A 72089-nucleotide genomic window follows, 5' to 3' on the forward strand; every position below is an offset into this window, starting at 1 on the left:
AAAGAGATGATAAAAGATAGCTAGGGATGTCCCGATTCCGATCCCGATCCCATTACCACAATTTCTGTGTTAGTCGGGCCCGGCCGATACGAATACCGATACCCAGTGGCCGTGCACAGATAGACACTAGGGGGTGCTAGAGCACCGCCTGCCCTTTTCCTCTGGACAAATGTGTCCTTCATTTTTTTCATTTTTTTTTCTTTTACCGTGTACACTGTACAGTATGTGGACCATGGTGACATTGATCAATTCTTGATAAAAAGCTTCTAATACATTATTTAGGCCCCAAAACCTATATAAATCTCACACTATTAAGGCAACCGCCGGTTTCCCCGCACTGCACAAGGTGCCCATTTTTCACTTGAACTGCCTCTCTAAATGTCTGTGCACGCCACTGATACCAGTGTTGTGATTTTGTGTATATATCTCGTGTTGTGTTTATATCAGACTCCTCACTCAAATGTGCACTTGCAGTTTGGGCAACTCGAAAGCAAACTTCACATGCCCCAACATTTTATTTACCTGCCATAGTGTCAACCCCTTATTACCCCTGTGTCGGATCGGTGGTTAGACTGGCATATTCACCGATACCGATATGACAAATATGGGGCCGATAATAACGATTTATTTCCGATCTCTATTAAAAGATTAATACTTGACGTTGTGTGAAATGTAACCGATTTTGCCGTCATGCAAATAATGCTTGTCAGTGTGAAAAGGCAGGAAGTCTGGATGCATGAGAAGTGGGTCAAGTGTTACTTTAGAAACACCTTAATTAAACAAAAAGTCACAAGGTTGATTACAACGACAGCCCCACTGTGTCTGCGGTGAACCGCCCCGGTCCTCCAGCAGGATGTTGAAAACCATAACCCAATAGACCAATTATTAATTAGGACTGGTCACACATGGGTGACTGTCTGTGAACCTGTTGTGTTGGGAGGCGCTTTTTTCAGTCCATTCAACCTCCTCTTGTGTGTTGGCTAGTGAGGCACAGCCTATTGACACATTTTAAATACTTCATTGCACAACAGTATTGCACACAGAGAACAGCTGATATACAAGCTCACATCGCGTCGCAGATGCGACTGTTGTGAGCTTGGATGTTTCGAGGCTTGATGGACTGCAGCTGCGGTAACCGGAGAAGTCGCCGGTTTTCCGACTCGCCACGAAAAGTGCGGACATCTCGCCAGACATGTCGTTGCCCCAAGGCGGGAGAGAGAGAGAGAGAGAGAGAGAGAGAGAGAGAGAGAGAGAGAGAGAGAGAGAGAGAGAGAGAGAGAGAACTGCAGGCTCTGCTGCCGTGAGCGTGTGTGTGGTTTTGAAGCCAACTGTTTTGTGTTGCTATTATTGTTCACACACATCAGAAACCAAGGATTATATATATTTCAAGGGCGAGAGATCACAATAAAAATCATAATAATCATTCTTCCTCCACACTGGGAGAAAAACAGCATCACGTGAGTGTTGAGTGCAGTTTAGAACGTTTCCATTGCATCCTTTGCATGAGAGGTGCGTGGTGCCGGCCTGCGCCTGCATGCTGGTGCTTATCAGTATGACGTCATCTAAACAAGCTCGATCTACAAGCTCAAAAGGTGTCGCAGTGTGACGCGTTTTGAGCTTGTAGATCTGCTATTTCTTATACGACAGTATATGCGACTGTGGCCCTCTGAGTGAGTGTGGAACTTCATCTTCAAAGTTGCTCACCTCAATGTATAGACAAATTCAGAAACGATGTAAACAGCCAGGTCTTCTACTACATTGAACGGTAGAGTGACTGATGTTTAGTCTGCCTCAAACTTTACTCTTTTACCTGCTTTTTACTATAACACTAACTTTACAAAGATGCCCAGAAAATCGGGATGAACCTGTGTATAGTTTATGGCTGCTCCAACAGTAGAGGCGACATTCAACGTTTGGAGAGAAACGGAATGTCAAAAAAATACACTGCTGTGGCTGAGACCAGAGCCATAGAGTAATGGTTGAAACAAAGCAGTGAAAGGTCCTGAAAGATATACACAACGTCAGTCTTACCCAATACCCAATCGTTCTGTTTTATGAACACAAGGCTGCTGTACTTTATACCTCATACTTTAAATGCTAAGTTTGTGTTTGCCAAAAGTAGCAGATGATCTGCATTAAGAACACATCTGGTATTGTTGTGACGCGCTGCGTTTGCTTGTAACTCTTGCTATTCCTTTGTACTGAATGTCAGCCCCCATTGGTTAATGTGGGATGAGATATTGCACCTGTCCAATCAGATACAGCGATGCCGGTGGTTAATGTGAGATGAGATATTGCAACCTGTCCAATCAAATTGTCAGCAAAAGAACCTCGGAGGAGATCCATTTTTTATTGTGATTTCACAGCATGGTTTTGTTTCTCATTATAGCTACAACAGAGCTTTCCCAGGCTTATGGGAAGAAAAACACACAGTAAAGAAAAAAAGTTGAACGACACCATTTATTTACCACCATTTGACTTGACCTGTGTGTGTGTGTGTGTGTGTGTGTGTGTGTGTGTGTGTGTGTGTGTGTGTGTGTGTCTGTGTGTGTGTGTGTGTGCGTGTGTGGGTGTGCGTGCGCGCGTGCGTGCATGTCTGCATATGTGTGCACAAAATGTGTACACATATGTTACGTATCAGTGTGAATGCTATCTAATGTACTTCTGTGTATGTATGTCTCCCTAGGATATGATTGTATGCGAACCTTTGATATCTAGCTTGATTAAGATCAACACCCGCCACCCCCTACCTACACCCCCCCCCCCTCCCCCCTCTATCTCCCGTACATGAAGACAAAATACTGCTATTAACATTCACGACAGGCCAAGACAACTGAGTTCATGGTGTCATCTCTACACACAGAATAAGATCCAGCATCTGTAAACAGTGAAAAATAGCCATCAAAAAAAAGGAGGGGGTAAAAAATGAAAGAAAGAAAATGAAAGAAAAGAAGACATAAACACCACCTTTGATCCTTGTTTTGGCGTGTGAGAGGAGTGGGACTTGTTGTTCGAGGCAAACCCTCCACCCCCCCTGTTTTAGTTAAAGGTGTCATGACATTCCATTTTTATGTCTTTTTATTTTTCAGTTTTTCTTTTAGGTTTTTATAACCTCAATTACTGTACACCGACACAACCTGAACTTTTTGAACATTCAGTTGATTTTCTGTGGTCTGGGGGGGGTTTTCTCTCAGCCTGGGCACACCTGAACTTCTATGCGCGGCCAAAAGAAGCTGTCTGCCAGGCGTCTGTTCCGGGTTTTTTAGACAGCTGGTGGATGGAAATGAAGCTCCACCCACGCTGCAGAATGCCACTGCGGCAAGCTTTTCCTGGAAATCTGGCCGACGCTGCAACCTGCCGCGTGGGTGGAGCTTCATTTCCATCCCCCCCGGCTGTCTAAAAACCCGGAAGAGACGCCCAGCAGACAGCTTCTTTTGTCCACGCATGGCATCTTAGGTGTGCTTACACTGAATGTGCGTTCTGAAGCCTTTTGAGCTGCAATGAAAACAAGGCAAAAACAGGCCTCAACAGTGACACCCGCTGGCAAATTGTATTGTCATAATATATGCATGGGATTTGTGGACTCTGACATCACAGTCCACAGGAAAATCGATCAGAGCACTTAAAACCTACTGAATGTTAAAAGTTCAGGGGGGTTTTTGGGGTGCAATTGAGCTCAGAAAACATAAAAGAAAGTAAGAAAAATGACAAAACCTTTCTTTTTAATGTCACGATCCCATTAATATACAAGTCTCGATTTTTGAAGCACTTTGTCTGTATAGCGTCGGATTGAATGACATTATGGAGTAGAAACGAATCAATGGTTTACACAGTTTTCAGAAAAAAGTATATTGTATATATATATATATAGATTTATATATAGATAGATTTATATCCATTTATAAGCTTTTTAAAATAGCACAGTAAACACTTTGCACACAATGATAGAAACCACTGAATGTCTCTCTGATTGTTTTTATGTATAGGCCAATGGGTGTGGAGGCCACACCCCCTCGTTAACCACTCAACGAGGCCACACCCCCTCGTTAACCACTCAACAACTTAAACCACAAACCAATTATACATTATTTTGAATCTAGCCGATTTACAAGCTCAGTCACAACTCACAACGCGTCACACTATGATGTGAGCTTGTAGATCTGGCATTGCTTTGGAAAAATTGACAGAATTGTTTTGAATTTATTTATATTTATATTTCCCAAACTTTGGGACATACTTAACTTTGGGTTAAAGTTGTTAAGAGTAGGGATGGTGCTCGTACATTTCTATTGATAACTTATCGATCAGGGTTCTTATCAAGCCCACTATCGGGAGACGACAATCAATTCTGAACAGAACCAGTATAATTCCCCCTATAGGACCTTTTAAGGCCTTTTAACTTTTGTAAAGTAATATTGAAGAAACTGTATACCGAAACTGTAATGTGTGTACTGTACTGTCACACATTAACCAGTGTAATTTTTGCGCTGGTTTGGCAGGTATCAATACACTTTTTAAACATGACGTCAATGCTCGATAGCAGGCTCGATAAGGCCAAATCGTACTGATACCCGGGTACACAATAACCTTGTTATCGGGTTTTTTCCGGGTATATCGGGTCTCGACGAGCTCCATCCCTATAGTTAAGAGGTCATTGTTGCACTTTCTCTCCAGTCCAGTTCAGGAGGGCAATAACGGAGAGAGACCACTGTTCATGTTTTCAGATACTAGAACTATTGTATTTTCTTCATCCTTTTTGCTGACATTATACTGAAGATGAGTTCACATCTTGTGTCAAAAAACAAAATATTTAGTTGTTGTTTTTTTGTCTTTTTTTAAAGGTGTGTTGAACTTTTCCCCTCCTGAAGTGAAACTGAAACTGAAAGAGAGGACGTACAGAAGCCGTCACTAAAGATTGGCCGTTCTTTCGGCCTGTAATACCTGTAAAAAGTTAAGAGTCGGAACACTTTGACCACACAGAAAGAACCAAAGAAACGAAAAGAGAAGTTATAGAAAGACAGTCGAGTCGAAAAACCGGAGATACTGAAGTCAGAGTAAATGCACATCATTTTTTTCATTTTTTTCCTCTCTCTCTCTCTCTTTCTCTCTCTTCTGGGTTTTTTCCATACCTGTACAACATATGCTCTCTCTCTCACTCTCTCTCTCTCTCTCTCATCCTTTTTTCTTCTTTTTTGTCTCTAACCCAGCATCTGAACGGCATCTGTACAGTCGGCGTAGTGGTGACATAGTAGAAATAGCTAAAGGGTTCTGAGTGACGTCGGTTTGAAGTTTGTACAGAAATGTTTGAGTTTTTTCGTCCTCGTGTAAACAGGCACACACAGATCACCAGAGAGAGGGTGTACAGTATATATATATAATGTACTCCAACCTCAAAACCCCCCTCACACACACGGGGACAAACATTACTCCGTTTTGAGTTCATCGTGTCCCGTCCTTTGTCTCGCCGTCCCCCCTCCCCCTCGTCTCATAATCCGTCATTCGCGTCGGTCAGTGTTCTGTCCTGTCCCGTGCAGGACAGTTCAGTGTTCTGTGTCTGTCCTGTCCCGTGCAGGACAGCATAACGATCTTCGTTTCAAATGGGTGTCGTCATAATGTGGGCCTCATATAGTCTCAGGCCTGCTGAGATGAATAAGGCCTTGGAATGGTCTACAAGTTGTCTTTTTTCTTTTCTCCCCTTGGCTGCTGATGCTAAGGTTCCTGTTATACAGTTGTGGCCTCCCAGGATAATGAAGCTGATAACAACAAGGTTGTTGTTGTTGTTGTTTTTGTTGTTCGTCATCCGTGATGCTGTTTTGTTTTTGTTTTTGTGTCATGTTTACATTGTCTCTATAGCATCACTGTGTTGGCGGTCTTTAGCGCGGGAAATTCACGCCGTCTCCGACAGGTCCACGCGGAATGAGCTAGCAAATCCTTTTGCGGGCTGGAAGGAAGGAAGGGAGGGAGAGAACACACTCGTTAAAATGAAACGTACGTCGAGCTTTCCCCAGTGATATGTTCTTCTACTTTTAAATACACTCTTAGGGGGACGATCACACCGAGACACACGCCACACAAAGATTCAACATTTCTTTATTTGTAGTTTGTGTTTGCTATAGAGCGTCACAGTCCCGCCCCCCCTCGAGAGACCCGGGAAAGAATTCCCCGTTCATTTCCTCCTCATAGGCTTTTCCAAAAGACGTTTACGCCGCGTATACAAAGCCAACTCTTGTCGTGACAAATCATGACAATAAACACAATGTTTTGGGCCAAACAAATAATTAGAAAGAAGAAAAAAAACGGCAGGTTACAACACTTGTTTTGATGTTTTTCTTCTATTTGTCATGACTCGAGTTGGCTTCGTACGACACTTAAAAGGTCTTTAAATAAATACAAATGTCTATGGGAAAAATGCACTTAATTAATAATAATAATAATTAATTGATTGGTTAATGTGTCTCTGCACCTGTAGCGACACGTCTAGGTGTGATCTCCCCCTTATTACGAAGGAGATTCCGTCAAAAAGAAAAAAAGTGAACTGAAGTGGTGAGAGTTATTTATATTCCCTTATCATAAGGGGAATGAATGGCTGGTTTTCAACAGTCAGGGAATGAGCTAAACGCATATATATGTTTACATCAGAGAGGAGGACAGATGCTCATATATATGTTTACATCAGAGAGGAGGACAGATGCTCATATATATGTTTACATCAGAGAGGAGGACAGATGCTCATTTTTTTTTAACGAGGGTTCTAATAGTTTCATTCATTATGAATAGCATTGAATAGGTCATCAAACATGTATGCATCCCATTGCCCGTCTATTAGCCAAGACTGATAATAAACAAGATTCTTCTAAACATAGCAACGAATGCCATTTATCAAGAACATATTGCTGGAGCCGGTCTCGGAGTGGCTCCGTTACCGCGATCATATATCTACTGTATCGTCACATTTTCCACGGATACAGTAATAAGACAAAAATAAAATAATAAAAACACAACTTGAGGCGGCAGGGTTGAGGGTCAATTCGCTTCAATAGATTGGATGAATGGGATAAAGTTTTAAAAAGTAAGAAAGGGGCCCTTGTTGGATTGACTGAATTTAGAGTGGAATTTATACCCATAACCCTGCAAGGCAGAGAAGATGAGCAGACACACACACGGGGAGCTATACATTTGGAGCAAAAAACAGCCTCTGGAGCTAAGAGCTAAACTCCAATTATACTTCACGTAGCGCTGATGTGCAACATTATAGGAGACTGCTGGCTCTGTCGAGTGAAGTTACAGCAGAAATAAGCAGGTCGTCATGCTCTATTGTCTACACCTGGGGAGGATAAAACCCCCACAGGGAGTCAGCATGCGTGAGGCACCCATGGAGGATAATATGGTGGCTAACATGGTATAGTGAGTGAGACTGCATGGGAATGACTTCACAATATTGAATGCAGGCTACCGTACATGCACACACACGCCATTTTGGAAAGAACTTCACGGTCCCTATAGCTTCCTTACTTCCTTCACGATGATATAGTCTCACGTAGCCAGACCACTATTCAACAATCTCCGAATGCTAGAGTCTGGAACTATAGAGCAGTGATACTCAACCTCAGGCCCGCGGGCCACATCAGGCCCGCGGGACCATTATGACTGGCCCACCAATGAAAATCTAAAAAAAAGAAGAAAAATAAATCTGGAAAATGAAATAAAAAGAAATAAATCTGAATGAAGTTATCTTTAATTACATTATTATAAGTAATACTATTAGAGTTGTACTATTACTCGAACGAAAATAAAAGCTTGGGCGGGGGGGGGGGGGAGATGCAATGCAAATGAAAGACATATACTGTGTATCCCTATTCCCTGACATAATTTTATAGCTAAACGGACGGAAATGGAAATTGAGGAAATTGCGGAAATGGTAATTGCGGAAATTGCGGAAATTGCTCTTCACTTATAGCTATCTATTTTCAGGTAGATTGTTTTATTTTACTCAGTCATAACAATTTATTTTCTGTTAACCAACTTGCTGGCTGGCAGGCAGGCAGACAGCTACTCATAGACAGGCAGACAGACAGACAGCTACTCATGGAGAATTGGACAGGCAGGCAGTCAGACAGCTACTCATAGACAGGCAGACAGACAGCTACTCATGGAGAATTGGACAGGCAGGCAGACAGCTACTCATGGACAATTGGACAGGCAGGAAGGCAGACAGCTACTCATAGACAGACAGACAGCTACTCATGGACAATTGGACAGGCAGGAAGGCAGACAGCTACTCATAGACAGACAGACAGCTACTCATAGACAATTGGGCAGGCAGGCAGACAGCTACTCATAGACAGACAGACAGCTACTCATGGACAATTGGACAGGCAGGAAGGCAGACAGCTACTCATAGACAGGCAGACAGACAGCTACTCATGGACAATTAGGCAGGCAGGCAGACAGCTACTCATAGACAGGCAGACAGACAGCTACTCATGGACAATTAGGCAGGCAGGCAGACAGCTACTCAGACAGGCAGACAGACAGCTACTCATGGACAATTGGACAGGCAGGCAGGCAGACAGACAGCCAGCTACTCATAGACAGGCAGGCAGACAGCTACTCATAGACAGGCAGACAGTAAGACAGCTACTCATTGACAGACAGACAAATAACTACTCATGGACAGACAGACAGACAGGCAGGCAGGCAGGCAGGCAAAGAGCTACTCATGTTATGTTATTATGTTATTATAACAGCTACTCATGTTATGTGCAATAATTTGTGCAGTTATGGAAACAGCTCTTTGTGTTTATGCAAGAAAATGTAACACATTTATTTATTTACATATTGTGTGCATGCACATTGTACTTTGATACATTTTGCGAAAATAAAGCAATTGAAAGAGAGAAGTTATCAAGTATCATTAATGTCGTAATTTTATCTACTGGCCCCTGGCCCCTTGCCATTTTTGTAATGTGGCCCACAGGTAAATCTATTTGAGTATCCCTGCTATAGAGCGTCGCAGTCCCGCCCCCCTACCAGGGCCCAGGAAATGATTCTCCATTCATTTTCCTCATAGGCTTTTCAAAAAGTATTTATTTAAAGAATTTTACGCCGCGGACAAAGCCAACTCGAGTCGTGACAAATCATAACAACAAACGGCAGGTTACAACACTTTTTGTTGTTTTTCTTCTTTGTAATTATTTGTTTGGTCCAAAATATTTGTTGTCATGAGTTGTTGGCTTCGTACGACGCTTCGTACGACGCTTAAACGGTCTTTAAATAAATACTTTTTGAAATGTCTATGGGAAAAATGCATTGGGATTAATTTCCTGGGCCTGGCGTCGTCATGAAAGGGGAATAAAATGAAATTAAAATAAATAATATAGCAATCTATTCATATTAGAATATATTTTGCACGTAAAGACGAAACGGAAGTGGCGAGGAGGCTCCACTTCCACTTTATCGCTTACTCATGATAGCTCTTCCGTTGGCCCAGACCGTATGATGGAAGCATTTGGAAAATTGCGGAGGGCAACAGTCTGGTAACGCGAGACTATACCGATGATAGTATAATGACTCTGTTCCATTCTGGTCAAACAGAGTCAGGGTGCTGCTATCGTGCGCGTTAGCTCACTGGAAACACTCAATTACAACCAGTGGGTCTTAAAGTGTCCTTGAGTGGGTTCCAAAATGGCCCTTATATGGGTGTACTGTACAACTCTGAGAGTGTACAAATGGAACCAAGTGGACCCTTAATACGGGATATAAGGGTCCACTTGGTTCCATTTGTACACTCCCAGAGTTATGAGGGTTCTTGAAATTAAACGCTAAATGTTGGAGAACCATTGTAGGCCTACACTAAATGGAACAGAGCCTTAATTACTAGTGTCATCGGTAACACCTGTGAAGGATGCAGGGAAGTGTTCCCCGGAAGTAGGAAGAGTTATTCTGTGTGTTATTCAGAGAGCCTATTAGACCTAATATAATATTCATGCCGTGTGGAAATGAACTGTGAGGCAAATGATAGCAGCACTACACTACACACCCAGATGCACTCTACACTACACACACTACACTACACACTACACACCCAGATGCACTCTACACTACACACACTACACTACACTACACACTACACACCCAGATGCACTCTACACTACACACACTACACTACACTACACACTACACACCCAGATGCACTCTACACTACACACACTACACTACACACTACACTACACACTACACACCCAGATGCACTCTACACTACACACACTACACTACACACTACACACCCAGATGCACTCTACACTACACACACTACACTACACACTACACACCCAGATGCACTCTACACTACACTACACACTACACACCCAGATGCACTCTACACTACACACACTACACTACACACTACACACCCAGATGCACTCTACACTACACACACTACACTACACACTACACACCCAGATGCACTCTACACTACACACACTACACTACACACTACACACCCAGATGCACTCTACACTACACACACTACACTACACACTACACACCCAGATTCACTCTACACTACACACACTACACTACACACCCAGATGCACTCTACACTACACACACTACACTACACACCCAGATGCACTCTACACTACACACACTACACTACACACTACACATCCAGATGCACTCTACACTACACACACTACACTACACACACTACACTACACACTACACATCCAGATGCACTCTACACTACACACACTACACTACACACCCAGATTCACTCTACACTACACACACTACACTACACACCCAGATGCACTCTACACTACACACACTACACTACACACCCAGATGCACTCTACACTACACACTACACACTACACACCCAGATTCACTCTACACTACACACACTACACTACACACCCAGATGCACTCTACACTACACACACTACACTACACACCCAGATTCACTCTACACTACACACACTACACTACACACCCAGATGCACTCTACACTACACACACTACACTACACACCCAGATGCACTCTACACTACACACTACACACTACACACCCAGATGCACTCTACACTACACACACTACACTACACACCCAGATGCACTCTACACTACACACTACACACTACACACCCAGATGCACTCTACACTACACACTACACACTACACATCCAGATGCACTCTACACTACACACACTACACTACACACTACACATCCAGATGCACTCTACACTACACACACTACACTACACACTACACACCCAGATGCACTCACACTGGTATTCAAGTCAGCTACTCGGGTCAATTGGGTTCTTTCTTTCTTTCTTTCGCTTGATCTGCAAAACTGTTGATAATCTCTGGACATGGTGTTCTACCTCAAGTCCTACGGTTGCACGGTAGAATACTACAACTATATCCATTACTCGATAGGTTCCATGTGTGGCAGGTATATTTATAACACGTAAACACACTTGATATATTGATAGGCATTAAATGTGTGGGTACAGTACGTACATCAGTGACCTTTACTTATTCTGAGCATCATCAGATGTGAGGTTATTTGGTGGGAAAGCTTGGGGGGGAATTTAGGAAAATAAATAAAAATGTTGGCCACAGCAGATTTCTTTGAATCAAATGGAGATTTATTTATTTATTATTGTTTTATTTAAAAAACAAAAACAAAAAAAACATATAAGAAGAAGAAAATAGAGAAGCTTATATACAATACTTATAGGGTTAGTATCCGGTTAGGAATATTTCTCAAGCGTGGGGTGTCAGAAAGGGAATTTAGTAAAATATACAAATGAACAACAAACCATCAATAATAATGAAAATAATATAATTACATAATAATAATAATAATTAAGTTATAAAACAAACAAACACAAAAATAAAGCCATATGTGCCAACTCAAAAGCAAATAAAAACGTGATGAAACCACAAAAATGGTATTATTAAGTCCAGATTGGAATCAAAGGCGGATGGATCGAAACGTATCGGCCTCCCTCCTCCTGTCTGTCTTTTATGTATACTGGACCACACCATCATCTTAGGGTCCTTTAGTATCTATACTGGAACACACCATCATCTTAGGGTCCTTTCACGGCGCAAAAAGCATTGAATTCGGATGTGTATATTACAGGAAACTCCTGTTAAACTTTCCAACAAACTTTCCGGTAAACTCCCACACGTGTATATTACCGTATATTACTGTATATGCCTGCTAAACTTGAGGTTTACGGGCAAATCTAGTGTCCATAATTGCCCGCTAACTCCCCTTTTCACACAGTGTTTAGTATCTATGAACCACACCAAAGTCGTATAGGGTCCTTTAGTATCCATACTGGACCACACCACAGTCGTAGGGTCCTTTAGTATCTATACTGGACCACACAACAGTCGTAGGGTCCTTTAGTATCTATACTGGACCACACCACAGTCGTAGGGTCCTTTAGTATCTACACTGGACCACACCACAGTCGTAGGGTCCCAGACAGTGAACTTTAGTATGTATACTAGACCACACCACAGTCGTAGGGTCCCAGACAGTGTACTTTAGTATCTATACTGCACCACACCAAAGTCGTAGGGTCGCTTAGTATCTATACTGGACCACACCACAGTCGTAGGGTCCCAGACAGTGTACTTTAGTATCTATACTGGACCACACCACAGTCGTAGGGTCCCAGACAGTTCTACTTTAGTATCTATACTGGACCACACCACAGTCGTAGGGTCCCAGACAGTGTACTTTAGTATCTATACTGGACCACACCACAGTCGTAGGGTCCCAGACAGTAAACTTTAGTATCTATACTGGACCACACCACAGTCGTAGGGTCCCAGACAGTGTACTTTAGTATCTATACTGGACCACACCACAGTCGTAGGGTCCCTTAGTATCTATACTGGACCACACCACAGTCGTAGGGTCCCAGACAGTGTACTTTAGTATCTATACTGCACCACACCACAGTCGTAGGGTCCCAGACAGTGTACTTTAGTATCCATACTGGACCACACCACAGTCGTAGGGTCCCTTAGTATCTATACTGGACCACACCACAGTCCTAGGGTCCTTTAGTATCTATACTGGACCACACCACAGTCGTAGGGTCCCAGACAGTGTACTTTAGTATCTATACTGGACCACACCACAGTCGTAGGGTCCCAGACAGTGTACTTTAGTATCTATACTGCACCACACCACAGTCCTAGGGTCCCAGACAGTGAACTTTAGTACCTATACTGCACCACACCAAAGTCGTAGGGTCCCAGTGAACTTTCGCACTGATACTCACAGAGAAACGTGGTGGCCTTGTACGGCAGCGTCCCGGCCCTATCATACTCTTTCCTGTCCAGCGTGCTGGCGCTGTACTGCTGCTGCTGCTGCGGAGCAGACGGAGGAGGATGGAGGTGATGGTGGAGACTGTGGTGTGACTGAGACCTCGCACACCCGTCCTTGCCAAAGGTGGAGAATGACGAGGTCACGGATGAAGATGTGAGCTGGTTTTCGGACGGGTGTTGGTGGTGGTGGTGGTGGTCGGCGGTGGCGAGGGCGGCGGTGGAGGGTACCTCAGTGTCGGGCAGCGGCGTGGCGTCCATGCCGGGCACGTGCAGGTTGCTGCGGTAGTCGGGCCCGCCCCCCTGGCGCCCGCCGTCCGACGGCACGAAGGACGGCATCCAGCAGCGGTCGGAGTGGCCCAGGGCCTTGCACTCCTCCGTGCAGTTGGAGAACAGGTCCACGGTGCCTGCAACAGAAAGAAGTACACAAAAAGGTTTAGGGCGTCGAAATGTATACCATAAAGAAGTAAACCGTATTAAAGTGCTCATTATGCTAGAAGAAGGTGCCATTTCAAGTTTTCAAAATGTATAAACAAATGATTGTCGCTCCTGTCACAGACATGATGTCACAGACATGATGTCACAGACGTGCGCAGAGAAAGTTCAGTCAGGAAACTTAGTGCAGTTGCCAGCGGCCAATCATTGGGCCACCTCAGCATCACGTTCTCAATCACATGATTAACTTCTTCCAATCACACTCATTCACATGATTCACTTCATCCAATCACACTCATTCACATGATTCACTTCATCCAATCACACTCATTCACATGATTCACTTCATCCAATCACACACTCATTCCATCTTCATACCGACTATATTTAAAGTGGAAGTTTGCACTGCTCATCCTGCCTGTTTGCTGCTGCACACTCTGATACTGCTGCTGTCTGCTTAAACCTTTGCTGCTCACCCTCCTCCACCCCAGCTACCACCTGTCGTTTTGGATCTGCTGTTTAGGTACGGGGGATTCAGAGTCCCTATGGTGGGGATTGATGCACTTGATCAGAGTACCTAAAAAGCTGGTCCTGTTCATCGCCAAAACATAATAAACATATTGCTCATTTTATATTCAATAAAATATATTCCATTCAATGACTTCCTCACATTTGCCTCTTAGATGCAGTGGAGTAGAAGAAAAAGTACTGGATATTGGAGATACTCAAGTAAGGGAATGGAGGAGTGACGTATATGAAGGGAAGATGAGGAGGGGAACAAGAAGTAAACAATATATATGGAAACGAGGAGATACTGCAAGTTAGCAAATCATTTGCCCAATACAAGCTGAAGAAGACAAAAAAAAAAATGCTGCAGCGAAAAGCTATTCATCAAACGAGACATGGCCAACATTGATGAAGTGAACTGTTTGTCTTGCTCTCCTCCTCATTCATTCTGAACCAAAATGTGTAATCAAAGCGTTGCAGAGAAAAAAAGAACACTATCTTCACCCTCTCTCTCTGCTCACATCAGAACCATCTCACAGGCTCACAGTCGAACAGCAGAAAGACAACGAGGCACCAAACAAATACTGTCATTTCTCTTATTCTGTCTCGCCCTTAGAATGGAAAGAAGACACAATTACATCAAAGGCAGGCGTGAAACGAGATAACAAAAAAGAAAAACAACAGCATGTTTGCCGATTGCTTATTCACGCTGCTTTAGTCCTTCAAACCAAACGCGATATGACAAGCGACGCACACGGCTGACACCGAGGCTGCGAGGCAGGCTCTCTGCGCCAGAGAGAACAAAACACTGGAACTCACAGAATAGAAATGATCATCTTTAGATGCTCGGATGAATACCGTGGACACGCATGCACGCACGCGCGCACGCGCACACAAACAACACACACATGCAAGCATGCACGCACGCACACACACACGCACACACACGCAAGGACACACAAAAACAGCATGGAAGAGGTACAGTTAAGTTAATTATGCTCTCTTTGAGTGAATAAAGAGAGGAATGTAAGAAGCAAAGAGGAGGGAGGATGAGAGAGTACAGAAATAAATAGGAGAGAGGAAACACGGTCATCAGAATAATGGAAGCCTCGAGTCATTCTGTTCGTTGGCTGATTGGATTTGAGGTCTTTCAGAGGAGGACAGACAGACAGCAGGACAATGTGAGTCTTTCAGAGGAGGACAGACAGCAGGACAATGTGAGTCTTTCAGAGGAGGACAGACAGCAGGACAATGTGAGTCTTTCAGAGGAGGACAGACAGCAGGACAATGTGAGTCTTTCAGAGGAGGACAGACAGCAGGACAATGTGAGTCTTTCAGAGGAGGACAGACAGACAGCAGGACAATGTGAGTCTTTCAGAGGAGGACAGACAGACAGCAGGACAATGTGAGTCTTTCAGAGGAGGACAGACAGCAGGACAATGTGAGTCTTTCAGAGGAGGACAGACAGCAGGACAATGTGAGTCTTTCAGAGGAGGACAGACAGCAGGACAATGTGAGTCTTTCAGAGGAGGACAGACAGCAGGACAATGTGAGTCTTTCAGAGGAGGACAGACAGCAGGACAATGTGAGTCTTTCAGAGGAGGACAGACAGACAGCAGGACAATGTGAGTCTTTCAGAGGAGGACAGACAGACAGCAGGACAATGTGAGTCTTTCAGAGGAGGACAGACAGCAGGACAATGTGAGTCTTTCAGAGGAGGACAGACAGCAGGACAATGTGAGTCTTTCAGAGGAGGACAGACAGCAGGACAATTTGAGTCTTTCAGAGGAGGACAGACAGCAGGACAATGTGAGTCTTTCAGAGGAGGACAATGTGAGTCTTTCAGAGGAGGACAGACAGCAGGACAATGTGAGTCTTCCAGAGGAGGACAATGTGAGTCTTTCAGAGGAGGACAGACAGCAGGACAATGTGAGTCTTCCAGAGGAGGACAGACAGCAGGACAAGTAGAAGTAGAAGTAGAAGTACAAGTAAGGTAAGTAAAAGGTAAGAAAACCTTCTAGCACGAAATTCTCCTTTAAGTCCAGTACTTGGGTAAATGCACTTATAGTTATAGAACTTTCCATCAGTGGATGAGCACCAAGGTCAGAGACAGAGCTGGTGCACTGAGAGAGAGAGAGAGAGAGAGAGAGAGAGAGAGAGCTAAGGGCCATTGAGCATTATAACGATTACAACTGATCGTTGTACTTTTCTCTACAGTTGGTGAACTCTGCCGTCCACTTGACTTATAGAAGGCTTATTAAAACTATATTTTATATAGTTCTCGTTAACTATAACTATACACTAAACGGCCCTTAAGACTGAGAGGAGAAAAGGGCTTATAGTTGGGACGCTGATGCTGCACACTGGAAATAGAACAGATACGTTTAAAACGGGCTTGAGCTAGTTAGGGAGAGAGAGAGAGGGAGAGAGAGAGAGAGAGAGAGAGAGGGAGAGAGAGAGAGAGAGAGAGAGAGAGGGGCCGATCTATTATTCTCCCAGACTTACTGAGAACTACGCACGCACACACGCACGCACGCACACACACACACACACACACACACACACACACACACACACACACACACACACACACACACACACACACACACACACACACACACACACACACACACACACACACACACACACACACACACACACACACACACACACACACACACACACACACACACACACACACACACACACACACACACATTCTCTGTGCATGCAAAGTACATAATGCATGTCCCCACAAACAAACAAATCAGGCACAGGACAACGCAGGTGTCATAACAGGCACGAATGCAGGTGTGTGCAGGCAAAACCCCACACACACACACACACACACACACACACACACACACACACACACACACACACACACAAAACCACAAACACACGTACATGCAAAATGTACATGCATCCCTTTCGAGTGAAAGGTAAGGGGATTTTGTTTTTGTGTGAGCTCAAGCTCATATACATGAAATCCTTTAACCAATACGTTCACCTCTGGACATTATTTTGCATACAAGGCGGCAAGACGGCTATTTAAACTTTGCGGGACTTTTCTTTTGACAGCTTTTGTTTGTTTGTTTAGTTTAGTTTAGTTTAGTTTAGGATCGGTTTCGTTTCCCCCTCGCAGAGACCACAAACTGAAATAACCTTTCCACGCAGATGCAAGAATATGATCCCGTATTTAGCACAAGAGAAAAGCATAATTTGAATGTCTTGCAGTCCCTTTGAAAGGCTTTGACTGAGGGGCTGTCATCGTGCAAGCCTCCAGCTTTTCACCAGAGGAGAAAAACAGCTTTTTATTTGTATTTTATATCCAGGATGAGTTAATAGCACAGGCAGACTCCTCACATATAATAGAGCATGTCTGAAAAAACTGTCAGAGCTGAAATCGAAATTATGTAAATATGAAATAAATGCTAACCTTTCAGGCCTGTTTTCTACACTCAAGACAGTTTCTCTGCAAGACATTTCTCTATAAGCCATATCTCCAAAACTGGTGGGTCAAACTGAACAACCAATATGTCAATTTGAAGCTAATGATTATCTTCTTTCATATATATGACACATTATAGACCATATGCCATTATTTACTATTTGGAAAACATTTTAAATTAAATAGTTCAAATAGCCGATCTACAAGCTCACAACGTGTCAATGTAGGTGGGTAGGTGCCTGGTTTTACACTATGACGTAAAATTGTCCACTCATTGTGGAAAACATTGTGGAAACCCCTTCCACTCCACTCGCTCTGGATTAAGTCTGCTAATTGCCTGTTTGTGTATAGGACAAAGGTTTGTGCACGCACACCAAAAGCTGGACATAGGAGGGGCTAGCGCCCTTCAAAAATGGCAAATAAGTGTAGGGATGAGGGCTAAGGGGTGGCACAGGACAGGGCCCATTATTGTGTTTGTCAAAGTGGGTCCCAAATATAATAGCGCCCGGGTTTAAAGTGGGACTGCAATGGCTCGGGTTTAAACAGAAAACAAATTACAACTTTAACCCTCCGCTGTCATATTGTCGACATATTGTCATATTGTCATATTGTCATATTGTCTCGCTGTCATATTGCCGTGGCGTGCACATCTCTATCCATGCATGATCCAATCCATGTAGGTGTGACAGCAGCGCACAGTGCAGACACGCACACACGCACACGCACGCACGCACGCACGCACGCACGCTGGTTGTGTGTACTGTAAATAAGGGCGACAGAGCACAGAGGCCTGTCATTATGTCTGCCCGCATGCTCTCTGTACACCACAACATGATCATCATCACATAGGCATACAGGTGTCTGCAGACGCATATACATGTGTACATGCATGCACGCATGCACACGCACGCATGCACATGCACATGCACGCACGCACACACACACACACACAGGCGCACACACACCTGTCCTTATCCAGGCAAGAAGCAAACAACAACTGAATATGACTGGCAATGACAGGCTCTGCATGGCAGCAGCCCTGTCTCTCACTGTGGCCTCATCATATGGAACTGACACACACACACACACACACACACACACACACACACACACACACACACAGAGGGAGACTGCAAGAATGGCAACACAACCCAAACAAACTACCTAGTTGCTAATAAGCAATCAGCAGTTCCATTCTCCTGCCTGTTCTCTCCACCATTACATCAGCGCTGCTCGCCTTCTGGAATGCCAAACCAGTTGTGATTTGACTAATTGCATTGCCTGACACACACCCAGAGACGCACGCACACACGCACGCACAGACAGACATGGAAATGAGCAAAACAAAACTTCAGCAAGAAAAACATGCACGCCAAGACCTGTGCTTGTTCTCTCTCTCTCTCTCTCTCTCTCTCTCACACACACACACACAGACAAACACACAAAATGGTGTTTGTTTTTTGCACCTGCGTGCCATCACCTGACATGTGGCATGGTGTGAGCTTGTAGATTGGCTAATAACATAGAGAGCTCGTTAGCGCATTTTGCCAACCAAATCTTGGCATAGGCAAATTAAAAATGCCTGAAACTCATCCAGTAAGAAAGGTTCTGTCACGATAGGCAGGGGGTGTAGGACCCAAATGCAGGGCAGCAAGGCAGCTAGGCATGGTTCAAAATCCAATATTGGGGATTTATTACAAAAACTGAGAAAACATCAGTCACAAACTAACACTGAACATGAAGTGACACCAAACAGTGACTTGACAAGGACTGAGTGGGGAACAAGACTGATATACACAAGAAGGCTGATTAGTGAGAAACACCTGGGGAAGACAACATAGAACCAAAACAACTAGAACATAACATAGAAATACAAGAGCTAGACAGGCAATGTCTGTGACTGTGACAGGTTCCATGGTGCAGAAACTAAGCACAATGAAAATGCATATATATTTTTTTAAATAACGTTATTTTTTTCTGTAATGAATTCATCAAAATCCAAGCTCGTATAACTTGTAGATCTGCTATTTTTGAAAAATCGTGACAATGTGGCGCGAATCTTTGAATATACCCCTTTTGGTGTTATTTATGTTATGTTATGCTTTAGCTATTTGAAAAATAGCAGATCTACAAGCTCATAGCGCACCACCGAGTGGCGCGCTACGAGCTTGTAGGTCTGCTATTTGTTTTAAATCGAAGAACGACTGACATAGAAACATAGCTTTTTCAGAAAACTGTCAGGATGTAGAAGACATTTGTAGAATCTGATCTCAGGTCAAAATGGGTTAAGTGCGCACGCACGCACGCACGCACACACACATGCACGCACAGTCGCACACCCACACGCACACCCACACACACACATGCACACGTTATATTCCCCAGGAGGATCATTCCTATGCTCCCATACCACTGCTGTTATTCATCTTATACGCTTCAACTCCAGCGAGGAGAGACAAGGAAACGTCAATGTTTGGACAGCAGGTGCAGCGAGTGGCGGTAGCCTCCGGAGGGCCCGGTGGGACGGCGGTATCCTCCGTACACACCGGGAGGGCCCGGTGGGAAGGCGCTGATGAGGAAACCATAGACCTCTCAAAGCCAAAATAGATGAAGATGCCCCGGCCGCCATACGAGCTGATGACAGACAGAGTAACACTGTATACTCTGTGTCTTGTTAGTTTGTTTGTCATGTTTACTTCGAATATGCCAATGAAATAAATAAAGCAGAAACAGTTCTTTGCATTTTCCTAATTACAAAGAAAAACAATTACAATAAATAGCTTAAAATATAAGAAAATGAAACAAAGAAAAAGACAAAAAAAAAAAACTAAAACTAAGCATATCCGAGGACTGGGAAGAAGTAAAAATGTATATACTCCCACGCCTCTGTAATTAAATAATTACTCTCTGACTTCTGTTGCTTCAACTTAAACGACTCATTATCAAAATGTATCTCTTCACTTTTAAATCTTTGAATATACTGTACTCTGTGTCTGAAGGCGACAGCTTGCTTTCCCCCTCCATGTTTTCAACAGTGGCATTTTACCTCAGAGTGCAGTTCAACGTGGCTTGAACTCACCCATATAACACTGCCACCTTTGATTAATGTAATTTCTTATGAGGGCCTGAACGACCAGTCATTATTGATCTATGTTTTTTCATCACTTGATCCAGCATCGTGTTACAACAAGGCCCCACGCGGCTAATAACCTCGACACCGACACAAATCGCATTATACTACTAGGCCACCGGAAAGGAAAGGAAAGGTATACTACTGTATGTTTACCCAGAGTAACTGGACTAAGCTCAAGAACTTGTTTACAGCCAGGCCCTGCTCATAGAACATTTCATGGTAGAGGTTCAATGCCTTGCTCAAGGGCACTTCAGCGGTGGTAATTTTAACGTGCCGGTCCGGGGATACGAACTATAGCGACCTTCCGATATCAAGACCGCTCCGCAAACCGTTCGGCCACCGCTCCCGGTGGGGAGCCCGTGGGCTCACACTGTGTAAGATATCAAAAGACACAAAGATATATACAATTAAGCAATTTGCAGCATAATTATCTGTCTTTGTGAGGTATTGTTTAGTTGTGTACGTCGCACCGGATTGCTGACGTTATTAGAGTTGTGTTCCGATACCGATACTGGTATCGATTACTCGGGCCGATACCAAACCTCAAGTACTCGTACTCGGTACTCAGAACCGGGCCCCAATACTTTGACCCGAGTACCAAAACATCCAATTGACAATATAATATAGGCTGAATGAATGCAACGGGAGCTAGTCTGACCCAACACTGCAGCAAATTGGAAAAAAACGGCCGCTCTACAAGCATAAATGACAACTGACAAGTGTAGATCGGAGATCCATCTGCATGTATGCGGAAAAAGGGGGTCAAATAAGTGGTTACTCAACAAAATGAAAGCTCGTATCGGTACTCGGTATCGGCGAGTACTAAAAATGAAGTACTTTTACTCGTACTAAAAAATGGTAACGGGACAACTATAGATGTCATCAAATGTGCGTCGGCAAGCAGGAACAATTGATAGTAAAACAGAACATTTAAAGAACATGGAACTAGAGTGGACAGAAATAATCCCCACCACCACCTCCCCCCGTTACAGAGAGGTGAGTGGAAATGGTTCATGGTTTTCGTGGCTTCGTATAGCTTAAGTTGAAGCCGGCTCAACTTGGATTTGTAGCTTTGTAGCTGTTTACAAACGTCAGACGTGTGTACCTTTGTATCTCCGTGTCTCCATGGCTACCATTGACAGTGAACGGTCGACAGACTGTAGTAGTAGCTCTGTGTATCCGCCCGGTGTGAACGTGGCATTACTCAAGGCCTCGCGGTGAAGAGAGAGAGAGAGAGAGAGAGAGAGAGGGTCACTGTGGACACTATGTATAGCCTGCAGGTGTCATTTTCTTGTTGCTTTGTGAATGTAACGTCGTGTCGTGTTGTTGTAGGTCACGGATGAGACTCGCAGGCATCTGTGCCTGGGACAGGACAAGGAGCCCCAGAGGTTAATATGAAAGCAGAGCGTTTGGGTTTAGCATGCAGCTATAGAGGCCTTTTAGAGTGGCTTAGGAGGGAACAGATGTTCCATAAAGCTATAGCTTCCCCCCATGTGCCACTCTGACACTCTGACTGGTCTGCATGTTATACAAGCAGACTAAGTCTGTTGGAGACGTCTCTTAGGGACTGGCAAAACACTGTCACATCTCACATCTCACCTTCACCTTCACTAATGAATACACGGCAAAGCCTTGTTTGAGGGAAATCTTTTGGAGAGAATTTAACCCCTTTTGGTGTTTTTTAAGCATTATGTAATAGCTATTGAAATATATGTAGCTGCTATTTGTGAAAAATATGGCGCAAATCTTTGAATATATATATATTCTTTCAGAGCGAAAGTTTTTAACTCAAATCTTTGCTTCTGAGGGGTTCCTGTAACCACATATTTTCAGATGGGGGTCGGTGGCCAATTACATGACAATTACATCGGGGTCCTTGACATGAAATATTGAGCACCACTGATATAAAAACATAGGTATTTCAGAAAAGTGTCTGAAAACCGACATTTTTTGAAGGAATTTGTAGAATCGTCCTCAGGTCTAAATGGGCTAAATGTTCCGTCAGGCTTAGCTCCGCCCCGAGACGCATTGAACGCCACCTCCACGTCGACCACCTAGCTCTTCCCCTTTGCATCCACGCCGCAGATGGGCTATATAACATGTTGCAATGAAACGCCCCATTCTGAGCCATTAAACATGTGAAAGAACAGAATCCCACACGCCTGCAGAGACATAAATCAGCCCACTTAATGGGACCTCCAGTCCATCTCACAAAGTTTGATATGGACACATACGGCTAAACGCTCCCCAGGTTCTCACCCCTAGACTGACTGACTGATATGGACACATATACGGATAAATGGTCTCCAAGTTATCACCCCTATATACTGACTGACGTCAGCAACGACAGACCCGGGGAGACCTTCAGAATGCTGCATCTTAACCCATTCAAACCTGGATCCCATCTGTGCCACCTTATAGCGTTTTAACCACTTCAAACATTATTCTAAACCTTAGCTGTGGAAAAATATCACAAATATAAGATCTACAAGCTCATAGCGTGGCACCGAGTGCCGCGCTACGAGCTTGTAGACCTGCAAATTTATTTTAATCGTGAAAATGTGGCACATCTATATATTCTTTCAGAGTGAACGTTTTTAACTCAAATCTTGCTTCTGGGCTTGTCCCTGGAACAACATATTTTCAGATGGGAGTCGGCAGCCAATTACATATATTTTTGGGGGTCCTTGACATGGAATTGTTTGAGAACGACTGACATAGAAACATGGATTTTTCAGAAAACTGTCAGGGTTTAGAAGACATTTGTATAGAATGTGGTTCTGCAGGTCAGAATGTGTTAAATTGCTCCGCCAGCTCCCTGACATGGCGCAGCATTATGCCGCCGCCCGCCACTAATTCATAATCAGCCGTCTATTACACCGTTGCCACGGCGATTTAATTGTCTCATTTGTCACGGGCTGTTGTTCTCTGCGAAAACAAATGTCCGGATAATGATCGTTTCAAACATAAAGGCACGACCGCCAGGTCCCCCCCCCCACCCCGCCTCAAAACCGCTGCGTCGTGGCGGATTCTGTCTCCTCGTTCCTCGCAAGGGGTTGAAAGTCCCTCAATCTTTTTCAACCGATGAATATTTCATCCTTCTCCTTCTCCTCTCTCTCTTATCCCATTCAGGACGGGAACACCCTGTTGGTGTTTTTTAAAAGCATTTATGTTATACTTTAGCTGTTGGAAAAATAGCCGATCTGATTTACAAGCAGAAATAGCAGATCTGACTATACAAGAAGAAATAGCAGATCTGACTACAAGCTCGTAGCGCGGCACTCGGTGCCGCGCTACGAGCTTGTAGTCAGATCTGCTATTTTTGAAAAATCGGGAAAATGTGGTGCAGATCTTTGAATATATATTATTTTTTTAATGTTTTTAACTCAAATCTTTGCTTCTGTGCATGAATAACATATTTTCATATTTTCAGTCCGCGGGCAAACACAGATAATTCTGAGGCTCCTTGACAAGACAAAAGTTGACCACCACCATGCTAACATAGAAAACTTTTTTAGGATTCAGAAGCCAACTTGTTTAAAAATGGTCCTCAGATCTAAACGGGTTATCTTATCTGTCACCTTTTGTTTGGCTCTCGCACGCCAGCCCGCCGCACGCCATTAGGATGACGCGGGGGGGGAAATAATGAGGGAAAACAGACTCTAATTTGAGTCAGACTATAAAGCCTAAAACAGACAAAGGGGGGTTACGTTGTGGAGAATTAGGCAAAGCTGTAGTCAATCACTGACATTTTGGGGACCTGACGCAGCATGATGTGGTGCAGCGGTTTCTTCTTGAACCGACTCCAAATGCGTCACTTTCGGAAAAGAGCCACTCATCCACATTTTAACTCGCTGAGACCTGAGACCAGCAGATTCTACACAAAATGTCCTGACAGTTTTCTGGAAGAAAAACCCTATGGGCTGTATTTTGCGTGTCTTATAAGTACCAGGTCTTATTACTTAACTTTAGACCTGGAGGCGTGATCAATGCCATTTGGCTATTCTGAGTGGCCAAAGAGCATTGACCACGCCTCCAGGTCTTAAGTTAAGTAATAAGACCTGGTACTTAAGACACACAAAATACAGTTTCTATGTCAGTGGATTCTCAAACTTTTTTACGTCAAGGACGTCAACAATTATATGTAAATGGCCACCGACCCCAATATGAAAATATGTTGTTCCCCAGAACCAAAGATTTGAATTAAAAAACGTTTCCTGTGAAATAACATATATATTCATAGAATTGTACTGCACGTTTTTCTCATAGCGAGGCACACGGTGCCGCGCTATGAGCTTGTTATGGATCTGCTATTTCTCAACAGCTAAACTTTAAAATAACGGTTAAAAGCTATACGACACAGACGACACCGAGGCGTTCCCGGTCTAGTCGGGTTAAAGGTATCCAAGCCGCGCCGCAGCTCTGCGGCGGCGGTTTGTCCCTTTGATTTAGAGCCGCCGTCGGGAGAGTTATTTTCCAAAGTGTCAGGCAGGGGCGGTCGAGCGGGAAGCTACCGGCAGGTGCATAGTTGATGATATGCCAACTGGAAATGGTTTTCCTCCCTGATTTGAAAAATATTCCGAGCTGCATGCAACCAAAAAAAAAAAGAAGGGGGAGAGAGAGAGAGAGCGTGTGTGTGTGTGTGTGTGTGTGTGTGTGTGTGTGTGTGTGTGTGTGTGTGTGTGTGTGTGTGTGTGTGTGTGTGTGTGTGTGTGTGTGCCCAATGTTCCCGTGAGGAACCCCAGCCTCTAACCCATTTTGTGCCGGAACTCCTTTTGGTCGTTAGCATCGTGCTATGCTTTAGCTATTGAAAAACAGCAGATCTACAAGCTCGTAGCGCTTCACTGAGTGGCGCGCTACGAGCTTGTAGGTCTGCTATTTTTTTTTAAATCGAAGAACCATGCACTGACATAGAAACGTAGCTTTTTCAGAAAACTGTCAGGATGTAGGACAGTATAGAAGACATTCTTAGAATCTGATCTCAGGTCAGAACGGGCTAACCTTCCTTTGATAATTGCTATGCAAAGGGTTGTGGAAATGAATTACTGATCAGCCGAGTGTTGCAGAGAGCTAACGTGTTGGCGGAGACAGGATGAAGGATGAGAGGCCCCGCTATAGGCTATAGGAGAGCCGAACGGAGGTATATGTGTGCATGCGTGTGCGCGTGCCTGTGCGCATGCATGCATGCATGCGTGTGTGCGTGCGTGTACCTGCACACTTGCATGCAATGGACGCATAGCAAGTGCACGCAAATACGCACAAAGCCGCACGACTGTCCTGCCTCAGAATCCAGCCTCCTGATTGGCTGCATGATGCATGCTGGGTGAAATGATGCATCGTTTGCATTTTTACATACAACATATGGATGTGACATAATGTCGAAAACACGTGTAACGTGCATGTTAATAGCCACTTGGGTGTGCCCGTGCACGCACGCACGCACGCACGCACGCACACACACACACACACACACACACACACACACACACACACACACACACACACACACGCACGCACGCACGCACGCACGCACGCACGCACGCACGCACGCACGCACGCACGCACGCACGCACGCACACACGCACGCACACACACACAAACACACACACACACACACAAGGCAAGCTAGATGTATTCTCATCCTCTTATGCACACGGTTACCTCACACACGCGCACAGACGCACGTGCACACACACACACACACACACACACAGCTGTTGTCTATAGGCAGTATATGCAGCTGGACTCATGCCAACACATTCTCTCATTCTCTGCAGAACATTGTGTTGTATAAGGTCCCCGAACATCCTCTCAGTGGACACCTTGGCACGCACACACACACACACACACACACACACACACACACACACACACACACACACACACACACACTGACAAAGACCAAAGCTTATAAACACAAGCATTAAATCAGATCATATAGCGCCACACACACACACACACACACACACACACACACAGCCGGGAAGGCTCGAAGATTAAGGCCCGGCCCCACCTGGGCCCTCATCAAACCCTGTAGACACTGCCACCGCTGCCACCCTTATAGATCTCCATATATGGAGCTGACCTGTTCTGACATTCCTATTATGTTGATCTGACTCCTACCTTAATGAATCCAACACGCAGAAACAAATGATCATCGTCCTTATGAACCACACCAACTGTGGAATGTCCTCGACCGCTGCCAAGACAACTCACTCTACTGCTAAAGGTTGCTATTGGTTCATAGACAACTCACTCTATACTGCTAAAGGTTGCTATTGGTTCATAGACAACTCACTCTACTGCTAAAGGTTGCTATTGGTTCATAGACAACTCACTCTACTGCTAAAGGTTGCTATTGGTTCATAGACAACTCACGTCGCTCTGCTAAAGCTTGCTATTGGTTCATACTCCCATGGCCATCCTCCCGCTGGCATGCATAGCTGCGGCCAAACAAGACGTCAACAAGGTGTCACTGCCACCACGCTCCATAATACAAGGAAAACATGCATGGGATCGACCGAAATATTTATAGTTATACCGTGAAAAGCATAATAATGTCAGGGAGCATTTCGTTGGTGGAGCGTTGGGAGGATCCCCCCCACTGCTATAGCTCAGCGTGGGGACCGTGAGTACCAGCTGGTCCCGTGGTCCCTGCGAGTCTGACTCATGTCCTCCATGTGTCACCTATCGTTCTGCTCTCGCTCTCCTGCCTCTCCCCCGATGTCTCTCTATCGTTCTCCTCTCTCTCTCCTGCCTCCCCCCCGCTGAGTGGAGCGGGCATGATGAAGCAGGGGATGCCCACGCACGCTGGGCAAGACCTACAGTAGAGAGTATATATATATATTTTTTTTATCCCACGATTTTGCAACCCATTTTTTTCACCCATGCAGTGTCAATTCTCTAATGTAATCCTGGGCGCCACACTTACTCTGCCAACTTGGGGGGGAGGGCGGCGGACTGACCTCATGCTTCCTTCTATACATGAGGAGTCCAAGCTGCTTCTTTTCATTTTTTTGGGGGGCGGAGGTTGCGGGATTTTGGCGGAAGTATATACGCTTTACAAATCAGTTTACATTCTCCGCATGTGAATGAAACAAGGGCTGTGATTGCTCGAAAGAAAATAGTATATCCAGGCTGGTCATCGAGTGCTGCCCCCCAACCCTTCCCACCACCACCACCACCCCGCGTGCACGCACGATCGCGGGTGAAAACAGCCCAAACAAACAGTGTTTTGGCTTAGAAACCCTGGACCGAGGCTATAGTATAGGGGATGCCTTGGACGTTGCAAGTCCAACCACATGAGCTTTCCTCTTCAGATAAAAAGTATATCCGATTGTACACATAAGGTAGAAGGCTTCCAAACTGAAATGCATCTGTAAATGACCCTGCTGATACACACCTCACCCCATTTTCTCCGCTTTTTGTTGTGATATTGATGAAATATGAAAGAAATGCAGCACTGAAGTCAGCCTCGTATACAGTTTGACCTTCATCAGCGAGGCTAAAGCGGTGACTGTACTGGAATCACACATCACGTCTGATTTGGTTCATTAAAAGTGTCAAACACCATGGAGTCCAATCAGGACCGTTCACTATCCCACTACACCTCTCTAACACCATGGAGTCCAATCAGGACCGTTCACTATCCCACTACACCTCTCTAACACCATGGAGTCCAATCAGGACCGTTCACTATCCCACTACACCATGGAGTCCAATCAGGACCGTTCACTATCCCACAACACCTCTCTAACACCATGGAGTCCAATCAGGACCGTTCACTATCCCACAACACCTCTCTAACACCATGGAGTCCAATCAGGACCGTTCACTATCCCACAACACCTCTCTAACACCATGGAGTCCAATCAGGACCGTTCACTATCCCACAACACCTCTCTAACACCATGGAGTCCAATCAGGACCGTTCACTATCCCACAACACCTCTCTAACACCATGGAGTCCAATCAGGACCGTTCACTATCCCACAACACCTCTCTAACACCATGGAGTCCAATCAGGACCGTTCACTATCCCACAACACCTCTCTAACACCATGGAGTCCAATCAGGACCGTTCACTATCCCACAACACCTCAAACACCATGGAGTCCAATCAGGACCGTTCACTATCCCACAACACCTCAAACACCATGGAGTCCAATCAGGACCGTTCACTATCCCACAACACCTCAAACACCATGGAGTCCAATCAGGACCGTTCACTATCCCACTACACCTCTCTAACACCATGGAGTCCAATCAGGACCGTTCACTATCCCACAACACCTCAAACACCATGGAGTCCAATCAGGACCGTTCACTATCCCACAACACCTCTCTAACACCATGGAGTCCAATCAGGACCGTTCACTATCCCACAACACCTCTCTAACACCATGGAGTCCAATCAGGACCGTTCACTATCCCACAACACCTCTCTAACACCATGGAGTCCAATCAGGACCGTTCACTATCCCACAACACCTCTCTAACACCATGGAGTCCAATCAGGACCGTTCACTATCCCACAACACCTCTCTAACACCATGGAGTCCAATCAGGACCGTTCACTATCCCACAACACCTCTCTAACACCATGGAGTCCAATCAGGACCATTCACTATCCCACAACACCTCTCTAACACCATTGAGTCCAATCAGGACCGTTCACTATCCCACAACACCTCTCTAACACCATGGAGTCCAATCAGGACCGTTCACTATCCCACAACACCTCTCTAACACCATGGAGTCCAATCAGGACCGTTCACTATCCCACAACACCAACACCATGGAGTCCAATCAGGACCGTTCACTATCCCACAACACCTCTCTAACACCATGGAGTCCAATCAGGACCGTTCACTATCCCACTACACCTCTCTAACACCATGGAGTCCAATCAGGACCGTCCACTATCCCACAACACCATGGAGTCCAATCAGGACCGTTCACTATCCCACTACACCTCTCTAACACCATGGAGTCCAATCAGGACCGTTCACTATCCCACAACACCATGGAGTCCAATCAGGACCGTTCACTATCCCACAACACCTCTCTAACACCATGGAGTCCAATCAGGACCGTTCACTATCCCACAACACCTCTCTAACACCATGGAGTCCAATCAGGACCGTTCACTATCCCACAACACCTCTCTAACACCATGGAGTCCAATCAGGACCATTCACTATCCCACAACACCTCTCTAACACCATGGAGTCCAATCAGGACCGTTCACTATCCCACAACACCTCTCTAACACCATGGAGTCCAATCAGGACCATTCACTATCCCACAACACCAACACCATGGAGTCCAATCAGGACCGTTCACTATCCACCACTAAACACCATGGAGTCCAATCAGGACCGTTCACTATCCACTACTAAACACCATGGAGTCCAATCAGGACCGTTCACTATCCCACAACACCTCTCTAACACCATGGAGTCCAATCAGGACCGTTCACTATCCCACAACACCATGGAGTCCAATCAGGACCGTTCACTATCCCACAACACCTCTCTAACACCATGGAGTCCAATCAGGACCGTTCACTATCCCACAACACCATGGAGTCCAATCAGGACCGTTCACTATCCCACAACACCATGGAGTCCAATCAGGACCGTTCACTATCCCACAACACCTCTCTAACACCATGGAGTCCAATCAGGACCGTTCACTATCCCACAACACCAACACCATGGAGTCCAATCAGGACCGTTCACTATCCCACAACACCAACACCATGGAGTCCAATCAGGACCGTTCACTATCCCACAACACCTCTCTAACACCATGGAGTCCAATCAGGACCGTTCACTATCCCACAACACCATGGAGTCCAATCAGGACCGTTCACTATCCCACAACACCATGGAGTCCAATCAGGACCGTTCACTATCCCACAACACCAACACCATGGAGTCGAATCAGGACCGTTCACTATCCCACAACACCTCTCTAATCCATCTAGACCTATGAGAACAGATTCTACTAGATGTCTTCTATAGAAATCATGGCAGTTTTCTGATAAACCCAATGTTTCTATATCAGTGTTCCTCAAAGGTTTTCTTTGTCATTTAAGGACCCCCAAAAGGCTACAGTATATGTAATTGTCCGCTGACCCCCCCCATCTGAAAATATGATTTGAGTTAAAGAAATGTTTGCTGTGAAAGAATATTTATTCAAAGATTTGCGCCCACATTTTCACGATGTTTAAAAAAAATAGCAGATCTACAAGCTCAGTGCCGCGCTACGAGCTTGTAGATCACCTAAAAGGTGTTCCCGTCTGAAATGGCTAATCAGCCCCGCATTTGTATTCCCGCAGCCTTTATGATATTTGTCCGTCTCGTGTCTAGACCGAGGTCTGACCGGGTGGCGTGCAACGAGCCCTGCCAGAGGGAAAGGGCAATTCGATATTATATTCCAATAAGATTTTGTGTTGCCTCCATTTTTTGGGTCGGACTCCCATACTTTAATCAATAAACAGGCGCTATAACCTTATGGAATTTCTAAAAGAGCACGCGGGGAGGCTGCAAGGATAAGATCGCTGCACGCCTTTGTCTAAAGAACAAACGCCACAAATAGATATATGGGGCAACGAAGGAGGGTAGCCGGTGTGTGATCTTGTGCGTGCGTGCGTGCGTGCGTGCGTCTGTGCGTGCGTGCGTCTGTGCGTGCGTGCGTGCGTCTGTGCGTGCGTGCGTGCGTGCGTGCGTGCGTGCGGCTGTGAGTGCACGCTTGCGTGTGTGTCCGTGTTCACGCTTGCTTGCTCGCGCATTCATACATGCTTCTGATTACATCTCTGAACGTGGCTTTGCTACAGTGCGGATATTAAAAAACTGAAAATCCTGCAGGTGTTTCAAGTCCTTCTTCGGAAGAAGAAGAAGGAGAAATCGTACAAACGATCAGGAAACAAATGCATGTCATTATAGTATCATCCACTTGGCTCCACCACCCCCTCTTTCCTCTCCAGTTGAGTGAAGCTATTGATCAGTGCCAGGAAAAGGCCCACTCATTCACCCTGCCTCTCTGGCTACGGTCGCTGTCCGTTCAGCACCACAGCCAGGCCACACTGAGACAACACAGAGTCACACAGATAAAAGGGCTCTCATCGTTTCTATGTCAGTTGGTTCTCAAACTATTACATGTCAAGGACCCCGAGGACAAATATGTAATTGGCCAAACCCGACCCCCATCTGAAAGTATGTTGTTGTTTCTGGGACCCCCAACCAGATCAAGCTCAAGTTCAAGTTCTTTATAATTGTCCCCGGAGGGCAGTGCTGGTGGAAAAAGTACTCAATTGTTCACACACTCAAAATGTGTACATGTGAGCTAAAAACGTTTGCTGAAAGAATGTATATTCAAAGATTTTTCATAAATAGCAGATCTACAAGCTCATAGCGCGGTAGATCACAGTAGAGCGGCACTCGGTGCCATGCTACGAGCTTGTAGATCTGCTGTTTTTCAAGAGCATAAAAGTTTAAAATAATGGGCTCAGCGGTCACCTTGGCTTGTAATCCAGTCTGGCAGTGTGCCGCGGGTTCGACTCCCGATCCCGACGGCCTTTATACTGCATGTCTTCCCCCTAACTCTCTCCCCATTTCCTGTCAGCCCACTGTCTGTCCCTCCGTAAAAAATATAAAATAAAGGCGAAAGCCACACAAAAGATTAGCGTTTTTCAAAAGTGTTGAAACGCTATGAGGTGACACAGACGCGTTGCCCGGGTCTCAATGGGTCTGAGACAACGACACAATGAGAGAACACGAGTTTCAGAGTGAAAAGGGGTTCTAGACAAAAGGGAAAAGGAGAGAGAGAGAGGGAGAGATATAGAGATGGGCAGATATAATTCACCGGTTCCCTGAATATGTCTCCCTCTTCGCCCCGGTGTGAAACACAATCAACACCTCTTGCTCTGCTGCTCAGCATTCATGGCAGCCAAGCCGCTGATCCGCCATCTGAGCCGCGGCGTGCGCGGTGCGCGTGCCCCCCCCCCCAAAAAACCACTCCGCACATTCTCAAATTAACCCGTTAAGACCGGAGAACAGAATCTACTAAATTAATGTCTTCCGGTTTTCTGAAAAAAAAACCTATGTTTCTATATCAGTGGTTCACAAACAATTTCACATCAAAGACCCCCAGGATGATATATATATATATATATATATACATATATATTTGTCGCAGATCCCTATCTCAAAATATATTGTTCCAGAGACCCTCCCCAGAAGCAAAGATGTGAGTTAAAAACGTTCCCTGGGAAAGAATATATATTCAAAGATTTGCACACGTTTTCACGATTTAAAAAAGAAAATAGCAGCTCTACAAGCTCGTAGCGTGTGGCACAGAGTGCACCGAAAGAGCTTGTAGATCAGCAATTTTTCAACAGCGTGAAGTTTAAAAAAACAGATTAAAAAAGCGGGTTTAAAAGCCAACGGCGAGCGACACAGACAACAGACACGTCTTCGCAGGTCTCAATGGATTAAGGAAATTAAAAGCCACCGGTCCGCACCGGCAATCCCAAAGCATTATCCCGTCCACAAACACGCCGCTGGAGCTATAGCGACGGAGGGAGGGAGGGAGCGAGGGAAGGAGGGAGCGAGGGAAGGAGGGAGCGAGGGAGGGAAGGAGGGAGCGAGGGAGGGAAGGAGGGAGCGAGGGAGGGAGGGAGCGAGAGAGGGAGGGAGGGAGGGGGCGAGGGAGGGAGGGAGCGAGAGAGGGAGGGAGGGAGGGGGCGAGGGAGCGAGGGAATGGAATGACAAAGTAATTATGCGGTGCAGTGGACACTGACCGGCCGAGTGACCCCGGTGGGTGGCGTCGTGGTCACTGTCGCCCTGCTCGCTGTCGCCGTGCCCGCTGTCTTTGGAGCTGACGATGTCCGCTTCTTGGAACGCCGAGCTGGAAGAACAACGCAAAACAAAACATCATCGTACAGTCCTACACATCATCATACACATCATCGTACATCATCGAGAATGGTGGTGGTAACTGGTCGGAATAACGTGTTCCTTCCACGCGCTACGTCCAACCAGGGAAACTCCCCCCCTGTCAGGTGTAAAGGAGCAACTTGGACACTCATGCATGAAGGAAGCATGAGTTCAAGTCCGTTGCTCTCCCCAGGTTGGTGGAGGGTGTGTAGAGCCCAGGATATCACATTAGATAATTGACACTGGGTGAAAAAATGGGTTGCAAAATCGTGGGATAAAAAATTAAGTAAAATAAAAAGAATGGTGGTGGTTCCTTATTATTGGCCAAGGGTTCCCTGCACCGACATACAGTACATATGCCGATTTGCTCAGACACGTACAGTATGACGTATAGATTATCCGTTCATTGTCAATAGCAATATACAGCTTTTGGCCCCGCACGTCTCAATATTTGCCATTGACATTGAAAGGAGAAATTAGTTCATATGTCCGCTAAATTATGAGGGGCTAAAACCCCTAAAAAACAGTGGAACTGAGATTGAGAGAGAGAAAGAGAGAGAGAGATGGAGAGAGGGATGGAGGGAGGGAGGGAGGGACAGACAGTTGACAGAAAACAAACCCCAAAATGGTAAATAAATCAACAAACAATCGGTGTATTGGTGAATATAGGATCAGATGGAAGGACGGGAGGGAGGGAGAGAGAGAGAGAGAGAGAGAGAGGGAGGGAGAGAGAGAGAGAGAGAGAGAGAGAGAGAGAGAGAGAGAGAGAGAGAGAGAGAGAGAGAGAGAGGCAGGTGGGAAAGGGAGCGGGGAAAGAGACAGGTGTCAGAAAGCCAACCCGAAAAAAGTAAATAAATAAGTCAACAAACAACCAACCGGAGGAGTAGTGAATAGAGATAGGGTCAGACAGAAGGGAGAGAGAGAGGACGGAATGAAGGGGGCGGGGGGGAGGGGGGACAAGGGAGGAAAGGGGGAGGGGGGATACGAGGGCAATTTGTTGGCATATGGTGATGGCAGGGGATGGGAGGAGTGGACAGGGGGAGAGAGAGAGAGAGAGAGAGAGAGAGAGAGAGAGCATCACGTTAATATGTCCACAGACAGTGCACGGCCGTCATAGTGTCCATTCCAAATTGGATGTTGTACACTTGACATGTAATGAAACCCAGCATCAGGACTTTAATAGGCACCGCGCTGTCATTTACAGGCCCGGGGCCAAATTAAGCATGAATATTATGATATATTGTGTGGGCTGATGCATGCTGTAAGGCCTGCCCTGCTCGCCGAGACACAATAAAATGATAACAACTAGCATGTCCATGAGTGGAATAATATTGGATGCTATGGATCTTTGATTAGCATGGATATATATTATAATGTCTGCGGTGAATATTGGATCATGACAACATATGTGGCGTATTGCTGTCGTTCCCACATGTTTCCCATGTCAAGGACCCCCGACATGGACACTAATTAGCCCGTGGACCCCCATAAGAGGAGATTTGTGCGGCTCAAGCAGTGATTCTCATCCCGTTTAATTTCAAAGGACCCCCAACATTGTCACTAATTAGCCCGTGGACCCTCATTTGAAAAGATAAGCCATGATGCAGGGACCCCCATATAGAGAAGATTTGTATGGCTCTAGCAGTGATTCTCAACCGGCTTAATTTCAAGGACCCCCCCAGATTGACATGCATGTTAGTCTATATACAGACCCATTTATATTGTAAAACCAATGTTAATTTAACTCTGAGAGTGTACAAATGGAACCAAACAGGGTCTATTTGGTTCCATTTGGACACACTCAGAGTTACAGACCCATAAGTGCATGTCCATTTGGTTCCTATAACTATCATTTGGCTGGGGACCCCCTGGAACTCCCTCAAGGACCCCTGGGGGTCCCCGGATATTGCACAGGTCAATACTACTAAGAGTCCACAATGCAACCACTGCAGGGCTACATTGTGTGTCAGTGTGTCCACAATGCAACCACTGCAGGGCTACGTTGTGTGTCAGTATGTCCACAATGCAACCACTGCAGGGCTACGTTGTGTGTCAGTATGTCCACAATGCAACCACTGCAGGGCTACATTGTGTGTCAGTGTGTCCACAATGCAACCAATGCAGGGCTACGTTGTGTGTCAGTGTGTCCACAATGCAACCACTGCAGGGCTACGTTGTGTGTCAGTGTGTCCACAATGCAACCACTGCAGGGCTACGTTGTGTGTCAGTTGGTCCACAATGCAACCACTACAGTCTACGTTGTGTGTCAGTTTGTCCACAATGCAAGGGTTATGTTGTGTGTCAGTTTTTCCTTACCTGTTGACACGTCTCGGCCTGTCCACCAGATAGCCGAGTTCTGCTCGCTGGTGTTTTGTCTAGAAAAGCAAAACGTACGTCTTAGTAAAGGTATATATAATAGGCTTATAATCACTTTTAGTAAATGAATAAAACTGTAGAAACAAACTTTCGCACACCTAGAGAGATAAGGCGTATGGACAGGTGCGTAGGCAAGTAGACATCAATGATGAGGAAAAAGATACGTTGCCTTTATTAAAGAATTAAGTCATGTATACCGAGCAGATTTAATCAGTGTGTGGGTGTATCTTTTTCCTTATCAGTAAATTAATAAAATAAATATATATGTATATAAATAGAATAGAGTTATACTAACTTGTATACATCATTAAGACTATAATAATTCAAGTTCAAAATTATAAAAAGGTTTGACATAATTTTGTGTCTAGGAGAAAGATAACCTTGATAGGCTCATCTGAAAATATGTTGTGCTAGGGACCCCCATACAAGACCTTTGTTTGTTTAAAATATATATATATTCCAAATCTTTCAAATTCATTCAAGATTAGCTTTTTTTTTTAATAGCAGATCTACAAGTTCACATTCACACAACGATGTGCATGTGGCTCGTGAGTTTGACAGATTTTTAGGTTTAAAGTGGATAAACTGATTATGACACCAACATGCTGCATGGAGACCCCCTGCAACCCATTGGAGGACCCCCTATAGGGGGGGGGGGTCGTGGTCCCTGGGGGCCCCCCCATGCTGTTTCAGATTGGGAGCCACATGCAGGCTACACTAGATGTAACTGCACTAAGAAAGAGTGGCGTGACGCAGGCGTATCGACTCCTGTCTCCTGTCTCCTGTCTGCAGCCTGTGGTACATGCAACCAATTGACTGAGTGGGGGATGGCAGGCAGAGAGCAGGGAGAGAGAGAGAGAGAGAGAGAGAGAGAGAGAGAGAGGGAGAGAGGAGAGAGGGAGAGAGAGAGAGAGAGAGAGAGAGAGAGAGAGAGAGAGAGAGAGAGAGAGAGAGAGAGAGAGAGAGAGGGAGAGAGGGAGAGAGAGAGAGAGAGAGGTAGAGAGAGAGAGAGAGAGAGAGAGAGAGAGAGAGAGAGAGAGAGAGGTAGAGAGAGAGAGAGAGAGAGAGAGAGGTAGAGAGAGAGAGAGAGAGTGGGTTAGGAGGCGATTGAATGCGTAAATGATTGAGCCTCCCGCCTCTGAAACTGAACAACCTTTGTTCTGCGGTGCTGCCGCGCCGGGCCGTGCGTGGCATACTTAACGCTCCGGCATGCCAATATACTGCCTAACTAACTGACTGCCCCGGGGTGGGTTCACCTTGCCTCCTCTAATCAACCCGGCAACAGACTAAAGTTCAAGTCCAACGGCCTCCCTCCGAGCATGAGCGTGTACTGTGAATATTCAATATTGGTCATAGCCTATTATTTTTGCACCATAATAAGGCTAATCAATGGATAGGAGACTGAAAAGCATGCAACGTGCATGTCACAAAGCTTTAATTCAGTGAGGGACTTATATCGAACCAATTTAACATCATCAACCCCCATGCAGTCAAATATATACCAGTCATTCTCAACCATTTTCATTTCAAGGACCGACCCGGTTTGACATGCATTAGGGCCTCGGAACTCGGAAACAAAATGGAAACAAAATGGATTTGGTTCCATGTGTATACTCTCAGAGTTACAGACCCATAAGGGTCCATTTGGTTCCTATACTATCATTTAGCATGGGGACCCCCTGGAACTCCCCTCGAGGACTCCTGGGGGGGTCCCCGGACCACACTTTGAGAACCGACGAGCTAAGCCACATGCCAAACAATCATTCTCATCACTGATGTGCATAACGAAATGGGCCCGTGCGATTGTGTTATTACAAATTAGTTCGGCCTATAGTCTTTAGACGGCTCATAAACGGAACGATAATCACCAGGACCATGTTTCTATTGCTTATTATAGCCTCGTACAGGAGGCTCACATCCCTGCAAAGCATCAGCATAGAGTATACGCTGAATACATTCAGAAGGAATAATAGAGGAGCAGCGATATAAAACGCTGGTGTCATGCTTCATTTTACAAGACTACCATTACACAGGAACATTGGCCACTCTTTGTCACCACCCTGTTAACCAGAGCTTTCACATATACCGACTTCAATGTGTGGGTATTTCTGATAATGTTCTGGCATTTTAGAATCTGTGTCTGTGTGTGTGAGGGAGAGAGATAGAGAGAGATAGTGTGTGTGTGTGTGTGTGTGTGTGTGTGTGTGTGCCTGCGTGCGTGTATGTGCGTGCGTGCGTGTATTTTTATGTGTTTTCCCTCCAGATGTACAGCGTATACTACATTCTACAAACCAATTAACAGGACATATAACTCATCAGGCCATACAGTTATATTTCTCATGCCAAGTAAAGCCTTTTTACACATGATATAGTAATCCCAACACAGTGAGTTATACTCACACAAATAAACGATGCAACCCAACAATTGACATCTACTAAGCATTTACACAATACTGTACGTGAATTATTATAGTGTTGCTGGCCAGAAAAAACGATACTCTACAGGTTTTCACACACGACGAGTAGCCTACAGAGGGAAATGCTTCACACCGGTACAGTACGTGATGTGTACTGTAATAATGGCACCGTCGATGGGATCTCTTCTAAAACCATTATCTTTGTAATTAACCTGTAGAATCAATCAACTGATTCTTTTTGCTCTCCTGCCTCCTCCTGGCTCATGCACTTGTGACTTGTACATTTGACGAATACAAAATAGGGGTGGTGCGCCAGTATACTGTATCGATATCGCGATATACAGTTTTGCTATACTTGCTCCCATGATTGTATCATCCTCCCAATATGGTGATATTGATTAGTGTAGTAGGCTATACTAGTAGTAGTATAGTACCCATTGTTGTGGACAGACAAGCTGTGGACAAGTTGCAAAGTTGCAGTCAGTGTTTTACTGTTTGGAGGAGGCAAGATTCATGTACTTATTGGCCAGTTTGTGACACAAAACAAATTTGGAATAAATTGCATAATTCATTTTTTTTGCCATTTTACGTTTTTTTCCTATATCGTAATATATACAGTACCGTTGATGAAATCTCTCGCAATACATTGAATATCGCAATGTAGGCCTATATCGAATATCGTGACATTAGCATTATCGAGGGCCTATAACATCGCATACAGATCATACAGTCGTACACTGTGACATAACACCAGATCGTCCCGCCCCAAAAATTTGAAACTGCTCAGAGAAGGAAGGCGCTGACAGTCGACTCTCTCTCTTACCTCATTCGACAGAATGCTGCCGTTGGATATGATGTCCGGCTGCTGGTCGCCGTAGCCCGTGACGATGGCGCCACAGGGGTTGGTGGTGGCGTGCTCCGTGTCGGCCCCGCCCCCGCCCCCGCCGCGGGACGGGCTGCAGGGCTTCAGGAACATCAGGTCGGTCTTGGCCGACTCGGGCGTCAGACACACCTGGTAGCAGTAGGAGTTCTGCGTCTGGTGGTGGTGGTGGTGCGAGCCGAAGCCCCCGCCTCCGCCCACCCCGCCCGACTCCTCCACGGGCACCTGGCCCACGGGGCCGGCGCCCGACGTCACGTTGGCGCTCTGCACCAGCATGATGTCCGACTTGCTCAGCTTCTTCTGCTTGCGGCCGCGCGCCGAGCGGCTGCAGCAGGCGCTGCAGCACAGGCAGCAGTCGCCCGACATCAGGCACGTGTAGAGGTTGAGCTTCTTGTCCTTCTGGCAGCGCACGGCCAGCACGATCATGGCTAGCAGGAAGACGAAGGAGACGGAGCCCAGGGCGATGATGAGGATGAGCGTCAGGTCCAGAGAGGTCTCCTTGGAGGTCTTGGAGGCGGGGCGGTCCCCGGCCCCGCGGCCCTCCGCCACGCTGTCCACCAGCACCACGCTCACGCTGGCCGAGGAGGAGAGCGGCGGCTGGCCGTGGTCGCGCACCTCGATCAGCAGGTCGTAGTGGCCCTGGGGGTCGCGCTTGGGCGACACGCGGCGCGCCGTCCGCAGCTCGCCCGTCCTCCAGTCCATGCGGAACATGCCCATCTCGTTGCCCCGCAGGATGCTGTAGGAGAGCCGGGCGTTCTCGCCGTCGTCCGAGTCCGTGGCCACCACGCGGGTCACCAGGTAGCCCGGCTCGGCGGAGCGCGGCAGGGCCTCGCGCGCCGTGCCGTTCTTGCCGATCGGCGCTATGACGGAGGGCGCGTTGTCGTTCTGGTCCACGATGATCACGTTGACCGTGGTGTTGGAGGAGAGCTCGGGCTCGCCCGCGTCCCGGGCCTGCACCATGAAGCTGAACTCCTTCAGCTGCTCGTAGTCGAAGGAGCGCAGCGCGTACAGGTAGCCGGTGTCCTGGTTGATGGACACGTACGTGTCCACGGACATGCCCTGGATCTCGCACTCCAGTATGGAGTAGGTGATGAGCGCGTTGGGCCCCACGTCGGGGTCCAGCGCGCTCACGGCGTGGATGAAGGCGCCGGGCACGTTGTTCTCCGTCACGTACACGTCGTACACGGCCTGCGTGAAGCGCGGCGCGTTGTCGTTCTCGTCCGACACGTGCACCTTGATGGACTTGCTGGTGGCGAGCGACGGCGTGCCCTGGTCCTTGGCCACCACGGTGATGGTGTACGCGTCCGTGCTCTCGCGGTCCAGCGGCCCGTCCGTCACGATGGTGTAGTAGTTCTTGAACGACGACTTGAGCTTGAAGGGCACGTCGCCCAGGAGCTCGCAGCTCACCTGGCCGTTGTCGGCCGAGTCGCGGTCTGACACGCTGAACAGCGCGATGACGGTGCCCGGCGCGTCCTGCTCGCTCACCGACTCCGTCACCGTGCTGAAGCCGATCTCCGGCGTGTTGTCGTTGGCGTCCGCCAGCTTCACCAGCACCTTGCAGTGCGCGGGCACGGCGTTGGCGCCCAGGTCCTTCGCCTGCACGTAGATCTGGTGCGTGTTGCTCTCCTCGTAGTCCACCTCGCCCGCCACCTCGATCCGGCCGGTGCGCGCGTCGATGCTGAACAGGTCCTTGATGCGCGGCTGGTTGTGGCTGCTGAAGGAGAACACGATCTCGCCGTTCTGGCCCTCGTCCACGTCCGTGGCGTTCAGCTGGATGACCAGCGTGCCCACGGGCGCGTTCTCCGCCAGGCTGACGGAGTACACGGACTGGTCGAAGGTGGGCGCGTTGTCGTTGGAGTCCAGCACCTTGACGACGAGCAGCGCCGTGCCGGTGCGCTGCGGCGCGCCGCCGTCCACGGCCGTCAGCACGTAGCGGTGCACCGCCTGCTGCTCGCGGTCCAGCGGCTTCTCCAGCACCAGCTCGGCGAAGCGGTTGCCGTCGCTCTGCGTCTGCACGTCCAGGTAGAAGTAGCTGTTGCTCGTGATAGCGTAGGTGCTGAGCGCGTTCGTGCCCACGTCGGGGTCGAAGGCGTTCTCCACGGGGAAGCGCGTCCCCGGCACGGCGCTCTCCGAGATCTCCACGGCGATGTCCGTCTCGGGGAAGCCCGGCGGGTTGTCGTTGACGTCCAGCACCTCGATCTCCACGCGGAAGAGCTCCAGCGGGTTCTCCAGGAACACCTCCAGGTGCAGGAGGCACGGCGCGGTCTGCCGGCAGATCTCCTCGCGGTCGATCTTGTCCTTGACGAGCAGCGCGCCGTTCTCCAGGTTCACCTCGAGGTACGGCGTCCGCGAGCTGGGCACCGTCTGGAAGCGCCGCGCGGAAAGTTTGGTGATGTCGAGCCCCAGATCCTCCGCGATATTCCCCACGACGGAGCCGGGATCCTGCTCCTCCGGGACGGAGTAGTGGAGCTGGGAATAAACCACAGCCCCGTTCAGGACGGAGAGGAGCAGCGCTATTAACCGAATCATATCTCCGTTCTCTATCCTCTCTCAAAGAAGTGCACTTGGAAAATGGAATGGAAAAATTGAAGAAAACAAAAAAAAATCGTATTATTCCCTCTTCTCAGCGGCAATGAGCATCGCCGTCTGTCCTCCTCTCTGCCCGTGAAAAGGCAACGTAGGAAACAGCCAAAACAACACGGAGACTGCTGCCCAAATGTGAAAATCCTCTCCTCCCGTGCGTCGTCAAGTCACTGCAGGGACATTGTGGTGCCGCTTCGTCTTCTTCAGTCGTGATGAGAAGCACAGCCATTTGATCCAAAAGCCTCTCTCTCTCTCTTTTTTTTTCTCCCTTTCGTTTTAATCAATTCTCCTGGCCCGGTCGGGCTGTGAGTTTTGGCGTCAGAGCAAACATTGCTGTATTGTTTGTAATATAGAGCCCAAGAATAGCGCACAACAATCCGTGCGTGTGTTTGTGTGCGCACTTAACAGTAAAACAGACGCTCCCTTCATATAGAAAAGTCACAAAGCCAAATATATAGGAAATTCCACACGAGTATAAAAAAGGATGGTGGGGGGGAAAAAAGTCCCATAAAATCACCAGGAAAAGACGCAAAAAAAACCCAACAAACTTCTCAAATGCGATGAAAAAGAACCACTGACAAATGCATATTATAGCACGGACTTATGTCTCTCTATCCCGGCTGTATGCGCGTGTAATCGGTGCGCCTCGTAGCAGCGCTCCGACGGGAGAGAGGACGGTGCTCTCAGCTCGGCTTCTGGAAGGCGAGTGTGGGGAGGAGGGGGGCGCGTCGGCGCACAGCCTCCTTTCCCCACCGCCGCACCAGCCAATGGGCGTGCACACGCACCGGGCGCGATGGCACCTGATTGGGGCTCCGCGATGCCAGCCAGCCAGCCCAGGGCAGGGTGGGTGGAGGAGGGTGGTGGAGGGTGCACAACATCACCGACCGTACCGTAGAACGTACCGGGGCGGCGGGGCCCCTTGTTGGGAATAATACAACCAGTAAAGTGCCTCTGCCTGCGCGCCGAGATCCTCCTATAAGCTCTCCTCCTCTCTCCCCATCTCTCTCTCTCTCTCTCTCTCTCTCTCTCTCTCTCTCTCTCCCCCCCCCCCCCCCATGCAACCAGCCACACGCACGTCTGTCTCAGTTATAGTGATAGGAGGGGAATTAAATGTTTTTTTTTACACATCATCCAGTGAATAAAAAGAAGAGGCAAAGAAAAGTCCGAGCAGCATGCATACAGGCACCAGGCGACAGTTAAAACATGGGCAGACTGAGTCAGAGTCATATAGCTGCTATAGTTAATCATAAAATACATCCACAGTAAATGATATCCGAGCTCGAAGCTCATACTGTGTATAGTATAGTGTCATGTTGCAGAGAACAGTGCATATTGTCTAATTGTTGATGGAGATTTCATCAATATGATGAAACGAAGTAATGTCCTGAAACTCCATGACCCAATAAGTATTGCGAAATTATGTTTAGGCTATAATGTCCCCTCATGCAATTATGTCCGCATGCAGTTTGCTGTATAGAGGATGAGTTAGGAAGGGAATGAGCTGAGGAAGGATGGATGCTCGGAGCCTCAAAGACCACCATGCTGTATATACTGTAACTATACTATGGAGAGGATGAGTTAGGAAGGGAATGAGCTGAGGAAGGATGGATGCTCGGAGCCTCAAAGACCACCATGCTGTATATACTGTAACTATACTATAGAGAGGATGAGTTAGGAAGGGGATGAGCTGAGGAAGGATGGATGCTCGGAGCCTCAAAGACCACCATGCTGTATATACTGTAACTATACTATAGAGAGGATGAGTTAGGAAGGGGATGAGCTGAGGAAGGATGGATGCTCGGAGCCTCAAAGACCACCATGCTGTATATACTGTAACTATACTATAGAGAGGATGAGTTAGGAAGGGGATGAGCTGAGGAAGGATGGATGCTCGGAGCCTCAAAGACCACCATGCATGTGAAGAAGATCAGTGTTGGAGCTGCATGCAAGTATAGAGAGAGAGACAGCTAGTAGTGACGCAATATAGCCTACAGCGCCCCATGACCATCCAGTTCAACCTCTCTCTCTCTCTCTCTATCACACGCACACGCACACACACACACACACACACACACACACACACACACACACACACACACACACACAGACTGTATATAGCCTACTACAGTATACGTGACACACATGACAACAACATGCATAATAGCAATGGAATGAGAATAAAAGCATGATTTATTTTTAAGCCACTAATTAATTGGCATCATGCTCATCATCATCCTCATCATCGTCACCTTGTTTGGAAGTGAGCATCATTAGGAGCGTGACTGCAGCAGTAGGAACGGCTCACACTCGAGTTGCTTTAAATCAGTGCAATGAAGTGGCATACATTAACATTAGTGCCTCCGCGCCGTGCCTCTAATAGCCCCGAGACCATTAGTTATCGTCCTGTCGTCACGTTTTCATCATTAGTATTAACCCCTCTCGGAGGCACGCATTTTCATATACCTTAACTGTTGCGCATGTAGTATAGCCTATGCGCCCGCTAATTGAATTCACAAAAGCATAAATTAATATGCTAATTAAATGGTTATAATGAACTGCATGGAGACGTAGCCTACGCCGCGGTGGCGTATATTATATTTAATATAGTCTCCAAACCCATTTGGAGGATGATGACAAATACATGAAAAGGAAAGGAGTGTAAAGAAACGAAGTCAATTAGCATAGAGCGTCTCTTCTATATGTTCCCAATGTGTATAATATTATGAACATGGCTGTGCGGTCAGGGTAGCAACAATAGTAGTAGGCTACTGTACTGTACTGTGTGGTCCATAGATAGATACAGTATAATGCAAACAGACGTGCCTGTAATAATTGTGAAATGGATTAAACAAGCCAGTGTGATTCTTTTCTGTCTCTCGTGATCATACAGAAGTCACGACGGGGAAGAAACACAAGCTGGAGACGTTAGATCAATTTCCCTCCATGTCTGAGCGGGGATCTGTGTGACTGAATGGAGCTGACACACTGCTGTGTGTGTGTGTGTGTGTGTGTGTGTGTGTCACAGAGAGAGAGAGAGAGAGAGAGAGAGAGAGAGAGAGCCCTGTCCTGAGATGTAGAGAATGATCAAGCACCCCTCTCTCTCTCCTCCTCTGTGAGCCTTCCAGAGGCCAACGTCGCCCCCTAGCGAGTGGTAACGGTACTCGACGACATTCCAAGAGGCGCACTCGTCCGTCCGTCCATCCGTCCGTCCGTCATTCAATCCATGCAGGCTAATGAGCAGTGCAACTAGTATTGAGCAGTGCGTGCCATGGTGGATAAAATATAAGGCTATACTCAATTGTTTTACTTAAGTAAAAGTATCAATACTGCAATGTAGAAATAGCCTCCATTTACAAGTGAAAGTCTGGCATTCAAAATGTAGCCTATACTTGAGTTAAAGTGAAAAAGTATTGGCGTCAAAAATGTGCTTAAAGTACAAAAGTGCATGCAGGGTAATATATTTTGTAAAAATAAGCAAAGTCTACAAAATAACTATAACTAACTATAGTAAGGTAAAAGTACAATATTTGCCTTTGCAGAGTGGAGTAGTTATAAGTCAAAGTATTGGAAATTGGAAATACTCACGTACGAAAAAATAAAATAATACTTAACAACTGAAGTGCTCAAGACGTCTCCACACGTCTTCACAATTACACCCGTAGAGGGCCTATAGGACGTGTGGGGACATGTTTATTTTTTTTAAATATATAAAACCGGATCGCTATAAAATCTACTTTTGTGCAGCGTTCAGCGTCATGTTTAGCGCAGCCGTTTACGGAGAAAACGGTCTCTTCTCTCTACATCTATTCGTCGCTGTCCGTGCGGTTCTGATCAGAACTGTCTCTTCTCTCTATTTAGAGAGAAGAGACAGTAACGCTTCTAAAGAGAGATCAGAAGTGAAAATTATACCTCCCGGTTTGGCTTCTTTTCAGAGTCAAATCTGCCTCATCTGCTGTGGGCACTCTATAGCTCCTTTATTCTGAAATACAGTAATAGTCCGGTGCACTGGAAGGAGGTGCTCAGTACAGAATACTCAAGTAAATGTACTTAGTTACTTTCCACCACTGCTGGGCCATATAGAAGCCTTTGCCATTTCACGGTTAAGGTCAAGGAGAAACGATGGGAGAAAATGTGATCCAAGGTGTGTGAGTTTTAAGACTCTCTATTATTCATCATGAGAATCATGTCAGCGGCTATCATCTATTTGATGTGACACCATGCATAACCCATTCTGACCTGAGATCAGATTCTAAAAATGTCTTATACATCCTGACAGTTTTCCATTCTGACCTGAGATCAGATTCTAAAAATATCTTCTATGTCAGAAGTCGCTCTTCGATTTTTCAAAAATAGCAGACCTACAAGCTCGTAGCGCGCCACTCGGTGGCGCGCTATGAGCTTGTAGATCTGCTATTTTCAATAGCTAAAGTAGAACATAGTGCTAACACCAAAATGGGTTCCCGCACAAAATGGGATAATTTAGTGGTTCTGGAAGTGATAAATGGTGGACATCACCCTTTTGACAAATGGCATCATAACGAGTCTACTGTGTGATGAACTGTACGCGCCGAGGACAGTGTGTGTGTATAGGGGAGCTGATGATAGGGAGGGGGGAGAGCCGAGGACAGTGTGTGTATAGGGGAGCTGATGATAGGGAGGGGGGAGAGGAGAGGGGAGGGGGGTCAGCTGGGCGTTATTAATATTTAATTTTATGAACAAAAAAAAGGCAATTAACATGTCATTAAGTGTGTTTAGTGCCACGTGGGGATACACCTCGAGTGTGTTGCGATATATACACCCTGCCCTGCCCATACCATTTACTGAGATCATCTTTGAACCCCTTTAGAACTGAGGAGGACGGTCCTTATATACCCCTTTAACGGTTATTTTAAAAATAGCATGCAGGAAAAATAGCAGATCTACAACCTCGCAGTGTGGCACCGAGTGAGGCGCTACGAGCTTATAGATCATGCTATTTTTGAAAAATCGTGAAAATGTTCACCCGATCCCCAATGTGTCACAATTTAAATCTTTGAATATATATTCTTTCACAGCGAACGTTTTTAAACTCATATCTTTGCTTCTGGGGGCCGGGGGTCCCTGGAACAACATATTTTCAGATGGGGGTATAGGCGGCCAATTCCATATAATTTTTGGGGGCCTTGACATGAAATAGTTTGAGAACTGATTTTTGGATATTCAGAAAACTGTCACGATTTACTTTTGAAGACATTTTGTACAAACTGGTCTCATGGCTGAATGTTTTATAGAATGCACTTCAGTGTGTCTTCAGTACAGTGAGATCAGAGGAGTTGGTGCCATCAATGTAACACTTAATTACTGATACGAGCTGATAGTGATGTTCATCAATTATTATCAAGGATGAAGGTTATTGGAAGCACCTTTGAAAGCATTAGGCAGCTGTTCATAGCTACTGTGGAGTCAGTAGCTATACTGCTGTAAGGGATCCAGAATGCCGCAGCTCGCTTGGTCTTCAACCAGCCAAAATTCCCACAACGCTCCACACGTCCCAAACTCTTCTCCCTTCTGGCTCCAAAACTGTGGAATGCACTTCCCATTGCAGTCAGAACTGCAGCATCACTCCCAATCTTCCGCCGTAGTCTGAAAACCCACCTTTTCAGACTCCATCATGGCCCATAGCACTTACCCTACCCCCTTAGATAGCACTTTTTAGACTTAGATAGAATTTGAAACAGACTTATAGCATGTCATGTAGACAGCACAATAATTGCATTGTATGTAGTCATAACACAGCACCAGTCCTCAAGTCAGTCAGTCAGTCAGTCAGTCAGTCAGTCAGTCAGTCAGTCATTCATTCAATATATTTTATTAGAACACATGTCCTTCCAATTAACGTATTATGTTCAGTCCATATTCCACTGTGTGTGACTAACGGTATGTGTGTGTGGACTCTACTATATTGCTCAAATTATATTCCGTCGTACAGTGGCGGTGTTGTGCATTGAAAATACCAGATCTACAAGCTCACAACAGGGAACTCTAGTTGCAGCTTGTCGATCAGCTAAATTCCGATATGAATCCGACTTGTGACTCCATCAGACTATAGTGAGCTAGTGTAGCGCATGCTGTAGCCTACAATGTTGTGCATTGAGCACAGGGAGATGGGAGTGCACGAATGGACGGCTGTGCGTGCGTGTGTGCGTGCGTGTGCCAGACATCAGTGTCTGCCCCAGACAGCTGCAGGGTGACTCCGTGACCTGAGGACCATTACTCAGACTGATGGATGGAGGGTTGGGATATATAGGGACTAGTAGGGTGGTGGGGGTGCAGTGGTTAAGGGTGGAGGGGAGGAGGGGAGTGGACAATGGACTGGACACAGGGAGGGAGTATGAAGGGGATAAATGCTCAGAAGAGTGGATGGGAGGGCGGTGGGGAAGAATTGTACTCACGTGTTTTAGGCGATACGTCAGTCAAAGTATTGACACTGTAATGTGGAAATACTCTGTCTGTACTCGTGCTGTTCCAAATCTATCGGCTACTCGAGTAAAAGTGCAAGAGTATCGGCATCAACGTGTACTTAAAGTGACAAAAGCATAAAGGGCTAATTGTGCAGAATGTTCCATTTCAAATGTTTTCAAATGTGTATGAAAAAATCGTTTGAAAATAGCCGATCTGCAAGCTCGAGCAGAGCTTGTAGATCGGCTATTTCCAATGAAAGAAATGTGTATATAGGGTTGAAGTGGTTAATGTTTTGTAGCCTAATTATAATTACGTTCTAATTAAAGTTTGGAGTGTGTGGAGTGGAACGAAAAGTATTTGAAATCATGGAAATACTCAAGTATAGCCTAAAGCGCAAATACCTCAAAATTGTACTTGAGTGCAGTATACTTAAGTAAATGTACTTAGTTACTTTCCGCCACTGGGGAGGGAGAGCATGCGTGGGATGATCGCCCAGCAGATGTGTGGGGGAGAGAATGGGACCCCACGCGTGGGGGGCGTGCCTGGCCGTCATGTGATTCTGAAGCGTATTATACGATGGTGACATCAAAAACGCTGTTAGGGCGCTAAGTGTCTCGCTGTGAGGTCACTTTAATAAACAGACGATGGGCGGGCAGGGGGGCGATGCGGGGGGACCGCTGACATTCTGATTAGCACTGCAGGCCCACGGCTGACATCATAATAATACACTACACTTGGGAGGTGACATGACAATAATACAAAAAAATTACATAACTAATAAGGAAACCACCTAACTCCATTTTTGAGTCTTTAAATCACTGGTGAACACCCTTTACATCTGTGTTAAAAGTATATATTGAACTGATGAAAAGTATAGTTAAAAGCTAACTCCACTACCTCTCATGCAAGTAATTGACAATATTTAAAGACACAACAGCAACTTTGATGAGGCTGTATTGCATTGTTGATGACTTTTTTTTTTGTTCATGCTTATTTATAGCCTTCAGCATGATGTTAACCAATTTCAGACGTTGGACTTAATCTTCCCGGCAAAGTCGACACACAGTTGAGTGTGCATCTCTGCTACAGGGTGCATAATGTGAGCCTCAGCCTATACCCCAATACCTCTGGCCTGTTTCTGAACTCATGATGATTGTGATAATGCTGGCCGTTGGCCAGAGGCTCCAGGAAAAAAACCTTGATGTCATACTTGACTCAAATCTAAATGTCAAGGCCCACATCAGCAACATCACCAAAGTATCCTTTTATCACCTGAGGAATATTGTCAGAGTCCATGGGTTTCTCTCACAAGCTGACACAGAAAGACTGATGCACGCATTCATCACTAGCAGGCTAGACTACTGCAATGCTCTCCTATCTGGTGTCCCCAAAAAAGAAGTTGCCCGGCTACAACTAGTCCAGAAAGCAGCAGCACGCGTATCCCTTCACTGGTTGCCTGTTTTATCTAGAATTGATTTTAAGGTCCATTTTTCTTCTTTGTTTTCCATCTCCTTTGATGTTTTTATATTTGTAAACTGTGAAGCACATGAGTTGCACTTGCTGTATGAAATGTGCTATACAAATAAAGTTTTGATTGAGGAAGTTGACGCAGGTCCACATGTACATTTTAGGCTTTTTTATTCACCTTGAAAAATGCAGTGCAAGTACCAACAAATAAATAATACTGCCCAAAACAACGTTCCAATAAAACAAAATGAACATCTTGAAAACTACATAGACTCAAGAGACAAGCAGGAACTGTTATACAGGCTCGTCCCTGTCTTGCAGTTCTCCCCTGTTGTCTCTTAGCTGCCTCAAGTGAGACTGAACTGCCTTCCTCTGCAGCAATCCTGCTCTTAAACAGGTGGGGCAAACCATCCTCTATAATTAGTAAGGGGTCATTAGTTAACTCACCACACGGCTAACTAAGCCTGTGACTAATCTCACTAATCTGCCACCTCGCTATACATTAAGGGAATAATAAATATACATTTAGCTTTCACAGGCCCAATTCATTTACAGAGCCTAACAAAAAATAAACATGAACAAACACCCCTCTTCCTCTACAGTACTTGGCACCTTCCATTCTAAGAGTGCCACCAGCACTGCAGAGGAGAGACAGGTGAAGTGACCAACAGATAATTAAATTACTTCACACAGTGACATTAAAACAACATAAAAGAAAACACTTTAGTCCTTGTGTGAAATGTCAGATGTCCACTGTAAAGAACGTGCAACACAACACTATATAACCCACACTTCCCAGCCGACTTGATGGTGATTGCTATTGGAAGCAGCTGTGTAGTGTGTGCATTCACACACTACAAGCTGTACCGTAGTTTGTATAAACTGTTTTAACATGTTGTCACACGACCTTGAGTGCCCTGAAAGGCGCCTTATAAATAAATTCGTCAAAGTATGATAACGTTAAAATGTCACATTTCACAACCGACAAAATGTTGCATTGCAATCAATGCACGCTTGTATAATATTTGATTTGACGGTGCCTTCCTAACATGGCTTCACCAGACTCTCCACCTCTCCAAACCCTGTGTTCTGTGTGTGTTACTAAATCACTGTGTGATCCAGTCGGGAAGGGATGACTGATCTGAACTAAGTAGGCTACTGCACCCGAGTTGTAATCATCAGACAGGAAACCACAACTGGAATAAGAACTACGCAAAAATAATTCCCCACGATCAAAATCGTTGGGAAATTATTAGGGCCTATACCCAATAATTTCCCTGTGGGATAACAACTGTATACAGACGCTAAATAGTCTCTGGAAAGTATACACATATTTATTTTAAAAATCTGCAAAACTATGCCACATCAAGGATTTTATTGGATAGGACCTGAAAGTTTGATCGTGGGAGTTATTCTTCTTAGAATAAGAAGACAAGACACTGAACCCCACATTGCCTCCAGTGGTTGCCACCATCGGTGTGTGAATATGGGAAGTGAGGACGCTGGCGGTGACTGTTCGCCGCTTCACCTCACAATGTATGAATGAATGAAAAGCGCTTTGAGTAAGCACATAAAAATGCAATCCATTACTATTATTATATTATTATTATTTTGGGAGTCTGATGACTACAAATCAATGACTACAACATGACATAAATTACCATTCGCTCCCGACCGGATCATAAACCCATAAAGGAATGCTTCCCAGGCTAGTGCCTTCCTGCTATTGGACGTTTCCTTTGATCTCTACGCTATTCTGTCTTTCTCCGTTCTAACAAACTAAATTCCTTAAAACTGCAAAATGAAAACTTGAACAAGAAAATAATTCCACCGTGCACTTTGATTCTGATTCTGACACAGCGTGCAAAGACAAGAACACAAGTAAACGGAAACACATGACTTACTTTGACTTATTCCTATAGGCTCCTACAGTAGGTGGAGCATAGGGCCGCAATCACACCCCGCCATCGGACTCTGTTTTGAGCACTTTTCTTCAGCTGGGCCCACGATAATCCGGTCGTCTTTGACTCAATCTCCACTGATCTTCTCCAGGTCTGTTTTGGCCTCCCCACTTTTCTTTTGCCCTGTGGGTTCCAGTCCAGTGCCCTGTGGGTTCCAGTCCAGTGCCCAGTGGGTTCCAGTCCAGTGCTTAATGCCCAGTGATGTTGTCAGTAGGTTTTCGGAGGGCATGTCCAATCCACCCCCACTTTATCTTCTTCACCTCCTGGCTGATGGAGTTTTGGTCGGTTTTCTCCAACAGGCATTTGATATTTTATCACCACCTGATGTTCAGAATGCGTCTTAGACAGAAACATGTGTCAAACATGAAAACATCCACTTCGACATGGCAACAAAAAAGGCAGAGCATGATTGCTGAGTTATATACTGTACTTTGCTGTACATCGTGTCCTGGAACGAGCTCGCCTCAAAACAGAGCAGTCGCCTCGGGCGAAACCCACTCCACCGAGCAGACGGCAGATATATATATATTTTTTTAGGGCGAGCATGTTTTAATGGCGAGCCTCTCCGCACCAAAATAATGACGATGATGTTGATGATGATGATAACAGTAATAAAAATCTGGTTGACTAAATTATTCCAAGTAAAACAACTTCATAGGAATTTCTCTTGTTGGAGAAATAAATGCAATGACCTGCAGTCATTGCAGTCCGAGTAGCCTCGGAGAACCCCAAAAAAGCCTGGACAAACAACCCAGAGTTAGTTAGTGGTAGTCAGTGGAAGTGAACCTTGTATTTCCCTGCACCAATAACAGTGAAGAGGAGCGTTCATCACTGCAAATGTGTTGATGTCAGTGTTCTCCGCTGTGTTGGGGGAGAGGAGGGGAGGAGGAGGAGGAGGAGGGGGAGGGAGGCGGGCACACAGGATGGTGGTGAACCAAATAAACCAATAGGGAGCCGGTGTCTGTTCCCAGGGATAAATTTGATCCGCCCCTCTACGCCAAGAAAAGCTCGGGTACTTTCTCAGGCTATACTTGCAGAGTATTAAAACGCACATGGTGACACCAGCAGGAAGACAATGAAGATGAGGAGGACAGACATATGGTACAGTATATAATAAACCAGGATAGGATTCTAACAGCGTGCACTATAGACCAATTATGTGTTCACAAACATTGAGACTGATCGCACGGGTGACTGTTTCATGTAATCAACTCCCGCGTTGTGTTGGCTAATGAGGCGAACCCTTTAGGGAGACATTTATACTTCACTCACAGAGAACAGCTGATATACAAGCTCACATCACATTGCTGGTGCTGACGTCTGTTAAGGGCGTCTATATAGCATTGCCTCCATTACTTAACGCATTTTGGGCGGGAACCCCTTTTGGTGTGCTTTAGCTATTGAAAAATATCAGATCTGTACTGTGGATAAGGAGGGCTGTCAACATACCGTGGCGACGTGGCGTGGTGAAGTTTCACCAAAGGTCAATCACTGGGACTCCAAGAGGAGTGAGTCAATGTAGCCCCGAGGCTATAGAAAGACAAGCGTTCACAGTCACGTTCACGAATCCATCCACCAACAGGGGTGGGAGATGGGCCGTGTCATTGCACGTCCATCCTGCCACATTTACAAACATCATGGGATTTGTTTACAAGCACTGTGAGATGTGTTTACAGACATTGTGCATTTGTTTACAAACATTGTGGATTTGTTTAGAAACATTATATGTTGTTTACAGAAATGGGTTTGTTTACACCATTTTGGGTTAGTTTACAAACATTCCAGATTTGTTTACAAACAGTTTGTGTTTGTTTACAAACATTGTTGATTTGTTTACAAATATTTTTGCATTTGTTTACAGATATGTTGTGTTTGTTTATAAACATTGTGGATTTGTTGTTTATGAACATTTTGTGTTTGTTTACAGACAAATAAAAAAATAAAAAACATTACCCAAGTGAAATATGTAATGTACAAGGGAATGGATATTGAACCATTGAGCAAGGCAGGTTCATTATACTTGATAGATTTTCGTTGATTATGATATTGTTAAAAACAGCAGATCTACAAGCTCGTAGCGCGCCACCGAGTGGCATATAGAAACATAGCTTTTTTCAGAAAACTGTCATTTTCAAAACGGGTCAAACCAGAGGAGAGTCAGTAGACAACTCCCATCTCCTTTATTATGGCACAACACACTCCAAACATTTCATACACTCAGTCACAGTGAGTGGAAAAAGAGGAAGCTATTCTGAGAGGGGGCCAGAGCAACAACAAAAAACACACTCATTTTCAGCCACTATACTCTGTATATATATACACACACCATCTCTCTCTAAAAACAGCTCAATAAGCAATCTGTATTATATGCCTAGGCTTGGCCCGTGGCTCTGATGGTGCTCTGCTCAGCGTCTGTTTTGGTTATCCCATTCTGGCCGGGAACCCCTTTTGGTGTTCTAAGCATTATGTTATGCTTTATCTATTGAATAATAGCAGATCTACGAGCTTGTAGGTCTGCTATTTTTGAAAAAAATCGAAGAACGACTGACATATAAGAAACATAGCTTTTTCAGAAAACTGTCAGGAAGTATAGAAGACATTTTTATAGAATCTGATCTCAGGTCAGAATTGGTTATATGCAGTGATTGCCTCCCTCTCTGCCCTCCTCGTACTCCCTGCCCTCCCCCCACCCCCCAGCTTACTGGCCTCAGCGTACACACAGAGAACTGCCTTTCTGAAGCAGCTCCCCAGACAATAGAGCAATCTGTGTGCTCATATTCATCTTAGCTGGAACTGATCTGTTCTCCGTCTAATGCACTCTACAGTATCTGGCCTTTCCCTCCTTCCGAGGTCAGGTTGGTGAGTCGTCGCGGGACCCCCCCGGCATTCCCATCCCCCCCCCCCCCCCCCCCACCGTGATATTCCTCCTCGTCCTCCCACTCCCGATCTCCCTCTGTCTCTCTCTCTCCCTCTTAGGCGGTGAAAGGTTTAATCCAGTGAATATGGATGCAGTTTGTGTGTGCGTGTGTGAGTGTGTGTGCGTGCAGTGTGTTCGTGTGTTCGTGTGTGTGTGTTCGTGTGTGTGTGTTTGTGTGTGTGTGCGTGCGTGCCTGCATCTGTGCGTGCGTGCGTTCGTGCGTGCACAGGGAAATCCAGAGTTTAAATTCAATGGTGCATCTTTACACTTGCACAGTTCAGTTGACACTTGTTTACTTTTTGTTTTTGCTTTTTTAGCTGTGCACATGCAACCACACAGACATATAGGCTTATGTGAACACACACACACACACACACAGTTGCGTGTGCTTGCGCTTATACGCACACACACACACACACACACACACACGCAAGCACGCAAAGTGTGATTGACAGGGATATATAGGGAGGTCCACGTTATTGTCCGAGCCGAGGGAAAACAGTTGAAAGCTGCAGCAGACAGACAGCCAGCCGGGGGAATGGCTTCCATCAAATCCCATTTAAAAATGGATGAGTGGCCTAAATGACTCTAGAGGCCGTGGGCTCCATTTCATCCCCACATCAGAAAATACATGTTTATGTTCAATAATATCCACCACCTCGTCATATCTCTCCCTTCAATCCTAGTCATTTTTCTTATGTGATCGGCATAATAAGTTGTGATCGATCGCACGCTGTGTGTGTGTGTGTGTGTGTGTGTGTGTGTGTGTGTGTGTGTGTGTGCGTGCGTGCGTGCATGCGTGTGGCTACAGTGTCTGTCTAGAGATGCTGTCATGTCTGCAATCGGCTTATACTCAGCCCTATAACAATTAAAGCCCTTTATATACCTTGTCATTTAGGCGCATTGCAGTGAGCGTGTAGATCTGCTATTGTACAGTCACATATTCTTGTACAGAACATCCCTGCTGCTATGTTAACGAGACGGCGTCAGTCAGGCTATGTGGGTATAAATGCTTCTATAGCAATGAGAGATTTGGGCAAAGTATGAACGGCATTTCCAGATATCTGTTCTGTGGTGGATGAGTTTCCTCCTTCCTTCAGGCCTTTTTCTTAACCCATTTGGACCTGAGGCCGATTAAAAAAAATAAAAATAGGCTTCCAAATCCTAACTTCCTAATTCCTCATGTTTCTATTTCAGCGGTGCTCAACCTATTTCATGTCAAGGACCCCCAAAAAATGTATTGTAATGTATTTGGCTGCCGACCCCCATCTGAAAATGTGTTGTGTGTTGTTCCAGGGACACCCCCACCCCCATTTTGAGTTAAAAACGTTTGCTCTAAAAGAAACGTTTGCTCTCAAATATAGCAGATCTACAACCTCGAGCTGGTAGATCTGCTATTTTTCCAAAAGCTAAAGTATAACACAATGCCTATAAGAACACCAAAAGGGGGGTTCCCATACTGAACGTATTAAATGTCTGAGCAGCACTTTGTTGATCCAGTTGTAGAGCATTCAGAGTTGGTGACATTGAATTGGTTCTGCAAGGATGTGCCGCGTGTAATGCAGTCCTCCTGATGTGCCGCGTGTAATGCAGTCCCTCTATCCCCCAAACCGCATAATCACCAAGGTACAGCTTGCTGCTTTGCCGCATTAAAGCCTCAAAACTCCTGGCACTCAATTAGGGGCCCGCAGTGTGTGTGTGTGTGTGTGTGTGTGTGTGTGTGTGTGTGTGTGTGTGTGTGTCAACGAAGCGAGCACAGTTTGCTTGCTGATATTATGGCTAATTAGCTCGACTCGGCTCCCCCAAGACGGAGACGCGAGACACAGAGGTATTGTTGTGGGTTTCACAGACTGACGTTCTCGGGCGGAATCTCTTCTTAAGTCTGGAACTGCATAATCCTCTGCGTAACACATGCATGCGTTTAGTCGTACAAAAAGATGGAAATGGTCTACAGGGCTGAAACGCGGGGAAATGTCTTCTCTGAGATGTTTGGCAAACTGACGCGGCATGGATTTCAGTTGTCCCGAATACTCTGCATCTGTCCCTGCCTGAATACTGCATGAGACAATGGGGTTGTCTGTGAGGCGCTCCGTGGTGACTACGTCTCTCAGAAAGCCAAATGAAGCTTACTAAAAACCGTCAGTTCCAATACTTGATTGGCTGGTTTCTGATTAGACCACGTAGTAAATCTCACTATAATCTGCACCTTCAATCACTTTATATCATTCCCAGCTGCTGTTAACATTGATCCCACATGTAGCTGAACTGGGGAAGGCACTTGATTGCCTTACAAACCCAGGCCGTGCGAGCGTCTAATTAGCACCGCCCCGCGCTCATATGACTGTGAATGTGTGGCTCTGGGCGGCCTTGTAAAGACATCAAGCGCCTCCTATTCCCCCGTCACAGAGACTGGTCGGTGCAAAGTACAGCTACTTTTGTGAATTATAGGAATAGTTTTATGAGGTGAATATTGCTATATGTTTTTAACCGTTTTAGAAAAGCAATAAACCATGCGAGGTCCCAGTTTACTGTGTATTTTATAATGGCTGAGAGGGTTGGAGACACTCGACTGCTGCACGTCATGTCTCCCTATACGCCTCTCAGGCATTATAAAATACACCGTATAGCCTGAGAGCTCTTGTGGTTTATCGCTTTAATCTATGACTGCGGCCTATAGTCGACCACCACAATGGTACTGTGAGGTTATTCACCCTGTCATCTTATATACTGGACCACCACGATGGTACTGTGAGGTTATTCACCCTGTCATCTTCTATACTGGACCACCACGATGGTACTGTGAGGTTATTCACCCCGTCATCTCCTTCAATCTATACTGGACCACCACGATGGTACTGTGAGGTTATTCACCCTGTCATCTTCTATACTGGACCACCACGATGGTACTGTGAGGTTATTCACCCTGTCATCTTCTATACTGGACCACCACGATGGTACTGTGAGGTTATTCACCCTGTCATCTTCTATCTATACTGGACCACCACGATGGTACTGTGAGGTTATACACCCTGTCATCTCCTTCAATCTATACCGGACCACCACGATGGTACTGTGAGGTTATTCACCCTGTCATCTTCTATCTATACTGGACCACCACGATGGTACTGTGCAGAGGTTATACACCCTGTCATCTCCTATACTGGACCACCACGATGGTACTGTGAGGTTATTCACCCTGTCATCTTCTATACTGGACCACCACGATGGTACTGTGAGGTTATTCACCCCGTCATCTCCTTCAATCTATACTGGACCACCACGATGGTACTGTGAGGTTATTCACCCTGTCATCTTCTATACTGGACCACCACGATGGTACTGTGAGGTTATTCACCCTGTCATCTTCTATCTATACTGGACCACCACGATGGTACTGTGAGGTTATACACCCTGTCATCTTCTATACTGGACCACCACGATGGTACTGTGAGGTTATTCACCCTGTCATCTTCAATCTATACTGGACCACCACGATGGTACTGTGATATACTGGGCAGTATACACCCTTTCACACGCACAGTATGACAAGTTTAATTTAATTTATATACTTTTGAGTATCTAGATTCTAACCCCCCCCCCCCCCGCACGCACACACACGCGTGCACACAAACACACGCATAAACACACACCATTGTATTTGGAGATGAATACACTAAAAAGCAAGAAAAAAAAACTATCTTGCAGGAGACCAAAAGGGAGAACGGCATACAGTATAATCTACAGAATCTTTGGTTTACACCCTCTGCCACTTGATTCCTTGGTTCCTCATATCCTTGTCAAAACATTGGAGGAGGAAATATGAGGGTATATGAGTACAGTATAGCTCTAATCTATGGTCTGCTGGAACATTGGACAAGGACAGGAGGGGGGAGAGAGAGAGAGAGAGAGAGAGAGAGAGAGAGAGAGAGAGAGAGAGAGAGAGAGAGAGAGAGAGATTTATATTTGACACCTGTGATCATTATTCGCTAAACACCGAAGCAGCAGGTACAGGAAATACATGCACTGTATCACAGTAGGCAAATAAATTATATAGTATTTATGTAACCCGGGTGAGAAAAACAGATTAAATAAATCATCTGGAGGTGCACTTGATGTCTCTCTCTTCTCTGTTCCTGAGATAAGGACTGTAGAAACGTTTGGACCACTTTGGTATATAGAGAGGTTTGGGAAACTCAAAAGGTGTTGAAGAAATCAAAAAATCTGTGCTCTGTTGATTAGAAATTGATTTGCATTGCAGAGGAGCTCTTTAAGCCAGTCTATCTTCACTTGTATCTATCAATACAGGCAGAAAAGCTAAATAAAGAGACTCAAATACTGAATAACTATGACCTGACAATTATGGCCGAAATCACTTATACAATATACACCGACACTTGAATTATTTGTATTGCTGCCTGTAATAAGATACTGTGTTGTTTTTATGGTAATGAGTGTTTAAAACTAAACTGACCAAATGATAGAAGTCCATATTTAGCCTACTTGATAAAGGCTAAATATAGAAAGTAAATCGTTAACTCCAGCCGGCCATGGCAAGAAAATACATTTAATTTGAGAGGGCAGGTGCCCTAATTAGGGCAGGTGCTCTAATTTACAAAGGGCACGCCCAAAATAGTCTATTCAAGATCACAACTACAGCTTCAAGTGAATTCTTCTCCCATTAAGGGCGGGTGTTTTAAGCATTATGTTATACTTTAGCTATTGAAACATTTCAGATCTACAAGCTCATAGCGCGGCACCGAGTGCTGCGCTTACGAGCTTGTGTAGGTCTGCTTTTTAGAAAAATCGTGAAAATGCAGTGCAGATCTTTGAATATATATTCTTTCAGAGCCAACGTATTTAACTCAAATCTTTGCTACTGGGGGGGGTCCCTGGAACAACATATTTTCAGACGGCAACTTACATATAATCTTGGGGGTCCTTGACATGAACATGTTTGAGAATGACCGACATAGAAACATAGGGTCTTTCAGAAAACTGTCAGGATTTAGAAGGCATTTTGTAGAATCGTCCGACCTAATGCATGTTGTTTTTCATATAGAAAGTGCACAGCAAACCTGAAGTCCACAGACACCGCTACCACCACTAATGACCACAACTATCTGCCACCCTCCATTATATCTCCCTTCGTCTTCTGGCCTGTCTATAACCGTTGCTATACAGAAACTGCCGTCGTCTTACCAGTGGCCTTCTTTCTCCTGCCAATCTTCCTCCATGTGGAACCAGACTGCGGTTCGGCCCCATCTCAAACATCCCTGAGCACTGAACCCTCACAGACTTTAATTAATGTCAGCTCCATTGCTTGTTCAGCGTAAATGGCCGAGTGCAAGGGCTCCAAATGTAATACGTACGAAAGGAAGGCCGGTTGCAGCACTTTGTGACATCGCCGCGTTACCTTGACAATGGCAGTTGTTACTACCAACCATAGAGATATAGAGGTGAGAGGCTCATAATTACACACCATAATTGCAGGCCACCAGGACAAACAAGCTACACAATACTGGCTATATGATTGAAGCACATGCAAAGCTTTGTGTTTCTAATTACGTGTAAACGTTGCAGGCTTTGTCTGCCATATTCCGCTGTTTTAACCCATTTTGAGCGGGAACCCCTTTTGGTGTTGGCATCATGTCATGCTTTAGCTATTGAAAAATAGCAGATCTACAAGCTCTACAAGCTCTACGAGCTTGTATTTGTTTTGAAAAAAATCGAAGAACGACTGACATAGAAACATGGCTTTTTCAGAAAACTGTCAGGATGAAGAAGACATTTTTAGAATCTGATCTCAGGTCAGAATGGCTTAAACATCACAATGTTATGAATTATAGGGCTATATTATTATATATTGCCTCGAGCGAAAGTCTGCAGCCGTGTTGGAGTTATGGAAAGTGTGCGTAAAGGGCACAGAATGTCAGCGAGGAGGAGGAGGGAGCCTTCGTGTTACGGGGGATGGATTTCACTGCATAGTTATCAGGAAGGAACATGGCCGTTCGTGAGTGTGAGTGTGCAATGCATGGACATTGCATGAGGCTGCATGGGTTTTAATTGACTTGAATGTGTCAGCGCTTTAGTGGCAATGATATACAAATCTGCCAAAATCCTTGAGCTGAGCTTGGGGCTAGAGTGTGAATGCCCTGTGGCAAAAAAATAAATAAATAAAATAAAACACCTTTGGAAGTTTGGATGGAACCTTGCAGAGCAGAACCACACAGACTATATAGGATCCTTAACCCATTTTGAACTGGGACCGATTCTACAAATGTCTTCTCCTGACTGTTTTCTTTGTCAGTCGTTCTCAAACACTTTCATGTCACTTTTCACGATTCTTCAAAAATAGCAGACCTATACAAGCTCGTAGCGCGGCACTCGGTGCCGCGCTATGAGCTTGTAGATCTGCTATTTTTCAATAGCTAAAGCTATACATAATGCTTAAAACACCAAAAGGGGTTCCCGCCCAAAATGGGTTAAAAAATAAAAAAAGTGACAGTATTCAGGCAGTATTGCGTCAGTACATCTGAATTATTCGCTGACATACTGTAAGAGGTACGGAATGCTGATTGGAGGTCAACACCATTTCCAGTCATACAGTAGATAGATATACAGTAACTATTGGTCAGGGAAACAAAAAAGATATTTTAAGAGTTCTCCTTCACCAAACCCGCAGCAATTATCAGCCACCATCGGCACTGTCACCATCTGTCAGCACCATGACCGCCAACTTCCATTGGACCCTTAAAAAACTAAAAAAAACTGTGTAATTTCTTATTTCTTTGGCGTTACAATTTTCACACAACTTTGCCAGCTTCTTCTTCCATTCCATTCTTCCATCAGCAGTGTCCTTCACATAGTAGGCTACCTCAGAATGCCTTTCAACAAGCTGTCTATTCAGAGCCATGGCAGCAGCATTGATTGAGTGATTGACAGTGGCTGTAGAAATTGCCTCATTACCAAACCTTCAGCCCATGGATTCATATAATTGTTTGTCATGGGTATGTTAATCTTCAACACCGTTGAATATAAGTATATCTGATACTTTGGCATCACACTGGGTGTGACGATGTTTAATTAACTCACCGCTTTGCTTCTGCGGATCCCTGGAACGATAATATTGTGAGATGGGGTTCATTCAACAGCCAAACCCATATAAATGTGTGGGTCCTTGACATGAAAAAAGTTTGAGAAGCACTGATGTAACAACATAAGTCTTTCAGAAGAGGTTCAGGGTCGTTGTCCCAACAGCTCTGTCTCAAGAATCCAGGACACTGGACAGCATTGTCTTGATGCCCAAGGACATCACAGTGTTCGCTGCTCGTTGGCTGATATTAAAAGGACAGGTATGGAGGTGGGTAGCCTATTTGTAACTAGCTTTTAAAAGGAGAATGCCATGCTAGAAGGCTTTCTTACCTTTATTTGTATAGTTGTTACGTCCCCACCAAAGAGGTCTAGGTGTTATTTTGTGCAAAGGCACATTATTGGCTAATTCCCCTACCATAAGCCCTCAATGAATTGCCTTGAATTGCATTCAATTGAATGGGGCATTGGGGTGTTGTGCTAATTTGCCTATTTCTATCGCTCATGCTTTTGCATGAAATAAGTGAATTAGCACAAAACCCAACCGCCATTGAGGGCTTATGGTAGGGGAAATTGCCAATAATGCACAAAATAACACCTGGACCTCTTTGGTGGGGACGTAACAACTACAAATAAAGATAAGAAAGCCTTCTAGTATATGGAATTCTCCTTTAAGTATTACTCTTCAATTTTACATGTAATGTAAATGTTTATTTATATATTGTAAATGCTTACGTTATTATTGCATCCTTTTATTTGAAATTGCATGGCCACATCGTTGTTTTGTACCAAAAAAAAAGGGTATTTCAATGTCAATATTAACAACAGGTCGTTTCGAGTAAGCAATCTGATTGGTTGAAGCAACCTTCTAGCCGTGGTTCAAACGAGCACCGCTCCACACCTAATCAAAGGTGCGTTGCATTCAGAACTCGCCCTCGCGGGCTCGTTCCAGGCGTGCGTTAATGACGTTAAACCATGCACCCCCCCTCGTGTAATATTGCTCGTTCCCCATTGGACAGTGAGCTTCAGCCTCTGGGTGAAGCTCTACTTACTAGTTGCATGCCGGTGTGGTGTGGCGCATTTTTTGAAGTGATGTCTAGCTTTTAAAGGTAGTATTTTTAGCACAATGCAAGGAATGCATGCAACAGCAGTAGCTGTAGTGCTTTTCTGAACCTGGCTCCAGGGACGTGTATAGAGAGAGGCAGGGGCTGAGATCCCGTAAGAGGGCACTTTTGGACAAAAAAAATAGCTGATCTATACAAGCTCACAACGCGTCGCGCTGCGAAACGTTGTGAGCTTGTAGATCAGCTATTTTCGTAGTAAATGCTGCATTCATAGTCTAGAGAGGGCAGTTGTTTTACAGACGGGTAAAAAGGGCAGGGTACTGAAGCCCCCTTTGACGTCTATGTGTGCACATCCCTGCCTCATGTCTCGTCCACAGAGAGCACATGCATGCAGGGCTGCATAATACTACTGCGTCATGTAGTCTGACACCCGGCCCGGTGCTGACCTGTTCAGTCTCCGTAGATCCAATATCCATTATATCCTTATGTATTCACTATCGAACAGATGCCCCTTTTCATGCGTGAAACAAACACTTGAAGCTTCTGTACGTGTATAACACGTGCTCTAAATATTTTAAGAGCTAAACGCAATGTAGCCTATCGTAGACAAACACCGTACTGATTACGGACATGATTGTATAACTGTAAGGCATACTTTTCAGGTAAGGCATGCATTATTATTCATCAGCAGTGTGAGCCGATTGTCTGTTCTTTTTTTGTTATCAAATGTTTATTTATTTAAGACAAAAAGCATAAAACATGTTAACACCATAAATGAATGAAGAAAACAAAAGTAATACGTACAACAACAAAATAAAGGAACACAAAAACAAACAAACATTGTTTATTGTTTATCGTTTATCGTTTATGGATCCACATTAGCTTTTGCCTTGACAAAAGCTAGTCTTCCTGGGGTCCGACACAGACAAACATTTATCATTTAACAAAGGCAATACTTACAATTGTTTACAAACACTAACTCGTTTACAAACACTAACTCAAAATAAAACATAGTAAAATAAAATAAGAAATAAAAAACAAAGAAAAACATAGCAAAAATCACACAACAAAATTATACATTTGAATTATTAAACAATTAAACAATGTTCAAATACAGCCAAAACAAAGTTCATATACAGCCAAGCTCAAGTATTTATCTTTATAAAATATGAACAAAGCATTTATTTGTATCAGCATCGCCACAAACATACTTAGTTTACATACTTATGCACAGATATGTGATTGTCATTGCAGTCTTTTCAGCTCCATTTAGCTGACATCTGCATTAGTGAAGTAATGATCCAATTGTCCAAGCGCTAATTTAGTCTGTTTGGCAGCCTGCCAAAGGAGGCTATAATTCGCTAGGCCAGCTACATAGTTCCGTAGTTTCCATGGTGTTCTTTGGTGATGTGCTTACACAGATCAATGCCGTATGCCATTACTCCAATAAACAAAGAACATATTCACTTTTTTTATGTGACATGTAGACTAGTTACAGAACAAGCACTGTATAATTACTAACTTTAATGTTTCAGTTAAAAGTACATTAACCCGATATTGACCTTGCATGGTGCATGCATGTAGCTAATCCTCCATAAGTGCTGTCCGTGTCAATTATACCGACATTTGTACTGACATTTCTTCCACGCTATCGTGGAAGAAATGTGGCTGGAGGCTATATTCCTGTTTCGACCGAGGTTCCTCCTTTGAAGCCAGAACACTTCTCATGAAACCGTATACCTGCCGGGGACATAACATGAACTGACTGAATCCGACACGCTCTATCTAAACCAATTTGAATTTATCAAACATTTGTTCGACAAACGTATCCAAGTGAATTTGAGGATGATACAATCAATGGTTGATGTGTCTCTTCTCTCTTTTTCCTTGGCAGTTGGGGTTGGAGCCCTGCATGAACTTCGTGTCAAATCAGTTAAAGGGTCATCTCAGGTGGCACACATTTTTGGTATAGCCTGCGGAAAGGACTCGAGGCCTGGGCTTTTTTCACGGGGACAAGGACAGTCCCTCGTAGCCTGCAGCCCTTCACGATGCAGGCACAACCTCGTAGCCTGCAGCCCTCCACGATGCAGGCACAACCTCGTAGCCTGCAGCCCTTCACGATGCAGGCACAACCTCGTAGCCTGCAGCCCTTCACGATGCAGGCACAACCTCGTAGCCCGCAGCCCTTCACGATGCAGGCACAAATCACTCCAAGGTCCGGCGGTATACAAGCCCACATACTTTAGCTTCGTGTTGGGTAACGGAAATACTCGTCAGGGCTGCACAGTTAACCCATTCTGACCTGAGATCAGATTAAAAAAAATGTCCGTTCGAAAATGACAGTTTTCTGAACTGTCAGTCGTTTTTAGATTTAAAAAAAAATAGCAGACCTACAAGCTCGTAGCGCGCCACTCAGTGGCGCGCTATGATCTTGTAGATCTGCTATTTTTCAATAGCTAAAGCATAGCATGATGCTAACACCAAAAGGGGTTCCTGCGTATGGGTTATTTAGACGATTCTACAAAATGTCTTGACAGTTTTCTTTAAAAAAAAAATGTCAGTGGTTCTCATACATTTTCATGTCAAGGACCCCCAAAATGTTATGCATTTGGCTGCCGACCCCCATCTGAAAATATGTTGTTCCAGGGACCCCCCCAGAAGCAAAGATTTGAGTTAAAATGTTCACTCTGTAATAATATATATTCAAAGATTTGAGGCACATTTTCACGATAAAAAAAATAGCAGACCTACAAGTTCATATCGCGCTATGAGCTTGTAGATCTGCTATTTTTCAATAGCTAAAGTATAAACATAATGCTTTAAAACCACCAAAAGGGTGTTCCCGCACAAAATGGGTTAAACTTGCGTGAAGGAGACAGACCGTATAGCGTGTTTTCTTTTTAAACGCTGCACCATAGTCTTCTCAAGAGCTTTTTTTCCTTCAGGCTATCAGAGAGCCCTCAACAATGACTAAACTGCCGGGTCAGCTGTCTTTAATCCATTCTGACCCGAGATCAGATTCATACGAGGTTTCCACTGGACACACACTGGTCTGATTAACCCATTCTGACCTGAGATCAGATTATAAAAATGTCAGTCGTTCTTCGATTTTTCAAAAACAGCAGACCTACAAGCTCGTAGCGCGCCACTCGGTGGCGCGCTATGAGCTTGTAGATCTGCTATTTTTCAATAGCTAAAGCATAACATGATGCGAACACCAAAATGGGTTCCCGTTCAGAATGGGTTAATCTGTAAATCTTCCTCTGCACACACACACACAGTATTTTCTTATTTTTCCACATTTCTGGAGCGATGCCTCTGCATACCATTTCCCTCCTGGGAGCCTCAAAATTGCTACAGTTCAGCATGCGATAACTTTGGCTATGATATTACATCCTCCTTCTTTGCTGTATGTACATATTCCGTATATCCCCAAGTTGCTTTCATTTTCCACGCGCTTCTCGCGGATGTTATCAACCTTGATTCAAGTCAGCGACGTGCAGCTTCTCCCATTGATAGTCCGTATATATTCTATTTTCTGTAGTATGTGTACCTCTGGGCTGCACCACTAGAGATATCTTACATTAAGTATAGCCCAGGGATGATGCAATTCCAATTCTAAATTGTCTGTGTGGAAAATTGATACAGTTTTGTTTTCGTTGTATTCTATGCACTTGACACACTGATGCACCGATGAAACAACACTCGATAAAACTTGACACTTTTATTAATTATTGCTGCTCAATACCCTGTGTATATATAACCTTAATTCATGTAATGCTATTATATTACATCTTGTGTTTCTCATCATATTATAATCATATACATTATTGTTATAGCACAGGCTGGTGGAGCATAACCCACACAGACCTTTCACTGCATAATACTTGAGCAGTGAAATGTTGTTATGAGAGAGAGAGAGAGAGAGCGCATGGCAAATAAATGGCTATGAATCAATTGAGGCTGTAAGTAATGTTGTATATGCAGCAGACAAGGCTCTGCTCTAGCATCTCTCTAAAGGCCTCTTTACTATAGCACACAGCGCGGTGTTGTCGGCCCATTTGCCCGCCGAGGGGCATCTGTGCCTGATAACCGGTCATAGTAGTTTGTGCAATGTGTCAATGTCATGCACAGTTGGCAGCATGGCCGGGCGTAAAGCCTAATGTGTACACTCTCTGTCGCACAACGCCGTAGCGCGCCAGCAACAGTATAAGCCTCGCCAAAGCCATGAGGCCCACAGGGCAGCTATATAGGAGCCTATACATCTCCTGTTTGTGTATAGCGTGAATCTTCCTGTTACATGTACAGGTATACTGTACACCCCCCCTGCAGGACATAACGCTATATAGTATGTCGCAGGGACTTATATACCCTGAATCCAACCGTTGATGCTGAGTGCCAAGCAGGGAGGCACTGCATGGGTCCCGTTCTTTTCTGATTCTTTACCGTTTACTGTAACTTTCACTGCATGGTTATGCCTTAATTACCTCCCTTACAATTTAGGCATTTAGCAGACTCTTAATAAATATTTCAATCAATGTCACATCATTAGGATCCAGCACTATAGTTATGTTTCCTGTTGTGTGATAAACTTCATGGACCTTTAGCGTGATACTTCCTCGTGTCTCCATATTTAGTTCTCCCGGGCCCGATGCCGCCCCAAAGGAATACTTACACTGGATTATCACACGCCACCCAGAACCACACGCCACCCAGCATGCACACACTACCAGTCTGTCAGAACCACACACCACCCAGCCTGCACACACTACCAGTCTGTCAGAACCACACACCACCCAGCCTGCACACACTACCAGTCTGTCAGAACCACACTACCAGTCTGTCAGAACCACACACCACCCAGCCTGCACACACTACCAGTCTGTCAGAACCACACACCACCCAACACACACACTACCAGTCTGTCAGAACCACACACCACCCAGCCTGCACCCACTACCAGTCTGTCAGAACCACACGCCACCCAGCCTGCACACACTACCAGTCTGTCAGAACCACACACTACCCAGCCTGCACACACTACCTGTCTGTCAGAACCACACACCACCCAGCCTGCACACACTACCTGTCTGTCAGAACCACACACCACCCAGCCTGCACACACACACTACCTGTCTGTCAGACAGGTAGTGTGTGTGTGCAGTGTGTAAATATTGTGTGTGTTGTCATGATTTGTCACGACAAGAGTTGGCTTCGTACGACACTTAAAGGTCTTTAAATAAATAAGTTTTGAAATGCCTATGGAGAAAATGAATGGAGAATAATTTCCTGGGCCACTCGTCGTCCTGAAAGGGGGAGGGACTGCGACGCTCTATTGTGCAAAAGGATGCCCGTTTAACAGGTTAAATGTAATCAGCAGGGCGCAGCAGGGAATCGAACCCCATCTCAGTAAACCAGGAGCTCCATGCCTGTGCCAAAGTGCTTGGTTTGCGACGCAACGCAAAAACCTACTCTACCCTATCAGCTCATTTCACACCAGCGACGATTTGTACTCACTGCGCAGCAAGGTAGGTTCACAGCAGCCTGGGTAGGTTCACAGCAGGATGCAGGATGGGTAGATTCACAGCAGGATGCAGGACGGGTAGGTTCACAGCAGGATGCAGGACGGGTAGGTTCACAGCAGCAGCTACAATTTAAGCATTTAGCAGACGCTCTTAATCCAGAGCGACTTACATTAAACAAGCACAAAAAAGCATGAGAATACATCACATAGCTATAGCGTACAGTTCCTACCTTAATGTCTTGTGCAGGGACAGGTAGGTTCACAGCAGGCTGGGTATAAGTTCACAGCAGGCTGGGTAGGTTCACAGCAGGCTAGGTAGGTTCACAGCAGCAGCTACAATTTAGGCATTTAGCAGACGCTCTTAATCCAGAGCGATTTACATTAAGCAAGCACAAAAAAGCATGAGAATACATAGCTATAGCGTACAGTTCCTACCTTAATGTCTTGTGCAGGGACAGGTAGGTTCACAGCAGGATGCAGGACGGGTAGGTTCACAGCAGCCTGGGTAGGTTCACAGCAGGATGCAGGACGGGTAGGTTCACAGCAGGATGCAGGACAGGTAGGTTCACAGCAGGATGCAGGACAGGTAGGTTCACAGCAGCAGCTATAGCGTACAGTTCCTACCTTAATGTCTTGTGCAGGGTGCAGGTAGGTTCACAGCAGGCTGCAGGCTGGGTAGGTTCACAGCAGGATGCAGGACAGGTAGGTTCACAGCAGGATGCAGGCTGGGTAGGTTCACAGCAGCAGCTACAATTTACAATTTTGGAATTTAGCAGACGCTCTTAATCCAGAGCGACTTACATTAAGCAAGCACAAAAAAGCATGAGAATACATAGCTATAGCGTACAGTTCCTACCTTAATGTCTTGTGCAGGGACAGGTAGGTTCACAGCAGGATGCAGGACGGGTAGGTTCACAGCAGGATGCAGGACGGGTAGGTTCGATGCAGCCTGGGTAGGTTCACAGCAGGATGCAGCCTGGGTAGGTTCACAGCAGGATGCAGCCTGGGTAGGTTCACAGCAGGATGCAGGACGGGTAGGTTCACAGCAGCCCGAGTAGGTTCACAGCAGGATGAAGGACGGGTAGGTTCACAGCAGGATGCAGGACAGGTAGGTTCACAGCAGGATGCAGGCCGGGTAGGTTCACAGCAGCAGCTATAGCGTACAGTTCCTACCTTAATGTCTTGTGCGGGGACAGGTAGGTTCACAGCAGGATGCAGGACGGGTAGGTTCACAGCAGGATGCAGGACGGGTAGGTTCACAGCAGGATGCAGGCCGGGTAGGTTCACAGCAGCAGCTATAGCGTACAGTTCCTACCTTAATGTCTTGTGCAGGGACAGGTAGGTTCACAGCAGGATGCAGGACGGGTAGGTTCACAGCAGGATGCAGGACGGGTACAACAGGATCCAATATCTGTAGCTCACTGGCCTCAGGGATCCCGCCAACCAGGCGGATGATGGAGAGCTCTCCACGGCTCCACCAAGACTCCCAGCAACCCAGTTTGGCACTGGACCGCCCCCGATGAACACTTCCTCCACCAAGGCCACACCATCCGTCAGCAAAGGTCATAGAATGGCAGTTGTTCCCGCGTTACAATATTCTGGAATTACAAAAAGATAAGTGTCATTAGTGTTATGTAGGCCTACATCACATTAGAAACACATGTGGCTGTATAGCCTTGTCAGCCCCCACAACTTAACATCCCTCCCCCAAGCTTACATTTTTAATATACATTTTCCCCAAAATTTTGAAACAAGTTTTCCCTTCAGCTTTGAATGAAGTTTAAAGGGTAAGACCACTTTTTTTGAAGTTTGGGTTGTGTAGTTACTTTGCCATGATGAAACTCCAAATGTGGACAAATAAAAAAATACTGCTCCAGTGATTATAAATTGACAATTCAAAATATGCTCCTCATTGACTTACATTGTAGCTAAAACAGCTCTCAAAGTCACTCTTTTAGTACGTAAACAAACACAAACAAAGTTGATTCAGACAATATAGAGCATCACCAAAACTCATGTGGGTTTTATTTTTTCATAAAAATGTTAGATTCCTGTTGATTTTACCATTTGAAGATCTGGATCCACGGATCCAGTCCGGGTTTTCTTCCCAATAAAATGGACAAATCAACAAGATAACATTTTTATGAAAAAATAAAACCACATGAGTTTTGGTGATGCTCTATATTGTCTGAATCAACATCGTTTGTGTTTACATACTAAAAGAGTGACTTTGAGAGCTGTTTTAGCAACAATGCAAGTCAATGAGGAGCATATTTTGAATTATCAATTTCTAATCACTGGAGCAGTTATTTTTTATTTCTTGTACACATTTGGAGTTGCATCATGGCAAAGTATAACTACACAACCCAAACCTCAAAAAAGTGCTCTTACCCTTTAAGCCCAACATTGTATTGTGCGTTTGTGACAATACCCAATTTTTAAACAAGTCTTCCCTTCAGCTTTGAATGAAGTTTAAAGGGTAAGACCACTTTTTTTGAGGTTTGGGTTGTGTAGTTATACTTTGCCATGATGCAACTCCAAATGTGGACAAATAAAAAAATACTGCTCCAGTGATTAGAAATTGATAATTCAAAATATGCTCCTCATTGACTTACATTGTGAGTAAAACAGCTCTCAAAGTCACTCTTATAGTACGTAAACAAACAAAGTTGATTCAGACAATATAGAGCATCACCAAACCTCATGTGGGTTTTATTTTTTCATAAAAATGTTAGATTCCTGTTGATTTTACTATTTGAAGATCTGGATCCACGGATCCAGTCCGGGTTTTCTTCCCAATAAAATGGACAAATCAACAAGATAACATTTTTATGAAAAAAAAAACTACATGAGTTTTGGTGATGCTCTATATTGTCTGAATCAACATTGTTTGTGTTAGTTTACATACTAAAAGAGTGACTTTGAGAGCTGTTTTAGCAACAATGCAAGTCAATGAGGAGCATATTTTGAATTATCAATTTCTAATTACTGCAGGAGCAGTTATTTTTTATTTCTTGTACACATTTGGAGTTGCATCATGGCAAAGTAACTACACAACCCAAACCTCAAAAAAAGTGCTCTTACCCTTTAAGCCCAACATTGTATTGTGCGTTTGTGACAATACCAATTTTATATTGAAGATGAAGTGTTAGCATGTTTAACCAAATGGACCCTTACAGCTCCCAGTGTACAAATGGAACCAAATAACATAACTCCACATCTCAGTGGCATTCATTCACAGATCAAGTTACCCAAACTGAATCATTTAAAACAAAGCTAAAGGTTTAAGTTTAACATGTAGTTACCTTCTTGTTGAAGACAGACGGTGTGTAACTCCTTGCTGAAGACAAACAGTGTGTAACTCCTTGCTGAAGACAGACGGTGTGTAACTTCTTGCTACAGCCAGACCAAACACACAGCAGGAAGAATATATCAGAATGCTGATTCCACACAGCTTTTATAGCTGAGGCCATCACAGGAGCCAATCAGCAGCCTGGCTCCTCCTAAACGTTAGGCCAATCACACGCAGTCACTTGATGCCTCA

At 45.3% G+C, this 72089-nt stretch overlaps 1 protein-coding gene across 4 annotated transcripts; it reads right to left on the bottom strand.

Annotated features, from left to right (window-relative positions):
• Positions 1-5792: 5792 nt before the first annotated feature.
• On the bottom strand, positions 5793-42567 carry pcdh10a (protocadherin 10a; the record flags this gene model as incomplete). Of its 4 annotated transcripts, none has more annotated exons than XM_080759757.1 (5): positions 39443-42567; positions 36143-36201; positions 33691-33797; positions 13314-13763; positions 5793-5941 (listed from the first exon to the last, which is right to left on the bottom strand). In XM_080759757.1, the coding sequence occupies exons 1-5, from the start codon at positions 42026-42028 to the stop codon at positions 5922-5924; spliced, it is 3222 nt and encodes a 1073-aa protein (XP_080615883.1). In that variant the 5' UTR covers positions 42029-42567. The 4 variants fall into 4 exon arrangements, with proteins under 4 accessions (XP_080615883.1, XP_080615884.1, XP_080615881.1 ...); XM_080759758.1 differs by having other exon boundaries at positions 5888-5941; positions 13588-13763; XM_080759755.1 differs by lacking the exon at positions 5793-5941 and having other exon boundaries at positions 13042-13763.
• Between the last annotated feature and the right edge of the window lie 29522 nt (positions 42568-72089).

The sequence above is a fragment of the Protomyctophum bolini genome (assembly GCF_963924005.1).
Source record: "Protomyctophum bolini genome assembly, chromosome: 3".
In the NCBI taxonomy this organism is placed as follows: Eukaryota; Metazoa; Chordata; class Actinopteri; order Myctophiformes; family Myctophidae; genus Protomyctophum; species Protomyctophum bolini.